This window comes from Amblyomma maculatum, chromosome 7 (assembly GCF_055883805.1).
Source record: "Amblyomma maculatum isolate TAMU_Amacu chromosome 7, ASM5588380v1, whole genome shotgun sequence".
Taxonomy (NCBI): Eukaryota; Metazoa; Arthropoda; class Arachnida; order Ixodida; family Ixodidae; genus Amblyomma; species Amblyomma maculatum.
In genome coordinates, this window is record NC_139350.1 from 86,933,328 (window position 1) to 87,005,416 (window position 72,089).

The 72,089-nt window shown below is 48.0% G+C and overlaps 1 protein-coding gene across 1 annotated transcript; it reads left to right on the forward strand.

Annotated features, from left to right (window-relative positions):
- The first annotated feature begins 256 nt into the window (after positions 1–256).
- On the forward strand, positions 257–47,837 carry LOC146183884 (cytochrome P450 3A8-like). Its single transcript, XM_084608433.1, has 4 exons — positions 257–442; positions 20,048–20,237; positions 39,489–39,703; positions 46,770–47,837. The coding sequence occupies exons 1-4, from the start codon at positions 257–259 to the stop codon at positions 47,736–47,738; spliced, it is 1,560 nt and encodes a 519-aa protein (XP_084464559.1). The 3' UTR covers positions 47,739–47,837.
- The last annotated feature ends 24,252 nt before the right edge of the window (positions 47,838–72,089 follow it).

Consider the following 72,089-nt stretch of genomic DNA (forward strand, 5'->3'; position numbering starts at 1 on the left):
CGCTCTACATCGTAAAATAGGGGCAGCTCTTAGCTAATGTTTTTAAGTTATGTCGCCGTCTCTTGCATTCATTCCATTTAGCCAGGACTAGGCAAACTAGGGTTAGTGGAAATTTTTACCGCCAAAGAAGGGTGCGACCAGGCTTATCGAACAAAGTTCAATGAGTGTTTAAAAGATAATTTTCCATGTCATACTTGCGTCTAACATTAAGTTTGTTCGATGTTGTCAACCACAGGTAGAGCGCACGAGCTCGAAGATGGAGACGAGAGCTATTTCACCAGAGGTCGTCATTTGTGCGGTGGTGGCCGCCGTCGTGGCATTTGCTATGTGGGTTGCCAGCAGACGTCATAAGCAGGGCCTACTCAAGAGATACGGCATTCCCGGACCGGAGCCCAGCCTATTCTTCGGCAACTACATGGAACTGAAAAAAGATCGTCTCAAGGTATTAACTCCGGAAAGACAAGCCGGAATGGGAAAGAGAAACATTGTTCGTAACCTACAATTCGCCAAGAGTATATAGCCGAGGTGCTCTTCATAGATGCTCTGAAATATTGCTGAAACTTCAAAACCCTAACACAGTGAACAAGCTGATGTGGCCTACTTCTACTTGACTGGCTTGCGACTTCATCATCATCATCATCATCAGCCTGACTATACCCACTACTGGGCGAAGGCCTCGCCCATATTTCTCCAATTAATCCGGTGCTGTGCTAGCTGCATCCACTTGTCCTCTGCGAACCTCTAACCTCATCCGCACACCTAACTTTCTGCCGCCCCCTACTACGCTTTCCTTCCCTTGGAATCCAGTTTGTTACCCTAAGCGACCATCGGTTATCCTCTCTTCGCACTACATGTCCTGCCCCTGCCCATTTCTTCTTCTTAATTTCCACTAAAATGTCAGTAACCCGAGTTATTTTCTCTGACCCACACTGCACGTTTCCTATCTCTTAATGTTACACCTATCATTTTTCGCTCCATAGCCCTCTCCGTTGTCCTCAACTTAAGTCGAACCCTTTTTGTTGGCCTCCACGTTTCAGCCCCATAGGTGAGTACAGGTGAGATGCAACTGTTGTATACTTTCCTCTTGAGCGATACCGGTAAGCTGCTAGTCATAATCTGCGAGTGCTTACCAAATGCGCTCCATCCCAATCTTATTCTTCTTGTTTTCTTTTCATGGTCCGGATCTGCGCTTACTACCTATCCTAAGTAGACATATTCGCCTACTACTTCCAGCGCTTCGCTACCTAATGTAAACTGCTGTTCCTTCCCGAGGCTGTTGAACATTACCTTAGTCTTCTGCATATTGATTTTTAAGCCTACCTTTCTACTTTTCCTGTCTAGGTCATCAATAATTATTTGCAGTTCATTCCCCGAGTTACTTAGCATGCGAGTTGAGTGCAATTAAATTTCAGAGCTTGAAGCAGATTACGTTATTAGTGTAAAAGAAATATATAGACTTGCAAGATACATTTTCCGGGACTTCGAAATTTTATCCAAGAGCAGCTAATCACATTACCTGACCGGCAACTGATAAGTTCAGGCATGTCTGCCTTGCATGATTGATTCAGGCTCATTTTTTAATTAAAACGCTCATTTTTACCTATCAGGAACTGTTAAATTTAAGTTTGACTCTGTGGTGAACAAGAAGCATTAGGACCGTTTTGTGTGAGTCCAAGAAGAAAAAATAAACTGTGACAACATGAATAAGCCGCTGAGTAATAGCATGGGTTAATGTTTGTTTTTTCAAACGAGCGAAGGAAATTAAGGTTTCGTTCAGGCTAGGAAATGTATATTCGGGCTCGTGTTATTATATAGGGGCTCTTCGAAAATTCCAGTTCACTCTCTAGTTTCCCAACGCACCCTGCGGGTATTCAGTTGACATTGCTTTCGCCGTTACAATTTCTATGTTGGCGAATTTTTTCCTGTATTCACTTTTTTCAGGAATGGTGCTCTGACCCCTTTTCCTGCCAGTCGAAAATGCAGAAGGAGCGGAAACATGATTTGAATGGTGTGTCCAGTTACTATGGGGTACCCCACAGGTACTAAATTAAACAAACGCTTTCATCCGGACAAGGTGATACTTCGGGGACAGACGCAAAAATACCATCTTCACTTCAGTTTGAAGTGCTCGTTCGTCTCATGCTGGTCGTGGCGGACTTTCCTGGTAGCCTTGCTCGGGCCTGTCGAACTATACGTCTTTCGTTTAGCGGGCATCTTTTTTCACAGATAAGCATGAGGAACATCGCACGGGACAGAATACGTGCCATTCAGTCATGAGTGTGATCGTGGGAGGCGAAAAATGTCGGTTTCCATGATATATCTGCAGTCTGTTAGAGTTTGGCTTTCGCCTGGGTATCGCACCGCTGCCGCCAGTTGTTACATGCGGGTCGCAGCCCCATCGGTAGCGTTGGCTTGGAGGCTCCATGGCTCGGCGGACGGCATCAACTGTCCCATCAAAGGCGAGGCGTCTTCTAACAAAACTAACGTTTAATACAACATCGTGAAGGAACGGGCAGAGAAGCTGACCCGGAGAGAAAACTGACACGCTCACACAGCTGGTGTCTGGCGTCGTCTCTGCGACGCCTCCCAAGTATTCTCCCACTCTTCGGGAAGTCGGCTTGTCAATTCACAGGGAAAGGGTGAAACTTCGTGTCTGATAAGACGAGATGACTCAATTGTCAGTGGCGCCATAGAAGCTCCTCCACGTCCAGCAGACGGGCGTGGGCGACGCACTCTCTCTCGAGCGCCGGGCTTGGCCAGCGTTTGCACACACACACACACATTCGGCGCGTGCAAACTCGGCATGCCGAGACACGCCCGCGGGAGGAAGCGTTGGCGGCCGACCGGACGGCGCCGAAATGGCCGAATTGCTCGCTGCTTTGCCTGATGCTGCGCTGCGGCCGCGTCGGTTGTCGCACATGGCGGTGACGAATAGTAACAGTTCCATTCGGCAAACACTACGTCGAAATGGCACTCTCGCACAAGGGAGTGTGGTTTCAGCCTCTTGTCGGCAAGGTGAAGAGCATCATCATCACCATCAGTCGGACTATACCCACCGCAGGGTGAAGGCCTTTCCCATTTTTCTCCAATTAACCCGGTCCTGTGCTAGGTGCATCCAGTTAACCCTTGCGAACTTCTTAACCTCATAGACTCACCTAATTTTCCACCGCATAGACATTGTAACAGTCTTTTTTTCCACTTAGAGGGTAGCTGTGAGAATGTGGGCGCCACACTTTGTGAAGCACTGCGACAGGGGAGATCAACGTATCCTAGTACCAACTTCCGGAGATTCGTCGGCAAAGAGCATGCGGAATGAGGACGTCCGACTGCTGTTTTAGCACACGCGCCTGATGCAGACCATTCCCATCGGCTTTCGGCGGCAGCACGGCGCAAAGCGCGACGGTCATGCGCTTCCAGTTTCGGGGGAAAGAGGCTGTGCTTTGCGATGTCATCACTCCAGAAATCTGCAGACAGTAGCCGATTCTAAAGACTGAAATGAGAGCGGCGCCGCTTCACCGACCGCCTATAGCAACCACAACAGAGCGGGAATATCGTGGAGAGCTTGCGAGTCAGAACCTGTAGCGTACATCAGCGCCTGTGCATGCGACTAGCCTTTCTGTCGTCCGTTTACACATGTTTCAACATGAGACTTCGCATTCCTGACTGCGCTCGCCACTCTGTTCTCCTCGTATTTTGATTGTACATGGCCAACGAGATGCCGAAATAGCATTCCCTGAGAGCTCTCATATTTGGGCCAGCGATTATGCCACGGGTACTTTGCTCTTAAGCAGTCTTCTGGGCTACTTCGGCTATTTCTTGCTGGTTTATAAAACCCAGCATCTGGAGAAATAACACGTTCCGACACCCCGTAAAAACTATCCCCTGCTGTCCTGAGAACATACCTTTCCATCAGTGGTAAATAATTTGAACATCAGGATACCGATATGTCACCTGCGTGCCAAAGAAAGGCCTTCGAAATGTTTTTGTTGGAATGTGATTTGGCTTAAATGATTTAGCGTTTGTTCCTGTTGTTTATTAGTTTCTATATACGATTTTCTCATGTCCCTAACTATTTCCTGTTTTCTGTAGTTTTTATAGGTATTTTTCCGATTTCCTCGGTTTTTAATTATGTACAGTCGTGAGCAAAAGTTGTATACAACACTCAGCCGGTGGCGGAGCTCGGGAAAACTACTTCGCGACTTCATCCAACAATCTCTATCTTGGATCGAGACAACAGTGGCAGTGTCCCTGTCGCTATCGCTATATGGCATTTCTATTCAATTATCCCGAGCTCCGTCACTGGCTGAGTGTTGTATACCACTTTTGCTCATGACTGTACGCATACAATCATGTACTTTATTTTGCTCACCAACGGGTGCAAGCCAATGTGTATGTATGTCGTTATCAATATAACAGTATGTACAGGCGCGGGCATAAGTAAATGGTGCATGCTTTTCCCTTAAATTGCAATCACGCCTTCTGTATCGGACGGAAGCGTTACTCATCGTACAGAAAGCGCACTGGCGTTGGCTACTACCACCCTGCACATACAACAGCCGCCAGTTTCAATTATGCGACGTGTGAATAATGTTTGGACATAGTGTGCTGAATTTATTGTAGTCCGAACCCGGGCATATGCTTGTTTTGAATTTCTCAGTAGTGTTGAAAGTTAAGCGAGTTGAATATTGTTCGTATTGAACGTAGCGCAAAAAAAAAAAAAAAAACGAGGACCAATGAGTAGAAAGACACAACACGAGCGTAGGTGCTGTCTGCACTTGTATGGTTCACCAGCTCGTTAAAGGGACACTAAAGACACCCAAAGATGCTATGAAAATCTAATAAACTACATTTGGTGACACTGTCGCCGCATATCCGGCAGCAAAAAATCGAATAATTGCTGAGAGATTGCGATAAGAAGTTGAGGTTTTTTTCTTGTTCCCGCCGGTCGAATTCAAACCGTTCCCTCAGACTACGCAGTCGGAGTAGAGTGACGCACACTATGACGTAAGCGGAGACTCCGTGATTGCTAGCGAGCTGGCGCGGCCCGCGGCGTCGACCGGTTAGCATTTTTCAGGGGCCAACATGGCAACAGCGTACTCGGAATGACGGCCACAGCCGAAATAAATAAAACAATGAAGACAGTAATTTACCGAGCGATGGGACCATAAAGGCAGAACAAAACAAAACATAGACGCTTGTAATGCACAATCAGTTCAGTTCAGTCGTTCAGTCGTGTCCGACTCTTCGTGACCCTATGGACCATGTCACGCCACGCTTTCCGGTCTCTCACTATCTTCCTAACATCACATAACTTCATCTGCAGTGCCTCGAGGATGCCATGTAACCATCGCGTTCGCTGCCTACCCCTTCTCCGGCGACCCTCAACCTTTCCCAACATCAAACCTTTCTCCAGCGACTCCTCTCTTCTCATCAGATGACTAAAGTAGCTGAGCTTTAACTTTAGAATTTGACCCTCCAATGAGCAGTCGGGGTTTATGGTCGACAATATTGACTGATTTGATCTTCTGGCAGTCCAAGGAATTCTCAAGAGTCTTCGCCAGACCACATTTCAAACGCGTCAATTCTTCGGCGGTCAGCCTTTTTCACAGTCCAACTCTCGCATCCATACATCAAACTGGAAAGACCATAGCACGAGTTGTACGGATCTTGGTTGGCAGACTAATGTCTCTGCTCTTTACTAGGCGGTCAAGGCTAACCATCGCTCTCTTTCCCAGAAGCAGGCGTCTCCTAATTTCATGGCTGCAGTCTCCTTCCGAGGTAACCTTGGAGCCCAAGAAGAGAAAATCTGTCACAGCTTCCACTTCTTGTCCATTGATGCTCCAGGACAATTGATAGGGCAAGACGCCATGATCTTTGTCTTTTTGATGTTCCGTTTAAGCCCAAACTTCTCACTCTCTTCTTGTACGCGCATCAGAAGTCTCTTGAGTTCCACTTCACTTTCTGCCATTAAAGTGGTATTATCCGCATATCTAAGGTTGTTGATACGTTTTCCAGCAGTCTTCACTCCAGCTGATGACTCGTCCAGACCGGCCTTCCTCAAGATGCACTCTGCATATAGGTAAATAGGCATGGCGACCGTATGCAGCCTTGCCTCACTCCTTTCTCAATCGGAAACCAATCAGTAAGACCATGCCCAGTTCTGACTGTGGCCTCTTGTCCTTCACACAGGTTCCTGAGGAGACAAATGAGGTGAATTGGAACTCCCATCTCTTGGAGAGCTTGCCACAATCTGCTGTGATCTACGCAGTCAAACGCTTTCGCATAATCAATAAAGCAGAAGTAGATGGGTTTCTGGAACTCTCTTGCTTTTTCCAAGATCCAGCGAAGGTTGGCAATTTGGTCTCTAGTTCCTCTGCCCTTGCGAAACCCAGCTTGCACGTTCGGAAGCTCCCGATCCACATACTGCTGCAGCCTTCCTTGGAGGATTTTCAACATCACCTTGCTAGCATGCGAAATAAGCGCGATCGTGCGGTAGTAATACTTTACATGTTTCTCAAGCTTTTGCGCTCCTTCTTCATTGTGTATAAACAAACCGAGCCCTCGGTCATCGCAACGCTTCCCGAAATGTTTACATACAAATAACATTTAGTTACCAGAAAAATAGTGCCCTCGCTGCTGCGCTTGCCGGTTTTGAAGCTTCGTCGTACTTTTTTCCTTCAAGGTTTGTGCTACAGCTCCGTGTTCAGCGAAAATTACGTCCACGGTTGCAGAGCATGACCGAAGAGCCGGCGCCACTAAATTTCCCAGTGCTGTAAAATTCCACATTTTAAAATGGATCCAGTGCCCAATATAGTGCGCATAGGCATCCAGAACATTAGTTGCAAGTCGTGAGAGCAGGCAGCATGCTCCGATGGTCAAGTTGTAATTTTTAGACCGGCAGCAGAAACATGCTCTATTGTAAATGCGACCATGACGTAAAGTGCAGAAATATTTCCGGGGTTCCTGTGGCACGGCGTAGCCGAGCGGTTAGCGCCGAATGTTACGGAGCAAGCAGTGGCGAGTTCGCATCCAACTATTACTGGCGGTTCTTTCTTTTACAAATCAATTTTTTTTTTTTACCTTGTGTAATGTATTTGTGGTGCTTCATTATTTTTAGTTTTTACTTTCTACCCGAGGCCCTTTTTTTCGCAGGCGACCAGCGCAATAGATCGACGCTCTCCTTGGTATGAGCGGCAAGTATGCCCCTTTTGTTTGCGATGTCTGCAAATAGCACGTTGAAGCTCTTGTTGCCCCAGTATGTGGGTCAGATGTGCCATGAATTAGTGAACAATGGAATCATAATGCGTTCTTCCTTCGGCACTTAGCATATGTATGCTTTTCGTGGCGTACGTAGCTGCAGTCGAGCGGTCCGGTAAGGGTTAACGGGAGCTCGCAGGAAGCGGCGACGGCGGCGATATATTGGCTCAGAAGTGTGTACGAAGGAGCGTGTCGGCGGAAGCGGATTTCGCCCGCTCGCGCCTCCGAATGCTCAAATGTGAACGAGCCAGGCGAATCTATTGCTCCAAGCTCGTAATTCAGGCGCTGCTGGTCCAAACTTGAAACTATCCGAGTGCGCACTGTCGTGACGCTGGGACTAAGTCGACCCGGCCTTCACTTGGTAGCGTGCAGAGACTCCGGGTTGATCAAGGATTGAATCTTCGAAGTTGGTAAAATATATACAAGCAGGGTTAATGGCACTTTGAGAAAACTTATTTTCATGAAAAAAGGGTATATCAGCAAAATGGCAAGCGTTAAGAGTTCATAGCGAGAAGCGTCTGGATGAGCCGTTTTTACCCAGGGCTGCGAGCGTCATTTCGTGCTCTGCAACGTCCTTAAATCCCCTATGCCCAGCCCCTCTCTGAAGATGCTGACCAATCGGTTCCAGGCCACACCCCTGAGATATCGGCAACCAATCGAACACATCACTGCACTGATATGGTCTGATGCACTGATTGGTCCAGTATTGTTTCGTCGGGCGTGGTCACTTGTTGTCGGGTAGAGCTTTGGAATGGCGAGGAGGTAAATTTCGATTCTTCTACAAAGATCCGCTATGTTGGTTTCGGCAAGTGGATTTCCTTCTCAGAAACCCAAGTGTACGTGCGCGCCACGAATACTGCTCCCAGCATTGTCCCTTTCCGGCAATTGCAACTCTTTTCTGCATTCACGGGAAATCCTCTAATGGCCGTAATCCTCATGCTCCTTTCTTCTCCTGTACGTCAGCGGACGTGTCACTCCGATCGTCTCCTTTGGACAATAGGCATTCCTCATTTGACAATAGCGCCTCTCGACGGGAAGGATGAACAGTTGAACAAAAGCACTTCCGGCTATTTCTCACAGGGCGACGTTTCTTTGTATTTTTCTTGACGTTCCCTTGACAGGGCCAACTTGGCAGTTGTAGGGTCACGACAAAGCAAAGCATGCTCACACAAAAAGATTCATGTGAACACGCTCACTTAGAGCCCTTGCACAAACAGCACATATCAATACCATGCCCACAGGCGCACAATAGTGCGCGCAAGCGCGGACCATGCACGGTCACAACAGCCTCCTCCCCCGCCAGAAGAGTCACGAAGGGCAGCAGTCGCAGCTGCTGCACGAAAAGAAGACTAAATGGTCTGCACATGAACGCTTGAAGCTCGCTGTCGCTTGTAGCGTTGTCTTGATTGTCGTAGGCCAAATTGCTTGAGCTGTCTCTGAAACTCAACCACATGTCAAATCAAGCACTCGGCTCCTGTCTGAAGAGACCAGGTCAAAAGAAAACTGCCATCGTTGTCCGAGAAAAGCCCACACTCAAGACGCTCAGGTCTCACGTATGCCTAGAAAACCAAACGTGCTGCTTTACATAGTCATATATATACAAGCGCACGAAAAAAAAAAGAACCTGAGTATCAATTTGGATGCATGGTGAGGAGCACCTCGGACCGCTTAGAAACAGCGGCTAAGCGCGTCCGCATTCCCATTTAACTTCCCCTTTTTGTATCGTATTTCAAAATTGTACTGCTGTAAAATCAAGCTCCACCTCAGAAGGCGACTGTTCTTCGATGTCGCAGTTTGCAGCCAAGCCAGGGGACAATGGTCCGTCTTTACGGTGAATTTGGCCCCTCCAAGATAGCACTGCAATTTTTGAATGGCCCATACAATGCAAGCGCACTCTTTCTCTGACGCGCAATAAGCCGTCTCTCTAGAGCTCAGTTTTCTGCTCAGGTAGAGCACGGGATGTTCATTACCGTCGTCATCCCTCTGGCAGAGAACAGCACCTAGCCCTCGATCACTTGCATCACACTGGACCGTGAATTCTCGGTCGTAGTCTGGAGCTCGCAATACCGGACGGCTAATCAGCACAGCCTTCAGGTTTAAGAAGGAGGCTTCCTTTTGTTCGTCCCAGACTACATTTGTCGGTTCTGTCCTGCGGAGAGCGTCGGTCAGGGGGCTAGCCAAAGCTGAATAGTTAGGGATGTAGTGATTTTAGTATCCCGTCAGCCCCAGGAATGCCCGAATTTCCGTCTTCGTGCTCGGCCGCGGGTAGTCTGCTACCGCAGAAATCTTAATCTCGCTGGGTTTCCTGAAACCGTGACCTACATTGTGACCCAAGTTGTCCACGGTCGCTCTTGCCAGGCAACATTTCTCGGCCTTTACGGTTAGCACAGCTTGACGAAAAATGCTCAGTACAGCTCTTAGATGTACCATATGGTCCGCCCATGACTCGGAAAAAACCGCAATGTCATCTACATAGGGCACCGCGAATGTTTCACACCCCTTTAAAACCCTATCCATGAGTCGGGAAAAACAAAATGGAGCATTTTTGAGCCCGAAATTCATCATTGTTGGCTGGTAGCTGCCCTTTGGAATGACGAAAGCCGCGTATCTGCTGGCGCGTTCAGTGGGTGGTACTTGCCAGTATCCTCGAGTAAGGTTCAGCGTAGTCACATAGGCCGCTCGACTGACCTGTTGTACTCTCTCCTCGATATTCGGAATAGGATACATTTGATCCCTGGTGAGAGAATTTAGCTTTCGGTAGTCTACCACAGGCCTATAGGGTCTTTACCTGGAGCTTCGACCAAGATCATAGGCGAAGCATAATCGCTTTCCGAGGGTTTTATTACTCCCAATTCCAGCATGCGAGTTACTTCCCTATCCAGAATTTCTCTACGCCTTGGAGAAAATCGGTAGCACCTTGATCGCACTGGCACGTCTGAAGTCAGCTCAATATCGTGCTCAGTCAAATCAGTCCTGCCTGTCCTGTCCACGAAGTAGGCCTCAAACTCTGTTATTAGCTCGCCCAGATCGGACAGCTGAGATTTCTTTAGTTCTCCTCTCTGCTCCGTCTTTTTTAGAAGCTCCTGAGCGTTGCTTTCTTCTCCGCTGAGGCAAATCAAGTTGTCACCCATCTCCTCGGGAAGGTTTAACGTTAGATTTACCACGGCTTCCCTCTGCACATAAGGCTTCATAAGATTGCAATGATAAATGCGCACTTCTTTACGCCTACCGGGGATTTTCACTGCGTAGTTAGTGTTAGAAAGCTTTGCAACGACTTCAGCAGGTCCTTCCCACTATACATAGAGCTTATTCTGCCTTGAACCTCTCAGCAACATCACCTGGTCCCCAATACGAAACGTCTTTTGACGGGCTAACTTATCATAGTACACTTTGGAACGAGCCTGGGCTGACTTCATGCTGGCTTCAACGAGTTCCTTAGTGTTATGTAAGCGATTCAGGAGGTTCAGAATGAATTCTACTACTCTTGGGTCTTCTCCGCGCCCCTCCCAGGCTTCGCGCACCATTCGCAAAGGTGAGCGCAGTGCACTTCCGCACACCAACTCTGCTGGGCTAAATCCTGTGGATTCGTGCGCCACTGACCGCAAAGCGAAAAGTTCTGCAGGCAGGCGGGTATACCACTCGCGCTTGTTTTCATAGCACAGTCCCCTCAGGACGCGTTTGAGAACAGAATGCCATCTTTCTACGCTGTTGCTCTGCGGATGGTGGATCGAGCTGTGCACTACCTTAATGCCGCATCGCTCGAGAAATGAGGTGGTGAGGACACTTGTGAAAACGCTACCCTGATCACTTTGGACCTAAGAAGGGAATCCAACTCGTGCAAACACTGACAGCAGCGAATCCACTACACTCTCGGACGTCACCTCGCGCAGCGGAACCTCCTCTAGAAACTTTGTGGCTGGGCATAACATAGTGAGGATATAACGGTACCCTGACTCTGTGACAGGAAGTGGCCCAACTACATCTATTACTAACCAGTGAAACGGCTCGGTAATGATTGGTACTAACACCATTGGAGCTTTCCACTTATCTCGCGCCTTTCCAACCCGCTCGCACGTGTCGCATGACCGTACAAAATTTTCCGTGTCCTTAAAACATCCAGGCCAATATTATTCTTGCAACAGCCTCTGCTTTGTTTTCCTTATTCCAAGGTGACATGACCACGAGCTGCCATGGGAAAGTCGCAGTAAGTCTTCGCGGTACTTTTGGGGAACGACTAATTGGTCCCGCTCTACTCCGCGCTTATCCTTGAATAAGCGATACAGCACTCCCTTTCTCATCTCGAAAGAAATATTCTTTGCTGTCTTAGTGGCGCGGTGGCGCTCCCTTATCTCCTGTATCTTGGGGTCATTGACTTGCTCCATAGCTAAGTCCTCTCGGGTTCCACTTAGAAGTCTCGTGAGATTACTAGACACTGGCGGCAAGAAGTTACTCTCAAGAACGTCCTCATTCCGCGTCTCATCAAGCTCACTTTCAAGTTGACTTATCTGAGTTGCCTCGCTCTCAAAGTTTTCTGACCCGCTATCTTCCGCATCGACCACTGCCGTTTCCTCCGCCGCGGAATTTTCTGGAATGAGCAGTGTAGCTAGTTCTCGCGCCTTTGAATGTGTTAAGGCTTGCACAACTCTGTCTCCGAAAAGGATGCCCCTCTTTCGCAACAGCATGTCCGATTGGATGGAAAACAAATACGGATAGCACTTAGGAAGCTTTCCTGAAACGGCAGCCTCGGTTGCTAACTCGCCGAAAGGGCCCTCGATGACCACGTTCGCGATTGGCAAGCACACACTCTGTTCCTCCACTACCTGGCGGATCCATGCACACTGTCCTGTATAGTCGGAAGGCGACACATACGCCGGATGGACAACATCCATCGTTGCGGCCGAATCGCGCAGTACCTTGCAAGGCTTCCCGTTGACTACTAGGTCATGCATGTAGGCTTCCAAAAGCTTCATGTTTTCATCGCAGTCACTGACATACGAGAAAGCAATCTTTTCTTTCCGGCAGTTGACGGCAATGTGACCCTTCTCATTACACCTAAAGCATGTGAGCGGCTTCCTAGCCTCAAGCTTGTTATTTGTGTTCTGCGCGTTGGTCACTTCCCCACTATTCTCACTGCCGTCCTTTCTAGGGAGTTTGCCTGAAGAAGCCTTCCTTTCTTCGTTTGCAACTCTAGCAAAGTGCCTTTCCTGACGGTTAGTCACACTCAACTTGGGATTTCGGAGCCTATCCACTGCTGGGTTGCTGAATTGTCGGCGCGAAGCGTACTCCTCAATGAGTTCGCCAGCTTCAGTTGCCGACTTAATGTCGCCTCGGTCCTGTAACCAATTTCTTTCTTTTTCTGGGAGGCAGTTATAAAACTGCTCCAAAACAATTCGCTCGACTACAGCGTCCCTATCACTGTAGGAATCAGTGCTCTTTAGCCACTCGCCCAAATCGACTCTTAAATTGTACATGAATTCATGGTAACTCTCGTCCCTGGACTTAGTAGCGTTCCGAAAATGTTGTCTGAACGCCTCGGCGCTAAGCCTATACTTTCTCAGAAGGCAAGCCTTGACCTTGTCGTAGTTGTCCGCGTCCTCCTTGCTTAGCCGCGCGACAACCTCCGCTGCCTCGCAGGGCAGAACCGCCAATAATCTCTGAGACCAAGTGTATCGCTGGAAGGACAGTTTTTCGTAGGTTCGCTCAAAGTTAGCTAGATACAGACCGATATCCCCTGATATCACATATGGCTGCATGTACTTTGACATCTTGAAATCTGCCTCCTTGTTGAGAAGAGGTACCACTAGCTGGGGACAATTGCCCGACCTCTTGCTCAACTCTACTTCTAATTTCCGGAGCTCAATTTCTTGCTCCAGCCTTTTTGCTTCTCTCTCAATTTCACGCTCACGTCTCTTTTTCTCTTTTTCCCGCTCTTTCTGCTGTCTGAGCTGCTCCTCCTTTTTTGTCCGATGAGGTTCCATGCTTTAAAAACAAGGGTTTTCGTGCCAAACCACTTGTATCAATTCCCAATTCCTCACGCAATAGCAACAGTTCCGGTTTCTGCAGCTTTTGTAGGTCCATGATCGCTCCGAGTGTTGGCTACTTCCGAAACAACTGTGCAAACTACCAAACCTGAAGGCGTTTAAACACTCTTTACCAGTTCTAAAATCTAACCCTGTTCTAGAACCTGGTCCACATCAGAAGAAAAGCCAAGCACTCACCCACACCTGTGATCGATGTTCCGAGCTGCTCTCTTGTTGGCCGATTGTTGCTCCTGCTTGTTGCTTGAGATGCCACCTCCGATCACCAGATGTTGTGGCTTGTAGATTCTGATCCACCCCCAATCACCAGATGTGGCTTGTAGATCCAGATCCCACCGCTGGTCACCAGTTGTTGTGACGCTGGGACTAAGTCGACCCGGCCTTCACTTGGTAGCGTGCAGAGACTCCGGGTTGATGAAGGATTTAATCGTCGAAGTTAGTATAATATATGCAAGTAGGTTTAATGGCACTTTGAGAAAACTTATTTACATGAAAAAGGGTATATCAGCAAAATGGTAAGTGTTAAGAGTTCATAGCGAGAAGCGTCTGGATGAGCCGTTTTTACCCAGGGCTCAAAGCGTCATTTCGTGCTCTGCAACGTCCTTAAATCCCTTATGTCCAGCCCCTCTCTGAAGATGCTGATCAATCAGTTCCAGGCCAAACCCCTCAGATATCGGCAACCAATCGAACACATCACTGCACTGATGGTCTGATTCACTGACTGGTCCAGTATTGTTTCGTCGGGCGTGGTCACTTGTTGTCGGGTAGAGCTTGGGAACGGCGAGGAGGTAAATTTCGATTCTTCTACAAAGATCCGCTATGTTGGTTCCGGCAAGTGGATTATCTTCTCAGAAACCCAAGTGTACGTGCGCGCCACGAATACTGCTCCCAGCATTGTCCCTTTCGGGCAATTGCAACTCTTTCCTGCATTCACGGGAAATCCTCTAATGGCCGTAATCCTCATGCTCCTTTCTTCTCCTGTACGTCAGCGGACGTGTCACTCCGATCGTCTCCTTTGGACAATAGGCATTCCTCACTTGACAATAGCGCCTCTCGACGGGAAGGGTGAACAGTTGAAAAAAAGCACTTCCGGCTATTTCTCACAGGGCGACGTTTCTTTTATTTTTTTGACGTTCTCTTGACAGGGCCAACTAGGCAGTTGTAGGGTCGCGACAAAGCGAAACATGCTCACACAAAAAGATTCATGTGAACACGCTCACTTAGAGCCCTTGCACAAACAGCACATATCAATACCATGCCCACAGGCGCACAATAGTGCGCGCAAGCGCGGACCATGCACGGTCACAACAGCACTAAGTGCCTGAGCCGAAACATAACCGAAAGTGAAGTGGGCGCCTGTGGCGCCTTGAAGTATATTTTTGTATTTGCATTGCAACGTTTACGTTGTCTTTTCGCCGTCGTTTAAGTATGATAAAAGCGTGTTATTATATTCGAGACAAAACCTACGACCGCATTCAAACGGGCAACGTAATTCGCATTTGTCAGCCTCCGGGATCCCTAGCGCGTCACGTGATTTTTAGTTGCGAGTTTCGGGTTTGGCGGCGATACCTGCATTTCTTTTCTTCCTCTTTACTACCTTATAACAGCTCTGTTTTCAGTAAGAGTGGAATTTTTGTACTCAGGAATTGGCAGTCTATTGATGCAAGCCCACTTCAGTTTTCTCTTTAGTGTCCTTTTAAGCTACCGCGTGTGTAGCTTTTTGTGACTTCTCTATCTTCGCACGCAAGGAAAACTAATAATTTGAATGCAAAAGTCGTTTTCGATTAAATAACATACATGCTACCACGAGGCGCTAGCCTATCATTCCCTTAAATCTCAATAATGCTCAGAACAGTCCAAGCAATAAGGCTCAAGCTTATAGGGAACCCAAGCTGGAGTTTGCTCCGCGACGCCAGCGTTCGGTTTCTGGTGGAGCGGAGAGGAACTACAAAGCCTACGCCACAGCCTGTCTCTACACGCTGCCGCGACCGCGCCGCGCCGTAACGCGCGCCACGCGCAGAAGCGCGTGCGCGCGGCGCAGAAGGAGAATACGGAGGAGACACTTCAATCCCTTCTTTTTGATCAGCTGCCCGCACTGTGCGGAGAAGTCATCGGACATCTACCACATTGTGTGGACGTGCCCATCAAACCCTGCAATCAACCCAAACCCTACCCGGGAGGGCTCAGAGACTACCCTGCTCGGCTGCTCAGACCTACAGGCCCAAAAGGTCTTGGTCGAGCGAGCCCGGGCAGCGGCTGATTCCACTGGAGTCCCACACTAAGGACTCCACCTAGTGTTTGTACGGACCGGCCTTGTAAGATTCGGCCCACGCATATATATATATAGTATATATATATGAAGGGGAAATGAGGGTGCTCCTTATAATACATGAAGGAAAGAAGCCAACAGTCGGCGAGGCCAAGGAAAGCATTGGGGACTGTACGTTGTCTTTTTTTTTATTTTTACTTCGATAATTACATAAATTAGTAATGCAATCTGTTCAGGGGAAAGATGACTGCAGGGGGAACAGCGGCCGATGTTGCTTAGTTGGAAGAGCTCCGGACGCGATATTCGGAGGTCATGGGTTCGGTTCCCATCATCGGCACGTTGTTTTTTCTTCTACTTTGTGTTTAATCATCTTTCCCCTGAACAGATGGCATTACTAATTCATGTAATTATCGAATTAAAAATTAAAAAAAAGACAAAGTACAATCCCCAATGCTTTCCTTGGCCTCGCCGAGTGTTGGCTTCTTTCCTTCATATATATATATATATATATATATATATATATATATATATATATATATATATATATATATATATATATATATATATATATACCTCCATGTAATACTCTCTTTGAGTGCAATATATGCTTTTCACCACCGCCACCTTTGCAGTAGGGTTTCTTATTTTTGCTTTTTTTCGGTTCTCTGGTTACAAAAGAGGCTGGTTAGAAACGTGTTTTTTGTCGGTGCTTTCGAAAGCGAGAAATTAAGAATAATTGATCGCCGCGAACATAGTTTTCAAAGAGCGTTTGCGGGCAGGCTCAGACATAAAAAAAACGTCAACTTGGATTGGCTACTCGAAGGCGAGACGCAAGCGACAAGTATTTTGAGAGACTTGAAATGGCACCTTTTAAGAATAAGGCGGAAGAACCGATGTCTCTGTCCATGCTGTTCAGAGGATGAAGGGTCCAGCCTTCTCGTGGAGAATCATTGATACGGGAGTACACAGCGACGAGTGCTCTGGGCTCCGGTTTGGGAGCTTACTCTTCCTTTGTGACTACTGCTCACTTGAAAGGGGCCCATCAACCTTTTGGGGACAGACGTTTTAGGCAACCCCCCAACAAGGGCAACGGAAGTAAACATAGCCACCCAAAATACACCATTCGCTTCAGCAGGGTGACGGCTACACAGGATGCTACCGGTGCCGTAATGCCTGTTTTTGGCGCGTTTTGGATGTGTTCCCTACAAAGGCACCAAGCATGCCACCTTACCCTTTGGTTCATGTCGACAGGGGCCAGGGGAAGTTCGCTGCTGCGGCGCTGCCATCCGAAATCAATGACCTATCTACCTTTAACGATGAGGAGTTCCTAACGACCTGGGTCACTGACGAGAAGCCGAGGCAGGCCATTTTCGCGGCAGTTTCCTCTCACCACGAGACGAACACCGAGGAAATACGTGACGACTTTCGGCAGAAGGAGGCATTCCACGAAATTCACGCTCTGTTGTGGTTGCTGTAGGCGGTCAGTGAAGCGACAGTTCTCCAGGGAGACCTTTGTCTTCGTAGTTCTACAGGCACTCTCTGCAACCCAATTTAGTCATCTGCTCGAACGAGTGCGCTGTGTTTGAGCTCCGGAAGCAGGACTGCATATGTGAATACAATGATTGACTTAAAAAGAAAGGTTTGGTTAGATTTGTGGGGTTTAAAGTTCCAAAGCGACTCAGGCGATGAGAGACGCCGTAGTGGAGGACTCCGGAAATTTCGGGTGCCTGGGTTCCTTAAAGTGCACTGACATCGCACAGCACACGGACGCCTTGCTTTTCGCCTCCACCGAAAAGCGGCCACCGAGGCCAGGATTCGATCCCGCATCCTTGGGAACAGTAGTCGAGCGCCGTAACCACTGCGCCACCCCTGTGGTCGACAACCACCCCGTTACCGTTTACCACACAAGTTTTGCGAAATAGCGCGCCGTCAGTTTTGCATTCACGTTCTTCTGTTTTTTGCCCCCGTTCTTAGAAAGCGACGATGGCCAGAACGCGGCCGGAAGAAGAGAGAAATAACCGCAAGCGCGCGAGCAGTCGACAACATGCTTTTCAACGCAGCGGGGAGCAGACGACGCGGCCGCGCTGCGCGGAGGTTTCGCCAAGATATCTATGGAGGGCGCTGACTCTAGAGTGGCTCAGCCATGCAGGAAGGAAAGAACATAAAAGAGGCCCTGACTTCATTTTTTTGAAGTCGGCCCGGCCGCGCCTCGACCGGACGCCGCAACGTCTCTCCTCCCCCTTTACCCTTTGCATTCTCTTTCTCCGCGACGCTCACGTACAGGTGCAGTCAAAAGTAAATGGAAGATCCGACAGCGTGGCAAACCGTGTCACAACGCTTTCTAACGCCAGCTCTGGTGAAGCGGCGCGCGCTATCAGCAGACCTTTATTTGCAACGTAACGATGGTCACTTTCGGCGGCTGGAACGGATGCTTGTTGATTTTCATATGCGAAGCCACGGACGTTTCTGGCGCTACCGGCGACGTGTTTGAAGAGCGATTCGCGCCGTTTGAAAAAGTCGGCAGCTGGAGTGTGCGGCCATGGGAATATTACCTGGGAGAGAGCACTGCCACGACTGTTTATGCCCGAGGCCGCACGCTCGAGCTGCCGACTATTTTAAAACGGCGCAAATCTGTCTTCAAACACGTCGCCGGTAGCGCCAGAAAACTCCGTGGTGTCGCATGTGAAAATCAACAGGCATCCGTTCCATCCGTCAAAAGTGAGCACCGTTACGCTGCAGATAAAAGTCTGCTGATAACGCGCACCGCTTTCTGGCGACCGAGGTAATCAGTTACGAGAGCCGACGTTAAAAAGCACTGCGACACGGTTTGCCACGCTCTCGGACCTTCCATTTACTTTTGACTGCACCCTAGGGCCACTAGCAACATAGCAACAGCGTCGCCGTTGCTAATGGCCCGACTTGGCTAACCCTGAATTTTGACGTCACTTCCGCCACACTTTCTCCAATGCATTGGGAATGGCAAGGGCCTCTCCTAAATTGTTTCCTTCCTTCATGGGCTCAGAGTCACAGAGGATAGCTTCATGTCCTGTGGCAAATGGTAAAGCCATTTTCTAAACGTGACATTAAATAGTTAATGACACTTCATCATCACTTCCAACTGCACAAAGAAAATATTGCTGAACTCTCAAGAAATTTACAGTAATTTTGAAAAATGTGAAGTTCCAAAATCCTTAGAGTGCTTCTAACAAAATAGACGCGAAAATTATGTAGAAATGAAGGCATATTTCGTGAACAAATATATTTGCGCACATAAGCACTTTCTTGTTCACTTGAACCTGTGTAGTTACCGCAAAAGAAATGCGATTGTTTATGTGCAGCTATTCAAGGTCAGCCTCACGCGTTCAGGAGTTCAATAACTTTAAAGACAACTACAGTTGCAGGTAGAAAGAAGCAAATTTATTTGAAAACGAAGTTGATGGATAGCGCTAGAGCACCGCAGCGACAAATTTCTAAAACAACAGTTTGCTGTTTTACCAGAGTTGGCGGGTTGTTTGAGTACTTTTGGTGGGTTGTGGAAGTGTAAATTGGAAGTTGTGTGAGAACTTTGGGAAGGGCAGGCAGGTGAAGCAAGTGTGTGAATGCGTGTTCGTGCTGGTTTTTCGTGCTTTATGAGCATTTTATGCGTTGTATTTTAGTTGCGAGCTTCGTCAAGGACAGGTGTTTTCTCGCGTGCATGCTAGCCGCAATAAAGGTCGTCGAGAGCACCTGTGCATTCTGTTTATTTGCAATATCACTTAAGGTGGCCCCTCGATTTACTTTTCTGAAAAATGGCGCGGGTCGACTATTGGATTAAAAAGTAACGAGGTACTGAAAAATGCTAACGTCAGTACGTTACCCACTACAATTCTGAAATGGTAAGGAGTATGCTAATAAGTTATCGAAAAAAATGTAAAGCCGTTACTTGTAACGTGTTACCGCCAAAACTATGCCAAACTGCGCAAAACTGAAACTGCAGTGAAAGCATAGGAAATGGAACACCTAAAATATAGCCAAACTATGCTGAATCCGCCGTCATTTCTTTCCGCAGAAACGGTCTATAAATTTGCCGTCGCAGTGTAATTCGGCATATATATTGGTTGAGTGTGTTTAGTTCATTTACGAAGCATACACATTTATATTTGCTCACGGATTAAATAAAACTAGTTTTAAGTGGGTCTCTGCGAAGCATTTTCTGCCGTTGTCCTGTTCCTGCTTGGCCGAAACACCTTTCTAATATGGATCATCCCCCGGCCTGTATCAAGATATTGTTTACTTAATAGTGCGCCTCCTTCGACCTCCCTGGGGCGGAGAAATATTGTCATTGAAGGCCACCCCACACAAAACATCTGGCAGAAGATATAGTTCTAGTAATGATCCTTATCTCAAATAATTACCATTTTTAAACAATGCCTGATGTTTCATTAAAACACCGCTTCAGTGCGTACGTAATCGTTTTACTGTTCCCGCTTGTTCTTTGGTTCAGGTCATGGAGGCGTGGGCGCAGCAGTACGGCAAGGTGTACGGTTTCTACGAAGGAGAGGTTGCGAAAGTTGTCATTGGCGACCTGGCGGCTATCAAGGAATGCTTCGTCAAACGGGCCCACGAGTTCACTGACCGACCACCCATGGTTACGGATATCGAAGTTATAGTGAACAGTCTCCTCGGCCTTAAAGGTATGATACTGAGTTGTTTGAGAAGCTCTATGACATCCAAAATAAATCCACTTTGAAAGAAATCAAAGCCGCCAACCGTAAAAAAAATCAGAAGCGGACTGTTGTCTTCGTTCATTTGTTTGTCATACGAAGCCCCTCATTTCCCCTACAATATATATGTAAGCTTAAAGCCGGTTTTGAGATATTAAGCATATTAACAATTTTCACGAGCTTTAACTACTCATTTGTCTTTGCAACACTCTTCTGTGATATTACCCGCATTATTATAACGTTCTCCATGATAAATCACTGAGCGACAATTAGCTTGCTGCTGGCATGTACTCTGCGGCCAAGTCAGTTACGTGTCACAACTAGAGACGGCAGATCTCTGCTGGGATTTTAAACATACAACATAAATAGCCCTATCATCACACACTGTGGAGGACGGGGACACGTTCTTCAGGGGTTAGATCAATGTAGCCCATTTGAATACATACTTTATATGTAGTCTTGTTCAATTGATTCTTCGAAACTGGCAGATATTTTTGAGTTTGTACAACGTCCCGTCTGGATTAACTGCGACTGTCGTTTCACCAGTATTTCATTTCACCGAGTGCTGTTCCTCACGCGACTAAGCATAAAAAAAATTCCGAGAGTACTGCAGAATCTGCAGTGGATAAATGCGAAAGCCTGAGCGTTGCTGCTGCACTGGCTACATCGCGAGCCTCTTGTCGCACACAACCAGCGTTCCGATGAACACATCCATTTCCCCGGCGTTCTATAATTGTCTTACAAAAAAGCAAAGGCGCAGCATCTGTCACTCACTTAATCTGCCTGACACGGGATCTGGCAAAAACGTCCCCAGAAGAAAAGTCCCCGGAAGAAACGTCCCCGGAAAACATGTCCCTTTTTGCGAAGTGGATAAAAATGTCCCAAAACGGGGACTGAAGTCCTGCGTTTCCCTGTGGCTAGCTGCAGTGATGAATGATGCATGTTACCCATCAGTTTCACCTGTCGGCTTGGAGGTGACCTCGAACATCGAATTGATGCGGGCATTTGTGACAAAAAATAGAGAGAAAAATGATGGCAGCGGTAAACCAGTGACAGCGCATCGTTTTCACTTTGTTTGCGGGGAAAAGAGGAGCTGACCATCGGCTTTACCGGAAAAGCTTGGAGCTATGCTTTAATATGTCCGCGATGCACGACCGGTTAAGCTTCGTCCTGCTTACACCATCATCACCCTTATCACAATTCTACACCAGCATCAGAAGAACGGTTGAACCTTTTGCCAGAAGGTCTGGAAAGTAATTCTAGTGACGTCTTCTGTTTTGGGCTGTTCCCCGAGACTACCACGCGCCGATCCATGTGTACCTTTATAAGTGGTTAGTATTACCAAGCTTATGTTAGACCTGCATGCCATATGATTGCTTAACAAGATACGAAGCTCGAAATCTCGCAACGTATAAAGAGCCATCTGGCTCGTTCACCAAGCTTTTACGCAGTTCTAGTAAACATCTCGGCCGCCCAGAGGATACAGGTTGCAAATGATAATTACATTTAACTGAAAGCCAAAAATGAATGGCATAAAATGTGTACTTTCTTTTATGTGAGTTCCGGATGAAATCATTTTTAGTTCCATTTTTTGCCTTGGGGACGTTTTTTCGCAATTGCTGCTTATTCAGGGGCCGTTTCTTCCGGGGCCGTTTTTTCCGGGCCGTATCTTTCGGGGACCTTTTTTCTGGGGTCGTTTTTACCTATACCCAGCTGACACATCTCACGTACAAACCTCGCCTACGCGAGATTTTCACCGTAAGCCTAGGAATTCTTACGCCTTAAAATTTTCTCTTGCCTGTTGTAGCAGGCATTTGATTCATGAAGAAATGAGAACACACAATTGGGAGTATTAGCATTAGAAAGATTCACTGAATAGTACCCCTAGGCTGTTAATATATTATTTACACCTAGAGTAATATTAGTGTGGAAAGAGTCGCAGTGAAATAAAATTGAAAAAAAAAAACTTTATATCGCCCTCACTTTCCAGAATAGCAAGACTTTGCCCAAACGGTTTATAGAAAGCCACATACAGAACTCTGCACGCTTCCTATGCGCCCTTGTTCATAGGTTCCCAGCGATTCTTCTTAACAGCGCCACTAATTTGTATAAGCCCTCTCGTTCAGGCAAATCGCCTTAGAAATTAATGCAGGATGTGTGCGTTAGAGCGCAACTGTGTCGTTACTCTACAAAGGTTCCATTGCAGCATGGATACTTCCTGTTCCCGTGCTGTCTCTGCGCCATTAAACTACCGCAGTGGCATTTAGGGGCTATTCTACTTCATCAGCATGCAAATGTGAACGTAGCGATTTTCTCAAGATGTATTTTTACAGCAAAATACTGAAATCTATGCCAGCAAATAAATTAAGCAATATAAAGTTCGTAGCGCTTGCGCTTCTTAGAAGTAGTTGTATTGTTATCTTGTTATTTGCAGATATCAGTGTGACAGCAGTAGAGGCCTCTGCGACGGGAAAATAATTGGCGCTATCTCGCCGTACCGTAGGTCATAGAGTTTGCTGTTTGGCCAACGGTGTGCCGATGTCATATGGGATGATCGAGATAGCGCTATGTGGTGTCGGTAGATCACCTGGTATGGCCGAGTCGGTAGGTACGCTAGAAAATGGCGGGGAAAGGTTCTCTGCTCTCGTGATATTGCCAAGCACGGTGGTGGAAACAGCGTCAGTTGGCAGCAGCGCATGGTCGACTCCAGACGTGTCTGAACATCTTCGCGTATCAGGAGCCCGTGTTTTCTAGCGTTCCATATTTCATTCCTAATTTTGTTCCGACCTTCGGCATTAGCTGGGTCAACACAGGGGCGGAATTGGACGAAGCAGTGATCGTTGGTCACAGAAACAACAAGACAGCGGATCCGACGGTCAGCGAGGGCTATATCGCCACTCGCCGCACGCACCGGCCAACCACTCGCTGTACATCATGCAGCTAACGCTGAGGGGCGGTGTTAAGGAAGCAAACATCTGTTCGATCGCCGTGGACGCCTGAAGGCTGCGCCTTCGTTGCCAGGTAACGAATGGATCAGAAAGGCTAAATTGAACATTAATACGGCGCAGTGCTGTATTCACTAACGTCCAACATGAAGCGACCGGGCTATTGGTTCCTAGCGACCGGACCTCAGCGTTGGCTGCATGACCGAGCCAATAGTTAGCCGGCCCGTGTGGAGAATGGCAATGTCTCTGTGACTGGTCACTCACTGCTTTCGTCCGATGCTTCCGTCTGGCTGACGTCCTGTGAAATGAAAGGGCAAACAGAAGCTTATAGCATACGGCTCCATGGTTAGAATAAAGCCAGAATCAACGCCGCACTTGTCCACTGAAAGCACGGTGCAAGATAAATAGGTGGGGACGGGATCCGGTAAAAACGTCCCCTGAAGAAAAGTCCCCGGAGCAAATGTCCCCGGAAAAAAATGTCCTCAGAAGAAACGTCCCCGGAAAAAATGTCCCTATTTGCGGAGTAGGAAAAAATGTCCCCGAACGGGGCTGAAGTCTTGCGATATAGGACGTAGACTATGTTTCCCCTCGGCGAGCTGCAATGATGAATGATGCATGTTAACTTTATTACAGCGGTTTCACCTATCGGCCTGGAATTGACCGCGAATATCGAACTGATGCGGGCATTCATGACAAAAAAAAAATTATGGCAGCGGTAATACAGTGAAAGCGCCTCGTCTTCACTTTGTTTGCTGGGAAAAGAGGAGCCGACCACCTGCTTTACCGAAGAAGCTTGGAGCGATGCTTTAATATGTCCATGATGCACGACCGGTTAAGCCTGGTTCTGCTTATACCATCATCACCTTTATCACAAGTCTACACCAGCATCAGAAGAACGGTTGAACCTCGTCACCAGAAGGTTTGGAAAGTAATTCTAGTGACGTCTTCTGCTTTGGGCGGTTCCCCGAGACTACCATATGCCTATCCGCTTGTACCTTTCTAAGTGGGCAGTGTTACCAAACTTATTAGACCTGCCATATATGATTGCTTAACGAGCTGCGGAGCTCGGAACCTCACAACGCATAAAGAGCCAGATGGCTCTTTATAAGCAGAACGAGGCTTAACCGGTCGTGCATCAAGGAATGTTAAAGCATCGCTCTAAGCGTCTTCGGTAAAGCCGGTGGTCAGCTCCTCTTTTCCCCGCAAATTGAAGACGAGGCGCTGTCACTGGTATTACCACTACCATATTTTTTTTTGCCATGAATGCCCGCATCAGTTCGACGTTCGCGGTCAATTTAAGCCGACAAGTGAAAGCGCTGTAATAAAGTCAACATGAATATTTCATCATTGCAGCTAGCCACGGGGAAACGTAGTCTACGTCCTATAGCGTAAGACTTCAGTTCCGTTCGGGGACATTTTTTCCTACTTCGCCAATGGGGCCATTTGATCCGGGGACGTTTTTTCCGGGGATATATATATATATTTAAATGTGGATTTAATAGTTGATTAGAATGTCTAGCACTGGCAGTAATTCGGGCACAGCAGGATCGGAATACCAGCCGCAGGGCACAGCTTCAGCGCGAGAGAGATGGGCGCCGGAGAGCAGCGATGGTGTTGGCGATGCCGCAGCGTTGTTTCTTCTTCATCTTCTTTACATTTCCCCCGCGTGAAGGGAGAAGAGACAACCAGAGGGTTGTAATAAGGCTTGAGGCGGCTAACATGGACAACCTCACGGCCGCGGCGGCGGTGGTCGGAAGAAGGGGTGACTGGCTCGATGATGTAGTTAACAGGGGATGTGCGTTCCAAGACGCGATAAGGTCCGTGGTATTTCGTTTCTAGTTTGCTGGTGGCAGGAACGCATAGACAAACGAAGCTGTCGGCCAGGAACGTCAGAGCAGGGGTATCGCTATCATGCTGATCTTTGCGATAGCCTTGAGTGTTGGAGGTAAACGTGCAAGCTAGCTGACGGCATTCCTCAGCCTTCTGTACAATATCGGACAAAGCACTGTACTCAGAGGCATCTGGATGGTATGACAAAATTGTGTCCAGAGTACAAGATGGTTCACGGCCGTATAAGAGAAAGAAGGGCGAAAAACCAGTTGTTGCCTGGGTGGCAGTGTTGTACGCGAATGTTACGAATGGCAGTACCTGGTCCCAGTTGGAGCTCCCAGATTCAGATGTAACATACATTGCGAGCATGTCCCCAAGCGTACGATTGAAACGCTCCGTGAGGCCGTTGGTTTGCGGGTGGTACGCGGTTGTATCCCGATGTATCGATTTGCAAGACGACAGAAGCTCTTGGACTACTTCGGAAAGGAAGACACGACCTCTATCGCTCAGTAGTTCGCGAGGGGCGCCGTGTCGAAGAATGAAGTGGTGCAGGAGAAAATGGGCTACCTCTCGGGCTGTCGCCGCGGGAAGTGCAGCAGTCTCCGCATAACGGGTCAGGTGGTCGACGGCGCAGATGACCCATCGATTCCCGGTGGCACTGCATGGTAGCGCACCATAGAGGTCGATTCCCACGCGATCAAACGGGCGAGCTGGACACAGTAAAGGCTGGAGAGGGCCAGCGGGGTGGCGAGAAATCTTGCGTTGTTGACAGGCGGTACAAGAGCGAATGTAACGACGTACGAAATTGTACATTCCCCGCCAGTAATACCTCTGACGAATTCGATCATAGGTTTTCAGGACGCCGGCATGAGCGCTTTGCGGGTCAGTGTGATGGTGGGCACAAACCTCGGAGCGGAGGTGGCGTGGAATGACAAGAAGCCATTTTCTGCCATCTGATTTGTAGTTCTTTCGGTAGAGCAGGCCGTCCCGAATGGTAAAATGGGAGGCCTGTCGGCGGAGTTCCCGAGGATGCATAGCCGCGGAAGTAGTGCCAAGGACATCTAGCAGGTTAGAAACCCAAGGATCTTGTCGTTGCTTGAAAGGCATATCCTCAATGGTGAGTGCTGACAAAGAGGCTTGAGGAGGGGATGATGAGTTAGGCGAACGCACCGGTGACCGAGAAAGAGCATCGGCTTCAGAGTGCTTGCGGCCAGAGCGGTACACTACACGGATGTCGTATTCCTGAAGCCTGAGAGCCCAGCGCCCGAGACGGCCAGACGGCCAGACGGCCTTGAGAGACGCGAGCCAGCAGAGAGCGTGATGATCTCTAACTACATCGAGGGAGTGGCCATATAAGTAAGGGCGGAACTTCGTTATAGCCCACACGATTGCTAAGCACTCCTTTTCGGTAACGGAGTAGTTGGTCTCGGCTTTGGTAAGAGCACGGCTTGCGTAGGCGACAACGTATTCGGAGAAGCCAGGCTTGCGCTGGGCGAGGACGGCGCCGAGGCCGACACCGCTGGCATCGGTGTGAAGTACTGTACGTGCAGTAGGGTCGTAATGGCGAAGGATTGGCGGTGACGTCAGAACATTGCGCAGCGTCTCGAATGCATCATCGCAGGCTGGCCACCAAGAGGGGAGGTTAGGGGCGCCTTTCAAGAGCTGTGTAACGGGGGTATGATGGTCGCGAAATTGCGAACAAAACGACGAAAGTACGAGCAGAGGCCCACAAAGCTTCGCAGTTGTTTCAAAGTGGTCGGTTTCGGAAAGTCAGCAACGGCGCGGAGCTTCTCAGGATCAGGCAGAACTCCATCTTTGCACACAACATGTCCGAGTATTGTGAGCTGGCGGGCACCGAAGCGGCACTTTTTAAGGTTCAGTTGAAGACCGGTGCGGGTTAGGCAGGTGAAAACCTGGCGAAGTCGAGTCAAGTGGGTCGGGAAGTCTGTTGAAAAGACGACGATATCGTCGAGGTAGCATAAACAGATGTTCCATTTCAGGCCACGCATCATTCTTTCAAATGTGGCTGAGGCGTTACAGAGTCCGAACGGCATAACATTAAATTCGTATAGTCCGTCTGGAGTAATAAAGGCGGCCTTAGCGCGATGCTCCTCTGCCATGGGCACCTGCCAATATCCAGAGCGCAAATCGAGTGAGGAAAAGAATTCTGCGCCTTGCAAGCAGTCTAGAGCATCGTCGATTCTTGGCAGGGGATACACATCCCGGCGAGTAATTTTGTTTAGGCGGCGATAATCAGCACAAAATCGTATGGATCCATCCTTCTTTTTAACTAGGACCACAGGAGATGACCATGGACTACAGGATTCTCTAATTACTCCGCGTTGCAGCATGTCATCGACTTGTTGGGCAATAACACGGCGCTCAGTCGGGGACACCCGATACGGCCGCTGATGGAGAGGTGGGTGAGCGCCAGTGTCAATGAGGCGAGTAACGGTCGTCGTGCGGCCCAAGGAAGATTGCGGGATGTCGAAGGAGGAGCGGAATTGGTGTAGAAGGTCAAGAAGTTGTTCTCGGTGGCGCGGCTCTAGAGCGCTGTCCACAGAATGGTCAAAAAGATCCCGCTGTAGCGGATCTGAAGCCACACGAGTTGGAGTCAAGGCGTCTCTTGGCAAACAGAGAATGACAAATCATCAAAGGCGAACAGAAGGTCCACGGGCTCGATGCGGCCGAGGCACTCCCCTTCGATCAACATAGCGGGAGACGCAAGAGGATTGGCTACCAGAAGTGTGCTAGCGCCGTTGTTCATGTCAAGGACGGCAAACGGCAGCGGTAAGTGGCAGCGGCGGCAGACAACGTTAGAGGGCACAAAGAGGACTGTCGCGGCGGTGGTAAAAGAGGCGGTGAGGGGAACCAGAACAGCGCTAACGGGTGGGATGGTTGTGTCATGAGCTACGAGGAGTTTGGTCGCAAAACGAGGACACGGCTCGTGGAGCAGGGCATCAGACGGTGCATCACTCGATTCAATGAGCTCTACTTGAGGACTGGCGCAGTCAATGATAGCATGATGCTGGGACAGGAAATCCCAGCCGAGAATGACGTCATGAGAACATGTGGGGAGAACGACGAATTCGATGATGTACAAGGCTGCAGCAATGACGACGCGAGCAGTGCAGATAGCTGTCGGCTGAATACTGTGAGCGGATGCGGTACGAAGCGATAGTCCCTCGAGAGGCGTAGTCACCTTTCGGATGGAGCGGCAGAGTTTTTGGCTGATAACTGATACAGCGGCACCGGTGTCGACGAGCGCAAGAGTATGAACACCTTCAACGATGACAGGAATGACATTCGCGGGATTAAGACGAGAACTTTGAATTTCTGTCGAATACGAAGTTCGTGCCTCGCGAACTGCGGCGTTTAGTTTTCCGGCTGGGTAACGGGTCGTCGGCGCATTGGCGAAATGGAGCGGCGACGTGGTGATGGCGAACGACGAGGGAGGAAGTCCGGAGGATCAGGGGGTGCTGTTGGAGGACCCGATGGGACTGGGAACTGGGGAGCCAAATAAGGTGGCGCAGGCCGTGCAGCAAATGCCATATTTATTCGGCGCCGGCAGTAGCGTGTAGTGTGTCCAGGGATGCCGCAGTGGTAGCAAATAGGCCTGTTGTCTGCAGTGCGCCATGGAGATGGTGTCTGACGCAAGGGGGGAGCAAAAGCTGTTGGTGCCGAACGCATAGGGTGCGAAGCAAAGGCATATGCTGGCTCAGGAGGTGGACTTGAAGTAACTTCGGCATACGTGCGACGCAATACCTGAGGAGGAGCCGGCGCGAACGCTGGAGCGTAGCTCAGTGGCGCAACGCCGGACGATGAAATTGTGGGCGTGGGGAACGGCATTGAGGGTGCGACCGGAGCTGATTGAGGAGCAGGATTAGGGACGACTTCAGATACATGTTGCTGTATTGCACGGCGAAGCTCCGGAACAAGGCCAGTTGGTGACGACTCCTTAACATACGGCTGCAGGGACAGTTGTCGCGCGATCTCCTGACGTACAAAAGCCTTGATGTCTTCAGAGAGGCTAGATGACCCCCTCTCCGCGGCTAATCCAGCGAGTGATGCATGTGGCTGGCGAATCAAAGCATGCTCCTTGCGGAGTTCGTCGTAGCTTTGACAGAGGTCGTAGATTTCCTTGACCGTATTGGGGCCTTTGGCGATAAGCATGTTGAAAGCGCCGGCATCAATTCCTGTGAGGACCTGACGTTAACGGCCTCGGTCATGGTCGGGTCAACGCGGCGACACAAATCAACAATGTCCTCAATATAACTGGTGAACGTTTCACCGGGCAGCTGTAGTCGCGATCGAAGACGCTGTTCCGTGCGGAGTTTTCGGATGGTGGGGCGGCCAAAGACATCGGAAAATTTGGTCTTGAAATTCGCCCAGGTGGTAAAGTCCGACTCGTGGTTTCGAAACCACAGATTAGCAACATCGCTCAAGTAAAAAATGACATTATTAAGCTTACGGTTGTCGTCTCAGTTATTGTGACGGCTGACCCGTTCGTAAGTGGACAGCCAATCGTCGACGTCGTCATCGCTGCTTCCACTGAAGGTAGTGGGGTCCCGTTGACGAAGGGCACCTGTGCAGGTGACTGGCGGAGGTAGATGCGATGAAGTAGGCTCCGTCGTTGGGGTAGTTAACGTTCTGCTGCGAAGTTCCAGGGCGAGAGTGGTACAGGGAACTTCAGCTTGACCTCCACCAAGTGAAATGTGGATTTAATAGTTGATTGGAATGTCTAGCACTGGCAGTAATTCGGGCACAGCAGGATCGGAATACCAGCCGCAGGGCACAGCTTCAGCGTGAGAGAGATGGGCGCCGGAGACCAGCGATGGTGATGGCGATGCCGCAGCGTTGTTTCTTCTTCATCTTCTTTACAATATATATATATATATATATATATATATATATATATATATATATATATATATATATATATATATTACTCTATGGTTCAAGTTTTCTCGTTCTTCTACTTTATGCTTTTCTGTTTTCTTTTGCAATTGTTGCCCCTCCTGCCAGGACCCGTCACTGGGTCTGCAGTATGATCAAATAAATAAATAAGAGACGATGCCCTACGGCGCAAGTGGCTGCGAGCCATACCACGAAAAGATTGCAAGATAACAGCTTTTTCAAAGGTGAGGATTACTTAACATGTTGTCTCCCTTGCCACGCGCTTTGTGAAAAGTTTCCTGTCGTATGAACACGTGGAGCCTAAAGCCTATTTTCGCGAAAAGTCAAAGCCGTTGTGTTGCTGAGAGGGAGTCAGAATGCTTTCAATGGCTGAATGACTGGATTGCTCGCGCTCATATTTCACACAGAGATAGTCTATGAAAGGCAGTTTTGTTTCTTACTTCGCTTGTGCCGTACATTTGCTTGATTTGGTTCTGTAGCTCGGAAGAAATAGCGTTGCTGGTTGAGTTGCTGCGAGCTCCTTTTCTTTGTCTGACACTGCGAACTTCCTTGCTAAAGGAGTGGTCAGTTTTGCAGACTTCATCAAATGCAATTTTCCTCATTTTCACTGGTGACAGCATGCCTACTATTGAGGCTTCAGTTGTAATGGAGGACAGCATGTACATAACGGTATGCCATCAAAAGTCAAACTTATCAAAATAAATAATAAGTCATCCCCAGCAAAGTTGACAACGTTAGATATATTGTGAAATTCCTAGAGGATGGGTCGAAATTTTTAGCAAAATCAAATGTTCCTGAGGATGTGGTAAAATTTGTGGACCGCCTGCTTCAGGTTTTGGAACAACACCTACCATTAGGGAGCCGTAGTGGCCTGAAAGCGTTAAAGGAACAGCTCGAAATGATCACCATGAAAACGCCCAGATATTCACCTCATTTCATGGTCATTGCAAGTCTTGTTTTTACTATATCTCCGTATGCCTACAAATTCCTGCGACACGCAGGTGTTATTACACTTCCTTACCCATCAACCATAAGTAAGCTTTGTGCATCACGTGAGCTCACGCCACAAGGAGAGACTGATGACAACGTTTTGCCTTACATGATGAAACGTGTGAAGTATCTGCAGCCACATGAATGCGTTGTGACTCTGAGCTGCTTGTAATGTGTGTGAAGTACCACGACAGCTCAAGTTTTCATGGTACAAAGTTTGGTTTCTTCTTTCAAAGAGGTCGCTCACATCCCTCCTGTTAAAAGCATTGACGATTCTGTATTGCATAATGTCACCCGAAGTGGTCACTGGACTAGTCACTCGGATACCAAGCAGTACGCATTGTCACTGACAATAATGCTATCAATAGAAAGGCAATGTCACGCTTCTGCGGTCCATCAAAACTAGTTTATGTATCCACATCCTTGAGACCCAAACAGACCGCTATTATTTTACATAGTTCATAAGGTGCACTTCCTAAAATGTGTGCGAAATAACTGGATAAACAAAAAAAATCATGGCACGAATTTGTACCACTCAGCGTTTGAGATAGTTAACTATTCAATTGACTGCGACCAAATTATTTGCGCTTCGTTCGAAGCAAAGCGCAAGTTCGACAAACTGGAAGAAGGGTGTTTGCTAAAGCATGGCTACCAACTCACCTCAAAGGCTTTGAATACGTCAAAGTTAGAGCGCCAAAATATGATGATTGCTCTACAAGCCTTCAGTCAATCTACCGCAGAAGGGCTTCTGGCGCATGCCAGTGACATTTATCGAGCAGTAGAAACTGCGAACTTCATTTACATTATTGTTCGTTGCTGGTCGGTAGTCAATGTAAAACACCTTCAAAAGGTTTTGAGAAGCGTGATCCTTTCCAAGAACCGGTCAAGAGAATGGTGAACGATGAAAAAATTCAATTTGTTCCAAACAATTCTGACTGGTTGGACGTATGGATCTGTCTACGTTTTAACAATGGAGGTTTCACTCGTGAAGCAGTTGCTGTCTTGCGACTTACGTCCGGCTGGCTTATGGAATTTTCTCGTTATGACACTGAAGACCTTACGCTGCGCTATGTCCTTCTGGGAAACGGTCAGACGGACCCACTCTATAAGCGAAGTTTGGCCAATATTGTGACGAAGAAGACATGAGCGTTTCTGCTGACAGACGACGACGCTAAAGTGTGTCCAGTTAAGTGGGGTGTGCTGTGTCCCGCTGTGATAGATAAAGCAGGCTAGCTGGATGAACTATAGCCATATTAAAGCCTTCTGTAACATCCTGGTGGAGGTTAAGGGTAACAATTGTACCTGTTGTTGAAGAAGCGAGGTGCTGAGTGCCAACGGCTTGCAGTGGTGGGAGATATATCCGACACGATGACAAAAAAAAGCATATGAGACGGTCGTCAGGAGTGCGCCATTCCGCTGTATTTCGAAAGCCATATCGAGGGTAGAAACTATTCCGGGGAGTGGTAGAGGCAGTAACAGGAGTTTAGGGAATGTGTTCGGTCATGGTTTGAGCGGTGGAGATTCCTATGTTAGCAACCTCTTGACGGACGACTTCTTTTATCAAGGAAACTGTAGCAGTGTTGTTAGAAGATACTGGAGGAGCAGTAGAGAGCACAGGTGGCAGTGCCTCTAATTTTCGGCGCACGATGCATGTGAAATTATCTTTTGCAGACAACCGTCTCAAAGTCGCTGACTCAGCGCAGGTGGAACTAGCAGCAGTGTTTGGCAGCCGGCAAAAACGAGGAGATATTCTACGAAGTTTACCTTGTTCGAAAAGCCGACAGGTATGTAACACGGCATCAACGGTTATGAAGTCTTTACATAATAGAAGATTGAAGGCGTCGTCGGCAATACCTATGAGTAAATGGCCGATTTTGTCTTCGGTCACACCCTAGTCAACCTTGCGGCACAAAGCGAGGACATCTTGTATGTAGGCAACGTACGGTTCCGTCACCGCCGCCGTTTGTGCGCGCGGCGCCAGGTCTCCCTTAGCGGCAAGCATGTTCCCAATGGGCTTACCAAACAGATCATGCAGCTTTTGCTTACATATTTCCCATGAAGCTAGTCAGAGCTCGCGCGGAACGTACCATTTGCACGCCGCACTAGTGAGAAAGAAGATAAGATTAGCTACCATCACAGTGGCATCCCATCGATTATTCGCGTTGGCGCGTTCATGCAGGTCGAGCCAATCGTATACGTCCACGTTGTCAACGCCACAGAATAGGCCAGCGCGGGGCTGGACCAAGACGACGGCTTGTGGGGCCGTTGAAGAGGAAGCGGTAGTTGCTGGGTCGGCGGCAGTAGACATGTTGAAGGTTCCAATGTGACGACTGATGCGGAGGTCCAGCGTGGGGTGCTGGGATCGAATTGCACCCTCACCTCACCACGCCATTATGCATCGCAATATGGATCGCATCCGTCTCCACTATCCGAGCAAGTCCTTCCCGCACCGCCCCGAATTCGCTCACCATACTCGCAATCCCGTCGCTCCTGCCCTCCTGTTCCTCGCCGCAGCTCTTTACCTTCCTACACCGGCGACTTCGCGGAAAACTAGGAAATGCAGCTTCCGGAGGTGACGCTGCATTCTCGACCTGGACTGCAAATCCTCTGCCGACCTCTCCTGTACCAAGTAACTTGATCATTATTTATGTGAGTGGTGTTTCAGTTACTGCTCTTATTCACAGTGGTGCCCAAATATCTGTTATGAGCTCCTATTTTCGCCGTCGCCTTAAGAAAGTAATGACCCCAGCTGCGACATCCACTGTCCGCGTAGCCGACTGTAGTTGTGCTGCTGAAGCCCGCATGTGTACTGCCCGTGTAAGTGTCGCCGATTGATCATCATACATCTGTTCTTTTCACTGTTCTGCACAGCTGTTCTCAAGACGTAATTCTTGGCTCGACTTCTTATCTGCAAATTCCGCCCTCATAGTCTGTTCTGCTGGTATTCTGCGCCTCGACCTGCCTATGCGCTCCGATGACCGACCAAGCCACCTCGCCTTCGCTCCGCCCCATTCTGTCGCCTGCCGCCGGAAGCTGCCATCTATGTCCCTCTAGTCCACTATTCAGCCGTTCCTGACGGGGACTATCTTGCCTGCCCTGTCACCGATGATGCAACGTAATGCTACACTTCCTCGTTTTATCTTAAATGTCCGTCAAAATCAAGCCACTCTGCCTATCCTCAACTTAAGTTTATCGCCACAGGCACTCCCAGAAGGCATTGCACTTGCTGAACTCTCCTCGCTGAGCGAATCCGCAGTCTCGGTTCTCAAGCACGCGTCTCCGTCTGAAGTTCCTAGTGCCCCCGCCCAATGCAGCTCCAGTTCTGGTATCGTCTCTGGGATGATTTCCACCGATCTACCACACGATCTCGCACAAGATCTGCACAAGCTTCTGCTTACTTACAGTGATATCTTCGACATTGGTCGCTGTCCACTGAGTCAGACAACCGCCGTTACTCACCGTACAGACACCGGTTACGCCAGTCCTATCCATCAGCGCCCATATCGTGTGTCCTATTCAGATCGTCAAGTGATGCAAGGGGAGGTCGATAAGATGCTAGCTACATCATCGAGTCTTAGAGTAGCCCGTGGGCGTCCCCGGTGGTGCTCGTCAAAAAGAAAGTCAACACATGGCGTTTTTGCGTTGATTACCGCCGCCTCAATAAGATAACCAAGAAAGGTGTCTATCCTCTCCCTCGAATAGATGATGTCCTCGACTGCTTACACGGCGCCAAATACTTTTCATCGATTGATCTACGTTCGAGCTACTGGCAGATTACCGTCGACGAACGCGACCGGGAGAAAACAGCGTTCATCATACGTGATGGTCTCTATACAGTTCAAGGTGATGCCATTCGGCCTTTGTAATGTTCATGTGACCTTAGAACGGATGATGGACTCATTGCTTCGGGGTTTCAAGTGGACAACTTGTGTTTGTTATTTAGATGATGTTTTTGTTTTTTCGTTGTCTTTCGACACCCACTTGGATCGTTTTTCTTCAATTCTCGCAATTTTCCGCCAAGCTGGCCTTCAGCTCAACGCCAAGAAATGCCGCTTCGGTCACCGCGAAACTAAGATTCTTGGCCACCTGGTTAATACTGGCGGCGTCCAGCCCAACCCAGACAAAGTCCGCGCAGTCAGTTCATTCCCAGCTCCTAGTTCAGCTCTTGACATCCGAAGTTTCATTGGCTTGTGCTCCTATTTCCGTTGGTTTGAGCCAAACTTTGCAGTCATCGCACGACCTTTTACCAACCTGTTGAAAAAGGACGTGCCCTCCTGCTGGGGACCGGACAAGCCGGACGCTTCTCAGCACTTGTTGCCGCACTCACCACACCACCAGCTTAGCCTATTTTTGCCCGTCCGTTCCGACAGAACTTCGCACCGACGCCAGTGGCCATGGCATTGGAGCAATCATTGCTCAGCGACAGAGTGGTCACTACCGAGTTATCTCTTATGCAGGTCGTCTCCTATCCGATTGAGGACAAAATTATTCAATTACTGAGCGTGAATGCCTTGCTCTCGTGTTGGCCGTTGCCAAATTTCGTTTTTACTTATTTGGCCAACATTTTACTGCTGTTACTGACCCTACTTGCCGTCTTGGACGGTGGGCGTTACGACCGCAAGAGCACACCTTTTCGATAACTTATAAATCTGGTCGACATCATCGTGATGTAGTTTGTTTTTGTCCCGCTACCCAGTGGATTCCCCTCCTTCTTCCGAGTGCGGAATTGACAACTGTGTCCTCTCAATTTTCGATTTCTTTAATATTGTATATGAACAGCGCTTGGATGTCTCCCTTGCCCAAACTACCGACCAGCTCACCACCAACTCAACGCATCCTTCTGTCGCCCAGTTTGTGCTCCTGGTGGCCTCGAGTTCTTGTTGGTTGTGCCTCACCATCTTCGCTTTACCGTTCTAGAACAGCTGCATGATGCACCCGCAGCTGGCCACCTGGGTGTTACCCGTACCCATGGCAACGTACGTCGACGTTTCTTCTGGCCTGAACTCTACCGATCTGTGCGGCGCTATAATGCAGGTTGCGAGCTGTGTCAACGAAGGAATAACAAATAGGTAACTGACAGGCTGTCACTATCGCGTTTCCATTCAGCAAGTGTATGAGTGCGAGGCAAAACTCAGTTTGAAAAATTCGTTGCCAGTTCTACAAACAGAAGACATCAGGACTCCTGAAACGAGTGTACGAAAGAAGCAAAACTTTAATAAAGACATCAACATTGAAGTAACAGAGCCCGACCTGAAGCTTTGTCTAGTAAATTCCAGTGATCACTTACGTAGCCGGATATTGTGCTCATGCAGCTTCCAAGTCATTGAGGTGTGAAGAATGCAGAAAACTTCTTGTGATGGCAAGAATTATGGAGGGAGCACCAGTAAACGATAGTCTCATTGACAGCCTTAATCAAGGCGGTATTTGCTCCCAAGCTCTATTTGTTATAAGTGCAGTCATGCATGAACACGCTGTTATAGAACAGCTTCTACCTGAGAAACACTGCTTGAACTCCTTGAAGTTGTCAGACCAGAGAGCTGTTCCCAAGTAACTAACAGCAAGGGTCTTGCCCGAATTTGATGACCTTGACCATAGCCTCCCGTACTCTCTGTGCCTGGCAACTCCGCGCTCCCCGGTCGTCGTCGCCGCTCCTCCTCCGTTGAGGAGTTACGCCGCTGGCTGCCGAGAGGTGGCGAGAGCGACGTAGGGTCACCATCCCCAGGCTACAGTGTACTAGAATACTTTGGCATTCTAATACACTGTACCCGAAGTTGGTTGACCGGCTACACGCAGTGTTGGTTCCCCCTCGTCGCGCCGTGTACAATGCTGCGAAGCGTGGAATGCTGTACAAGAGGGAGGTCGAGGGAGACACGTACGGAGGGGCGCGTATTGCGGAAATTGTTTGCACGCTGGGAGGTAACGATGAATTTGTGCGCAGGAACAAGAGCAGTAGCAAAAAAAAAAAGAAAGAGAAAAGCACGTCTGTTCCTGCAAAGGAAAATGAACATAGGTGCGATCGGCTGCGATGGGGATAGTGGTGACGTCATATCAGGTTTTGGCAGAGCTTTCACAGGAGCCCGCTAGTTGCGGCGATTTGAGAAATATTCATTAGAATACTTACTTCACACTCATTTATGTTCATAAAGTGGATTGTTTTGGTCACTCCCAATGCGATACCTACCATCTGCGCTGGAAATCTGGGCGGCAATTTGTTTATTCAGTATACCTTTAATGCTTTTGCGGGCGCAAGTCAGCCCAATAAAGAGTTTACTGAAGTGAAGTTCAAACCCGCTCATTTGTTGGCAATGGCATTGTCACCACTACGTGACAATACTGTTTCGTAGTGTATTTCGTCAGGGTCTGGTACAATGTGCTTGCCGGAAGACAGTCCTCTATAAATAGAGATATTTAGATTTGCAGAGACCAGCTGTTGTTGACGAACAGCGGTTTTCCAGACCCCTGCCACGCAGTAACAGCGGCCGCGATTGTCAATGCACGTGCGCAGTAAGGGTCCCGCAAACCGGTATACATCTACGCTGGTACGTCTTCGGCAAACCAGTTGTTCGAAGTGTTTGTGATACAGGTGTGTATTTGTATTTCAAAAATCAACATGTACTTCGTGAAGAGCTGAAAACTTTGGAGAAATTTTCACTTAGCTTGTCCTCCTGTTGAATTGTTTGCTTGCAATTCAGAGGTACTCGGAAGTGCTTCTATACACGTACAGAAGCGGCCACTTAGTTACCAAGCTTGCTCCCACATTCTTTAATAATAGTAAGTTGCTGATGCTTGGCACTTACCTCTAATACAATTACTTTTCAGCATTGCCTTGTACCGAATGCGCAAGCTAAAGGTAACCACGATTTTAAAGCAGACGAAATGTCCTGGTCCCAGTAATCCTTGTGAAGGCTGCACAAAGTAGTTTGGCCAAGTCTGGGTCATTTTAACGTCCTCTAATGCTAATATTTTTTAAAGAGGAATTGGATATCTAGGTTTTATTATATTGGCTTCAGTAACAAAATATTGATGCAGAAGTTGCACATGATCTTCAAAAAGCCGGTTTCGTTTTCTGCATATTACGTTTGGACCCACGTTTCTATTTTGCTTTTTGCTTGTCTAAGCCAATATTATGCTTTGTGATTAGTCGTCCGAGTTGCTAAGCAAGGCGATATTATCGGCGGATCACAGATTACGGAGGTAATCCACACTAATCCTCATCCACAACATTTCTCAGTCCAAATCTCTTAACACGCCCCATATATACGCTATGAATTAGCTGTAAATATCACTGCAGAGATTGCGTCTCCTTTCCTTACTCCTGAATTGTTGACATTTTATTGTGGTATTTTTGGATGGCTGCGGAACCACTATATAATATTTTTGAATAGAGATTTGCAGCCTGATTTTGTAACGCCTGCATGAGTGCCGAGGCTAGGACTGAATCAAATACTTTCCCGATCGTAATCTATGAAAGCTGTATGATGAAGGCGATACGCCTTCTAGAATAAAGGTCTGCGAGCCAAGGTTTCCCCGAACTATAGTGACACAGTCAGATTTCGTACACACACACACACACACACACACACACACACACACACACACACACACACACACACACACACACACACACACACACACACACACACACACACACACACACACACACACACACACACACACACACACACACACACACACACACACACACACACACACACACACACACACACACACACACACACACACACACACACACACACACACACACACACGCACACGCACACGTACACGCACGCACACACGCACACAAACAGGTGTACGTACCATGTAGTAGAGTGAAATGCTTTCTAAATCCGATACGTTCTAAGAACTAGTTTAGTGCTACGCTTCTGAGTGGGGAACTATAATAAAAGAAGCCTGTCACAGCTATCCTTATTGCAGATGCCTGTTATTCACATTTACCTGCTGGTGCTGCTGAAGCACTGTAGTGCTCTTGATTGGCATATTGAATGCCGTTTCGATGTTCTCCTTACTTTGCATAATATTAATTTTAAGCGATGATCTTATAAAGAAGGCTCAAATTCATACTGTAAAATTAAAGTTTCAGGAACGAAACATGGATACATTTACAGTTAAATGTCGCAAGGGCAACATACAAAGTTTGGATCCTGCCTTTGACCAAGTGGCGCGTAAATGTTTTCACTATGTGCTGGTGCAGAGTTAGCCAAATTTACGTGCAAAACATATTTCATAGCAGCTGGGGTAGGGCTACGGTTTACGCGGAAAATCCATTTTTGCGTCGTTTTTTTTCTCAGTTCATGTTTATGTGGGTTTGGCTCAATAAAAAAAAAAACTATTCCTACTTCTTTCCACACAGAGCAACGATGTATGGAGAGCAGGATTTCAGTTTTTAGCTAAAACATGGGGCCATATAATCGTGAAGAGCACGCGGCACATTGTACAAAGCGGGCAAAATCGTTGCTTTCCTCAGTATGCATGCGACAAAAATAGATTAACCATCCAGTTGCTGTTTTTTTCGCAGGAGACGAATGGAAAACCGTACGGAGCTTGCTGAATCCAAGCTTCACCACGGCAAAGATGAAACTGATGCTGGACGTCATTCACCGGTGCTCGGACGCCACGGTTGAGATCCTCAACGACCGAGTGCGGGACCATGGAGGTGCCCCAGTGAACCTGTCCAGGCTCTGCCAGGGACTCTCCATCGACGTCATCTCCAAATGCCTTCTGGGGTGGCAGGTGCGAGACCTTCCGGATGTCGTAAATATAGAGCCAACAAGGTTTGCTTCAGGCCACTATGCAGTATTGCTCGTTTTAAAGCAGGAATGCATTTAATGTATGCCCTCCACTGTTCGTCCGTCCATACCACGAGGAGACGGCTAGGATTAGGCAAAAAATATTCGGATTAACGCCATATTTCTCAAGGTGAGTCCTGTAACTAAAGGACGGTAATTGAGCTGTAAAGAAAACTAGTGTGATGCCCTTAAATGGGGTTACACTTTCGTATGCGAAGGTAAGTACATTCAGAGTGAGAGGAAAGGAGACAGGGGCGATGGTAACACGAAAACAAGTTTAATAAATGAATATTTGGTTAAGCTACTAATGTCGGTGCGGCTCATTGAAGACTGCCGTGTTTCTGTTTGTCATTCCGCCAAGGTCGACACCACTCGCGTGAAGATTCCTACGTCGGAGGCTGAAATGTTTCACTGCAGCAGTGGTCGATGCAGGGAGCTGAATTGCTTGTAAACACGGGCAAGTTAGCCGGGCTTCTTTCGGGTCTCGATCTTCCTTGACTTTGGGGCGGAAAGTGTTCGAATGTTCTCGGATCTCTCCTATTGCGAGTCTTCTCCTTCACTTTGAAGCTACATTCGTGGGTGAGACCTATTAGGTGTCTCGTGCTTGCGTGTTGTTATACAACATACGAGAGTCGCCGTCCTCCTCATCCACGCGTCGTCCAACAGTTTATGCCTACGTGACAGTTTTGATGCGGAAGTTTCTCTCTTTCGCTTTCTCTCTGGCGGGCATGGAACCTGAAACACGGTGTTTACACACGGCGACCACGGGAAAGGTAAGGTTCCGCTAGGGGCGCTCATCCCTTCCTGCTCTTTCTTCGTCCGTGCTGCTTTAACGCTTTCAAAAAAAAAAAAAGACAAAACAAAGATCGCACTAGTGTGCTCTGGCTGTAGCCTTTGGATGTCACATTAGGTTATTTACCCGTAGAGTGGGAATCAAACCCAACACCTTTGATCTGCGCGAAGGAAATGCTACCCATAGGCAAACAGAGGTCGTTGATTGAAACAGAGTAAAGGTGGGCCTGCCAAATGCGCTCTATCCCAGTCTTATTCTTCTTGTTATTTCCTTTTCATGGTCCGGATCTGCGGTTACTACCTGTCCTAAGTAGACATATTTGACTGCTACTTCCAGTACTTCGCTACCTAATGTGAACTGCTGTTCCTTCCCGAGGCTGTTGAACATTACTTTAGTCTTCTGCATATTGGTTTCCAAGCCTACCTTTCTACTTTTCCTGTCTAGGTCATCAATCATTATTTGCAGTTCATCCCCCGAGTTGCTTAGCAAGGCAATGTCATTAGCAAATCGCAGATTACTGAGGTATTCTCCATCTACCCTTATCCCTAACTGCTCCCATTCCAAGTCTCTGAATACTTCCTCTAAGCAAGCTGTGAATAGTACTGGGGAGATTGTGTCTCCTTGCCTAACACCTTTCTTTATGGGAATTTTGTTACTTTCTTTATGCAGAACTATGGTTGCTGTGCAGCCACTATATATATATATATTCCAGCAATTTCACGTACGGCTCGTATACCCCCTGATTTCGCAATGCCTGCATCACCGCCGAGGTTTCAACTGAGTCAAATGCGTTTTCGTAATCAATGAATGCTATGCATAAGGGCTGGTTATACTCCGAGCATTTTTCTATCACCTGATTGATGGTATGGATATGATCAATAGTAGAGTCCCGTTTCCAAAACCCTGCTTGATCCTTTGCTTTATTGCAGTCTAAGGTTGTCCTGATTCTATTAGCGATTACCTTAGTAAATACCTTATACGTAACAGACAGTAAGCTGATTGGTCTGTAATTTTTAAGGTCCTTAGAGTCCCTTTGTTATGAATGAGGAGAATGTTTGCATCCTTCCATGGTTCCGGTGCCGTCGATGACACAGGGTGGCCAGTTTTTCTAGCACGATATCCCCCCCCCCCGTCCTTCAGCAAATCTGTAGTTATCTGATCCTCTCCAGCTGATTTCCCCCTTTTCATAGTTTCTAGTGCTTTCTTGACCTCGTCCTTCGTACCTGGTGGAACGTCTGACTGTTTTTCTCTACCGCCAATCTCATTACGGTCCTGACTACTTTGGCTACTGTAGAGATCTGTATAGAACTCCTCGGCTACTTTGATTATCTTGTCCATATTCGTGATGACGTTGACCGCTTTGTCCCTTATAGCATACATCTGGTTTTTGCCTATGCCTAATTTCTTCTTTACCGCTTTAAGGCTTCCCCCGTTCTTCACAGCATGCTCAATTTTCTCCATGTTATACTTCCTTATATCGGCCACCTTGCGCGTATTGATTAGCTTTGATATCTCGGCCAATTCGATCTGGTCTGTTGGATTGGAAGCTTTCAAACTCTTGCGTTTCGTAATCAAATCTTTCGTCTCCTCAGACAGCTTACCAGTATCCTCTATATCCTACCACCTACTTCTACCGCGCACTCAGTAATGATATCTCTTAAATTATTGTTCCTTGCTTCTAGAGTAATGTCGCCATCCTCGGTTAGAGCTGAATACCCATTCTGTAGCGAGATCCTGAACTCTTCTGCCCTCCCCCTCACCGCTAATTCGTTGATGGGTTTCTTTCTTGCTAATCTGTTGCGTTCCTTCTTCAGATTTAGGCTAATTCAGGACCTCACCATTCTGTGGTCACTGCATCGCACTTTCCCGATTACCTCTACATCTTGCATAATGGCGGGGGTTGAACGCATTATGAAGTCGATTTCATTTTTATTCTCTCCGCTGGGACTTTTCCACGTCCATTTCCGGTTCTTCCGTTTGCTGAAGAAGGTAGTCATGATTCGTAAGTTATTGCGCTCTGCAAACTCAACTAGTAACTCCCTCCTGCTATTCCTAGCACCAATGCCATAGTCACCTACTGCCTTGTCTCGTGCCTGCTTTTTCCCTACCTTGGCATTGAAGTCACCCATTAGTACAGTATACGGCGTCTTTACTTTTCACATTGCCGATTCTACATTTTCGTAGAAGCTTTCAACTGCCTGGTCATCATAACTACATGTAGGTGCATAGGCCTGTACAACCTTCAGTTTATACCACTTAAATTAAGCCTAATTTCGATGCCTGCCACCCTCTCATTAATACTATAGAATTCATCTATATCACCCGCTATATACTTATTGACAAGAAAACCTAGTCCTAGTTGTCGCCTCTCTGGTAAACCTCGATAACACAGTACATGCCCATCCTTCAGTGCAGTATATGCCTCATTCGGCCTCCTAACCTCACAAAGCCCTATGACATCCCTTTTCATGCCCTCTAGTTCCTCTAACAGCACTGCTAAACTAGCTTCACTAGCTAGGGTTCTAGCATTAAACGTTGCCAGGGTCAGTTTCCAATGGAGGCCTGTCCAGCGGAGCCAGGATGCATTCTTAGCACCCCCCGCTGCGTCCCAGGTCTGACCGCCGCCGTGGTCAGTTGTTCCGTAGCCGCTGGTGACTGAGGGCCGGGGTTTTTTGGAGCTTATCATGAGAGGTTGCGGCCAATTACTGCATCAGGGTGGCCAACTCCTGTTCTGGCGAGGGGGTGCGTTGCCGGAGGTGTTCACCGGCGTGAGGTCGCACTCTAAATCTGTTTATGCAATTCCATCGACACGCGGTTTTTTTTTCTTTAATCCGGTGGAGAATTGCGCGGCACCGGGATTTGAACCCCGGTCCTCTTGCATGCGAAGCGGATGTTCTACTGCTACGCCACCGCTGCATAACTATCGAATATGCGACGCAATGACGCTACTCCGTTGAAGTCTTAAATATTTATAAATAAGGCTACATTCGAGAAATAAATATAGCCCTTTTATTTATGTACAATACCCTCGCTAGGTGGCCAAAAACGAACTCCGTAAGAACTTTGCCTTGATCATTTTAGAACGCTCAGGGCGCCTTTCTTTACGATAAGTCCCCTTTTGCGGTCGAGCGCTACCGTTTATACCTACCTCGCACGTGCTTGCAGTGACCGTCTTGTTTGCGTAGTGTGTGTATCCTTTCGTACACCTAGTTAGCTCGCTTCGTGGGTACAATGTGCATAAATACGTCTGTGCAACGCTGTAGCCTCCTCTTTGCTTGCACTAACCAGATATGCCTCACCTGGAACATGGGACGCAATTGGACAGTAAAACAAATAGAAAAAACTGACCCTTGCGCTGAGACGCCTATAACGGGCAAGGATAATATATAGTACATGCTACGTCACTTTTGCAGCCACTTGCATTGGTGCTTAAACTAGGCTATGCAAAAAGTGCACAACGGCTTCCTTAGCTCTCTTTGTACTGTTGCTTGCGTATGCATGGAGTAAAAATGAGGCGGGCTTCCCGGCAGTGGTTCACGTCAGAAACAAATGACACTTGATGGAGCAGCTTCTTAACAAACCGGAGAACTATATACAGACTATATACAAGAGATGATACAAGAGTCAAGACGAATTTGCTTCCCCAAGGGAGAAACAATCAGAGACGAATGACAACTGGCCGTGATCGGCCGCGCCGACCGCTAAAGCAGAGAAACAAGGGACTGCGCATCCCCGCAGTCGAGCTGGCGCCTCTTGCACCAGCTCCAAAGCAACCGCTACTCCCAGCGCTCGGCCAGCGCGAGCGCCCTATCGCAAGGAGTAGCGTCGGCAAAAGAGACTCGAGCGCAGTTCCGCGCTCCTGAGATGAGTCGGGAGAATGCCCCCCTCCACAAGTCGAAATAAAAATACACTCACTGCAACTTCCTTCCAAAAACCTTCGCGAAGCGCACCAGATGCCCGCTACACGTATGCAGCGTGACGAAAGCCTGGCCCCTTTCGCAGGTTTGATGGCCTCCAGCCGCTCCGACTCGGACGATGGGACAGCGGGAGACCGCCCTAATGAAAGTCCGAGTCGAGTAAAGCAACTACAAAGGGGTCCGAAAGGAGAGCTCGCATTTTAGAGCTAATTCTCTCCCTCTAGGAACCAGAACGCGACGCGCTGTTCAACACTAGGACACCCGGCGAGCTGAGAAATGCTACCAGAACACAAGTACACATATGTATACATCAACACATACTTGCACAGGCAATCCAACAAACGCTGAGGCCGAACAGAGCACGGGCCTTACACAGAACTTTTGAACAACGCGCATGCATTGCCCTGCAGTGGGGTTTAGCATACGTTTAGCGTGAATTAGACCGCAAATTTTTGCACAGATTTCAAATCTGTTGCCTTTTAACATTTGTAAACAGGTAGAGAGCTTCACTACTGGGCTTAGCAGTCAAGCTCTTTCAGCCTAAATTTTTGGCAAAACATATACGTAATAGACATTTCTTTTTGTGCCGAATAACGGCAAATGCACTAAAGGCGGCGAATAATATATTGCCTCTGTCGTGGCAGTTACCATTACCTCACCAAGAGGCAAGCAAGAGCGCCGAAGAGAAAAGGTCTCGTTAGGGGCGAAGTCGGAAGGGTAAGAGATCACAAGGTTCAGCAGCGACAGAGGGGGAGCGATTGCCTGACCGGCGTACGACACTGACACTTCGTGCCAGGAAGGAGTCTGGGATTGTTGCCACCTTGTCACACACACACTGAGAAATCATGCCAATACTATGTAACTCTAAATACGGCAACCTTTGGGACAGCACGAGTCGAGGCCGATGTCCGTTTACTTTAGGTTGCGAGGTGTATAGAGCGTTGCATAGCGTAATAGTCGAGCCGAATGTCTGCGTCATTCTTTCACACATCTGCAGTCGCTCTGCAGTCGCTTGATCTGCTCTCTAGCTACTTTGCTTTGCTGTTCGGGAAGATTCTTGCAAATACACCGTGCTATTTCCTGAACTGAATACTGAATTTTATAGTGAACCTTGTGGTTCACTTTTTGCAGAAAGACAAGACGCAGGCAACTGCGTCAAAACGGTAACTGGTGGCTGGTGCGCTGGGGCAAAGTTCGGGGTTTATGAAGGAGAAAAAGAAATCCAGTTTCCCACTGCGGCTATAATTTTTTGAAACAAGATCACGTAACAACAAGCGTCGAAAACAATTTAGAACGTGACGCATGTAAACTTAAGAGCCAGTTGATCTAGGAACACGAGATAATGACCCCTTCTGCTATGACGAAAAGGTTAAATGAGCTAACTAGTTTCGGACCATCCTCCTCAAACCACAACCCTACACACTTTACGACACTGCGCCACTTCGCGGGAGCGAAATTCGGGTTTATGACGAGCCTCCGGTTCTCTCGCGATACCCGAGACTGCATGTGGGGTCGAAATATACGCTCCGCGTCACGAAACACCTCAAAACGTGAGGAGTACCACTTTTGCGAGGGGTGTCTGGTTATTTTCTTGCATACTTTTCATGGGCTTCCGATGGATTCCTCTGCTTTTGACCGTCAAACACGTTTCCGAACGCGTCGTCACTGAAAGACGGCTCCCTTCCACCCATTCCATGACCTGTCACATTATTGGTTTGGTCGACGCCCGACGCGTCGCCCTCTACCTCCGTTTTGCTGCTCTCAGCGCGGTCGCCACACGTGTGTGATTGCCCCTCGGCAGTTGCACCTTGAAGATTATTCTGTTATTGCTGATCCGCTTGTTTGTTGCCGTATGCGAGCACGACTCTTCGCGCGCTTTCCGAGCTCGTTCTCCCCTCCGTCTTCACTTCACAACGGTCATGAGTTCACGGACAACGCTAAAACGCAGGCAGTTACTTAACGACTACTGTTGTAAACCAGCGAATAGCGATTTGCGCACTGCTGTAATTGACGTTAAACTTTATTGGCGTCAGCAGTGGAATAATGCAAACTGTATGATGCCCAGACGGGCACTTGAACTAACACAAGGTGTTTGTAGCCCCAGTAGAGTGAGCAGTTATGCGTGCAGTCAGTGTGTTCATTGACCACGGCGTTACCTATGTGAAATAATAATCACAAATGTCAGTGTTGCGGTAGTCACGTTTGTGACAGGATTTTCGGCCAGCCTCGTAGAAATCCTTTTTATTCTTATGTTCCCCTATTTGGAGTGAACTGACGCATATCTCTTCTTGTCCTTGCAGTCGATATGCCCGCAAGACATGAACGAGCCCCTCATCGGAATCATCAGAAATATCTTGTTGAAATCCGGCAACCTAATCAACGACACGTGCATTTTAATTCCGTCCTTGGGCGCGATCATATCGCGCATATTTCCGTTCCTAAGCTACGGCAGGCTATTCTCACGAGTACATGAGAACTTGGACAGAGTTCTGCAGATGCGCAAGAACCAAGCTCCAGTGGCAGCGGATATCGTTCAGTTAATGGTGGAAGCCCAGAGCAACGCCGGTAAAGTCAGCGGCACAGAGAATGGGTCTATAAAATCTCTACCGAATGGCATTGTGTCCAAGACAAGCTTTATCAAGGATACACACATTGTGTCAAATTGTTTTGTTTTTTTAGTTGCTGGATATGAGACGACCGCAAGTACACTAGCTTTCGTCCTATACGAGCTAGCCAAACACCCAGACGAGCAACGTGAGCTCCGTGAAGAAATTTCGTCTGCCTTTCCGAGCAAAGAAGTGCTCACCTACGAAGACCTTCAGAAACTGAAGCGCCTCAACGCCGTTATTCGAGAATGTCTGCGGCTCTACCCACCTTTGGTGCTGGTCACGACGCGTGTCTGCCCCAAGGATACTCATCTGGCAACGGGACACGTCATCCCACGTGGGTCACATATTATCCTGCCGACATGGAACATTCTTCACGATCCCGACCTGTGGTCCGATCCTTATAAGTTTGACCCGGACCGGTTCAGCGAACGGCTCGACGGTGACCGCCTCGTCGCTTCTGGAGTCGCCTTTGGCTTAGGTCCACGTGAATGCATTGGAAAGCGCTTGGCGATGCTGGAACTGAAGGCCGTCCTGTCTAAACTGCTGAAGAAGTTCGAATTCAGTGTTTGCAGCGAGACACAAACAAGCATGAAACTCAACGTCCCTCTGGTTAATGTGTTTCCACAGCGCGAGATAGTTTTGTACGTCGAGGCACGCTGAAGGGCTGATGCTTTTGTGGAACTCTGTGCAGAGAATTGGGAGCTATAGGTTGTACTTTTATGTGTTCATAATGAAGGAACACTCTTGTGAGTGCGGTATGCCTGCATGTGTAATTTCAGTGTGAAAATTGTGTTTTCGTGAAAAGCTGCTTATAAAATCAGCATTTTAAACAACCATAATTGAATCTTATGGCGCTCATGCAAACTTATCTATGGTTGTATGGTGCAATGGGATCAGAGCACAACACTCATCTTTTTCATTTAACTTACTTGTTTCATACTCTGGGTTTTTACGTGTAGCTCCCTTTGCTCATAGGTCCGCACCATTTACAAGTATTTTCTTTTACTTCGCACAATTGCTTTGAGGCGGCCGAGTGGCTCTTGTGGTTCAATAGGTACTGCTGCCGCTGCTGTTTTCACCGATACGAATCGGACAAGAAAAAATGTGAAAAAAGAACTGGTAGAAGCATCTTGTTCACTTCCGCTGCCATTCCTTACGCCGTACTAACGTGCGATTGAGGAATACGATGGTGTGCTGCCTGTGGTGCTGGCCGGTCACTCAGCGGCACACGTGGCATTTCCTTCTTTTATATATTTGCGAAGACAGCCGTGAGCAAATGTTATATAGTATTTTATTACATTTATAAGCTGTTTCTCGAGCATATACGACATGTCTTCTTGGAATGAATGGCTCGTACCGAAAACTGATTTGAATAAACCTTCATTTTCTGAGTATTCCTTGTGGTTTCGTTTCATACTTGATGGCATGGCTAGAAAAAGCAGTTCAGTTCATTTATTCCTCGAAATGAATTGGTCATTCAATTCAATACTTTCGCATTTGTTCCTTTAATACAGCTTCCGGAATGGCCTGTTTGGTTGATGGCCTTCGTTTCGGGAAAGAAACGCGTCGCCAGGGTGGAAAAAGCATGTAACAATGTAAAATAAAATGACTACATTTAAATAATAAATAAAATAAAAAAATGAAAAAATATTTACTACCAAGCGTGCAATCGAACCTCGGTCCTCATGGTCTTTAGACGGGCACCTTAACCACTACTCTACAGCTTTTTTTTTCTTTACTTTCTAAGTATACATAAACAACAAATGGTCACACTTAATAAAACACTTCAGCTGCCCTTGAGCTGACGCGTGTGAGGTTAGAATTTCTTCAATTTTACCAGGTCATCCAGCACTTCTGCCCATTGTGGTGGGTCAGGGAGCGCGCTGATACATTCCCGTAGATAAACAGCACTTTCAACAAAATTTTCACGTACACTGCGAACGTTAATAACTTCATGCCTTACTTGCATTCGTGTTTTCCACAAGCTGTGGAGGCCTAGAAGCATTATTAAATCATAGGGTACGTCTTCGTTCTCCACCGGTAAAAATCGAATGCCATAAGGGTTTAGTGGCAGCTCTTTTTTAATTGTTCTTTGTAGCACGTCCCAATGAAATACTGCATCCCAGCAGTCTAAGAATATGTGTTCGATTGTATCTGGCTTCTTGCAAAGCTGGCAGTTTGTCGTCCAAGGGACATAGATTCCTTTTTCGTGAAGCCAGGTTTTGACGGTGTTACGTTTCTCCACCGAGAAGTGGGACAGCTGACGCGGCCACCGCATAGCAACAGGCAGAACCGCGAGCGGATCGGCCATTTCGGCGCCGTTCATCAGCCGCGCAACGCTTCCTCCCGCGGCAAGACTCGACGTGTTCCTGCCACGCGCCAAATGTGTGTGCGTGCGTGTGTGTGCAGACGCCGGCCAAGCCTGGAGCTCGTGAGGAGGGCGCCGCCCTCGCCCGTCTGAAGGAGGTGGAGGAGATGAGGTCGGACCATCTGCGATTGAGTCATTCGTCGTGAACCAACATGTTTGGCTCTCCCTTTCCTGTGAGGGTTTACCCTTTTCCTGTGAACTGGCATGCCTATATAAAGCAGCGGCCGACTCCGCTGTGATAGAGACTACTTTGAGACGCGCCGTTGAGACGACGCTAGACACCAGCTGTGTGAACGTGTCTGTAATCTCTCCGGGTCAGCTTCACTGCCCGTTTCTTCATATGTTGCAGTAAAGGTTGTTTCGTTAAAAGACGCCTCGTCTTTCCTGGCACCTTTGATGCCGTCCGCCGTCCACGGAGCCGCCAGGCCAACGCTACAGAGGGGCCGCGCGCCGCACGTAATAACAGCTGGCAGCGGTGCGCTACCCCAGGCATTCGCGACCCCCAATCGTAAAAACGGGTAGAGTGTTCGAGTGCAACTTAAAAAAGAACGTTTTGGCAGCCGGTCGAACTGGCATCCTCTTCACTCGTTTTAAAATATCCTGCCCTGGGCCTCCACGGTAAGGCTCCCGATACAAAGGTGCCAGCAGCATGATTTCCACTAGGTCCTTATACAGCTTTTTCTTGCCAACACTGTACAAATATTCGAGGGAAAAATGCACTTCTAACAACTTGTAAGAGAGAACTACCTCGCGCAAATATCCTATGACAGCACCACGCATGTTTTCACTTGAGGAGACAACAAATCCGGGTAACAGCCTTTGCAGCCGCACTTGCATGACTGTTCTTAAAAAGGTGTCATTTTGGACACGAAGAAAACAAAAGCGCGATACCACTTGGCGCAGAAACAAATGAATCAAACCGACTCCGCCGCTTCTTAAAGAAAAAAATAAATTCGTTCGCCTCGTCTTTTCCCAGGTCGAAGTCCAAAGAAAAACCGCAAAACACGATGAATTTTTTGAATGGCATTTCGTGACGCACATAGAACATTAATTGCATACCATCGGTTACGGTTGCAGTGGTTATTATTCAGTATATGTAGCTACTTTTGCTCTTTCGTACTTTGTATATCTTCCTTGGCTGTAGGATTTGTGGCCGTAATTAACCGATCGCCCTTTAAACACGCTGAATATCTTTGCAGGCTTTGACGAGGGTTCACAAATGTGCCGTATCTTTATAATGCGTCGCTTTATTGAAGGCAAACCTCAAGATATCATAATTTACTAGTGCTGATGTGTTTTTCATCGTCTACGAGCGCTTGTAAGTTTTCCTACATACAGAGATATCCGGTGCACTAATACTTGTAATACTGGGCGTTTTAGCTTCACGTGCTACCAGCGGAGCATCGATGTCAATGAATACACTTCCGACTGAGCGGTTTCAATATGTAAACATTCGAGAACCCGTCGCCCGGTGTGCGGCTATCTGCGCATCTTTCGATGGTCAGCGGTGTTTATTTTTTCTCGAACAGTTTTTTGTCATCACTAGCGAAACGATACGTTCGTGCTTCCACTTTCACGTTGAAGGCGGCAGGTCTTCAGTCGCAGATATGAAGACGCACCGCAAGATCGTACGAGCTGCAGCGACTGTTGTACGCTCAAAAGCGACGCGACGCGCGTATATGCTTGCTAGCGCACACTTCGACGGCTTCGCATTTTCGAGGTATTTGGGAAACGAAGCGTGCCCTTTATATACAGAACAGTTGTATAATACGTTTGGTATGCTTATTTAGTGCTCTGGCGTGTCCGACATGGTCATTCTGGTTGAGCTTCGTCGATCGGCCCGGCTTCTGTTCAGAAGCGGAATACTCTGCCCGGTATCAGTTCCAGAAATGACGCGTTCGTCCGGTTTCTGGTTAATTGATACAGGCTGAACAGAAATGAAACCGGGCGGAGCTCTCATTCCGGAAATTCCTGTATGGTCCGTGGCCCTTGTTTTAGAAAAAAAGTGAACGCCAGGCTGGAAAAAAACATGCAGAGCTATAAAATAACACCACTACATTTGAAAACGAAAAAGAAAGAAAACGGCGTCTCTCATAGCCTGAGTTGCTTTGGGACGTTAAACCCCACAAACCAAACCAAACCAAAGAAAGAAAACGAAAAGAAAAAAAGAAAATAGAACAGAAAAAAAATTTACATGTGATGCGAACTTCGATCTTTTAGCCAGCAAGCACGCACTTTAACCACTACACCACGGCAGGATACGGTGGTTGTGGTTATATTTCTGCTTATGTAGTCGACATTGCTATTTTGTAGTTTGTGTATTTTTGTAGGGTGTAGAATTTGTGGTCGTAATTGAACGATCGCCCTTTAAACACTGTCGTGACGCTGGGGCTACGTCGACCCGGCCTTCACTTGGTAGCGTGCAGAGACTCGGGGTTGAAGTAGGATTGAATCTTCGAAGTTGGTGAAATATGTACAAGCAGGTTTAATGGCACTTTGAGAAACTTATTTACAAGATTATTTACAAGAAAAAGAAGGGTACATCAGCAAAATGTCAAGCGTCAAGAGTTCATAGCGAGAAGCGACTGGATGAGCCGTTTACCCAGGGCTCAGAGCGACATTTCGTGCTCTGCAGCGTCCTTAAAAACCCCCTATCTCCAGCCCCTCTCTGAAGATGCTGACCAACCAAATCCAGGGCACGCCCCTCAGGTATCGGCATCCAATCGAACACATCACTGCACTGATGGTCTGAAGCACTGACTGGTCCGGCATTCATTCGTTGGGCGTGATCACTTGTTGGCGGGAAAAGCTTGGGAACGGCGAGGAGAGGAGGTACATTTCTATTCTTCAGCAAAGAAACCACAGGCTGGTTCTGACAAGGGGTTTTACTTCTCAGAAACCCGAGTGCACGTGGCGCCGCATAGGGCTCCCAACATGGTCCCTTTTCGACAATTGCAAATCTTTCCTGCATTCCCGGGAAATCACTTAATGGCCGTATGAGTCATGCTCCTTTCTTGTACTGCACGTCAGCGGACATGTCACTCTGTCGTCTCCTTTGGATAGGAGGCATTCATCACTGGAGGATAGCACTTCTCGACTGGAAGGGTGAACAAAAGAAAGAAAGCACTTCCTGCTATTTCCCGCAGGGGGACGTTTCTTTGTGTTTTTCCAGACGTTCTCTTGACAGGGTCAATTTGGCATTTGCAGGTTGTCCACAAAGCAAAACATGCTTACAAAACAGGATTCCTGGAAACAGGCTCACTTAGAGCCATTGGACCATCACCACATATTCACAAAACTTATCCATGCCCACAGGCGAACAATAGAGCGCGCAATTGCGGATGCTTGGTCGTAACAGCCTCCTCCCCCGCCAGAAGAGACTCGGAGGGCAGCAGTCCCAGCTGCTGCATGAAGAGACGTCTTAATGGCCTGCACGTGAACGCTTGAAGCTCGCTGTTGCTTGTCGCGTTGTCTTGATTGTTGTAGGCCAAATTGCTCGAGCTGTCTGAAACTCAACCACATGTCGAAGCAAGCACTCGGCTCCCGTCTGAAGAGACCAGGTTAAAAGAAAACTGCCATTGTTGTTCGAGAAAAGCCCACTCTCAAGACGTTCAGGACCCACGTATTCCTAGAAAACCAAACGTGCTGCTTTACATAGCCACACATATACAAGCGCACGAAAAAAAAAAAAAAAACCTGATTATCAATTTCGATACATGGTGAGGAACATCTCGGACCGCTTAGAAAGAGCGGCTAAGCGCGTCCGCATTCCCATTTAACTTCCCCTTTTTGTATCTTATTTCAAAATTGTACTGCTGTAAAATCAAGCTCCACCTAAGAAGGCGACTGTTCTTCGATGTCGCAGTTTGCAGCCAAGCCAGGGGACAATGGTCCGTCTCTACGGTGAATTTGGCCCCTCCAAGATAGCACTGCAATTTTTGAATGGCCCATACAATGCAAGCGCACTCTTTCTCTGACGCGCAATAAGCCCTCTCTCTAGAACTCAGTTTTCTGCTCAAGTAGAGCACGGGGTGCTCATTACCGTCGTCATCTCTCTGGCAGAGAACAGCACCTAGCCCTCGATCACTGGCATCACACTGGACCGTGAATTCTCGGTCATAGTCTGGAGCTCGCAATACCGGACGGCTAATCAGCACAGCCTTCAGGTTTACGAAGGAGGCTTCCTTTTGTTCGTCCCAGACTACATTTGTCGGTTCTGTCTTGCGGAGAGCGTCGGTCAGAGGGCTAGCCAAAGCTGAATAGTTAGGGATGTAGTGATTGTAGTATCCCGTCAGACCCAGGAATGCTCGAATTTCCGTCTTCGTGCTCGGCCGCGGGTACTCTGCTACCGCAGAAATCTTAATCTCGCTGGGTTTCCTGAAACCCTGACCTACATTGTGACCCAAGTAGTCCACGGTCGCCCTTGCCAGGCAACATTTCTCGGCCTTTACGGTTAGTCCAGCTTGACGCAAAAGGCTCAGTACAGCTCTTAGATGTACCATATGGTCCGCCCATGAGTCGGAAAAAACCGCAATGTCGTCTAAATAAGGCACCGCGAATGTTTCACACCCCTTTAAAACCCTATCCATGAGTCGGGAAAAACAAAATGGAGCATTTTTGAGCCCGAAACTCATCATTGTTGGCTGGTAGCTGCCCGTCGGAGTGACGAAAGCCGCGTATCTGCTGGCGCGTTCAGTGAGCGGTACTTGCCAGTATCCTCGAGTAAGGTCCAGCGTAGTCACATATGCCGCTCTACTGACCTGTTCTACTCTCTCCTCAATATTCGGAATAGGATACACTTGATCCCTGGTGAGAGAATTTAGCTTTCGGTAGTCTACCACAGGCCTAGGGTCTTTACCTGGAGCTTCTACTAAGCTCATAGGCGAAGCATAATCGCTTTCCGAAGGTTTTATTACTCCCAATTCCAGCATGCGAGTTACTTCCCTATCCAGAATTTCTCTTTGCCTTGGAGAAAATCGGAAGCACCTTGATCGCACTGGCACGTCTGAAGTCAGCTCAATATCGTGCTCAGTCAAATCAGTCCTGCCTGGCCTGTCCACGAAGCAGGCCTCAAACTCTGTTATTATTTCGCCCAGATCGGACAGCTGGGATTTCTTTAATTCTCCTCTCTGCTCTGTCTTTTTGAGAAGCTCCTGTATCTTAGGATCATTGGCTTGCTCCATAGCTAAGTCCTCTCGGGTTCCACTTAAAAGTCTCGTGATATTATTAGACACTGGCGGTAAGAGGTTATTCTCAAGAACGCCCTCATTCCGCGTCTCATCAAGCTCACTTTCAAGTTGACCTATTTGAGATGCCTCGCTCTCAAAGTTTTCTGACCCGCTATCTTCCACATAGACCACTGTTTTAACTGCCGTTTCCTCCGCTGTGGAATTTTCTGGTATGAGCAGTGTAGCTAGTTCTCGCGCCTTTGAACGTGTTAATGCTTGCACAACACTGTCTCCGAAAAGGATGCCCCTCTTTCGCAGTAGCATGTCCGATTTGTTGGAAAACAAATACGGATAGCACTTAGGCAGCTTTTCTGAAACGGCAGCCTCGGTTGTTAACTCGCCGAAAGGGCCCTCGATGACCACGTTCGCGATTGGCAAGCACACACTCTGTTCCTCCACTACCTGGCGGATCCACGCACACTGTCCTGTATAGTCGGAAGGCGACACATACGCCGGATGGACAACATCCATCGTTGCGGCCGAATCGCGCAGTACCTTGCAAGGCTTCCCATTGACTACTAGGTCATGCAGGTAGGGTTCTAAAAGCTGCATATTTTCATCGCAGTCACTGACATACGAGAAAGCAATCTTTTCTTTCCGGCAGTTGACGGCAATGTGACCCTGCTCATTACACCTAAAGCATGTGAGCGGCTTCCTAGCCTCAAGCTTATTCTTTGTGTTCTGCACGTTGGTCACTTCCCCACTTTTCTCACTGCCGTCCTTTCTAGGGAATTTGCCTGAAGAAACCTTCATTTCTTCGTTTCCCACTCTAGCAAAGTGCCTTTCCTGACGGTTTTTCACACTGAACTTGGGATTGCGGGGCCTATCCACTGCTGGGTTGCTGAATTGTCGGCGCGAAGCATACTCCTCAATAAGTTCGGCAGCTTCAGTTGCCGACTTAATTTCGCCTCGGTCCTGTAACCAATTTCTTTCTTTTTCTGGGAGGCAGTTATAAAACTGCTCCAAAAGAATTCGCTCGACTACAGCGTCCCTATCACTGTAGGAATCAGTGCTCTTTAGCCACTCGCCCAAATTAACTCTTAAATTGTACAGGAATTCAGGGTAACTCTCGTCCCTGGACTTAGTAGCATTCCGAAAACGTTGTCTGAACGCCTCGGCGCTAAGCCTATACTTTTTCAGAAGGCAAGCCTTGACCTTCTCGTAGTTGTCCGCGTCCTCCTTGCTAAGCCGCGCGACAACCTCCGCTGCCTCGCAGGGCAGAACCGTCAATAATCTCTGAGACCACGTGTCTCGCTGGAAGGACAGTTTTTCGCATGTTCGCTCAAAGTTAACCAGATACAGACCGATATCCCCTGATATCACATATGGCTGCATGTACTTTGACATCTTGAAATCTGCCTCCTTGTTGAGAAGAGGTACCGCTAGCTGGGGACAATTGCCCGACCTCTTGCTCAACTCTAGTTCTAATTTCCGGAGCTCAATTTCTTGGTCCAGCTTTTTTGCTTCTCTTTCACGCTTCTTTTCCTCTTTTTCCCACTCACGTTCGCGCTCCCTTTCCTCTTTTTCCCTCTCAAGTTCACGCTCACGCCTCTTTTCCTCTTTTTCCCGCTCTTTCTGCTGTCTGAGCTGCTCCTTTTTTTGACCGATGAGGTTCCATGCTTCACTGAGCTCCTCATCATCGGTTCCCAGATCAGTGATTGCCTTTATAATCAAGGGTTTTCGTGCCAAACCACTTGTATCAATTCCCAATTCCTCACACAATTGCAACAGTTCCGGTTTCTGCAGCTTTTGTAGGTCCATGATCGCTCCGAGTGTCGGCTACTTCCAAAACAACAGTGCAAACTACCAAACCTAAAGGCGTTTCAACACTTTTTACCAGTTCTAAAATCTAACCCTGTTCTAGAACCTGGTCCACATCAGAAGAAAAGCCAAGCACTCACCCACACATGCGATCGATGTTCCGAGCTGCTTTCTTGTTGGCCGATTGTTGCTCCTGCTTGTTGCTTGAGATGCCACCTCCGATCACTAGATGTTGTGGCTTGCAGATTCTGATCCACCTCCAATCACCAGATGTTGTGGCTTGTAGATTCAGATCCCACCTCCAGTCATCAGATGTTGTGGCTTGTAGATTCAGATCCCAACGCTGGGCACCAGTTTTGGGGCTTTATCCCACCGCTGCCACCAGTTGTCGTGACGCTGGGGCTACGTCGACCCGGCCTTCACTTGGTAGCGTGCAGAGACTCGGGGTTGAAGTAGGATTGAATCTTCGAAGTTGGTGAAATATGTACAAGCAGGTTTAATGGCACTTTGAGAAACTTATTTACAAGATTATTTACACGAAAAAGAAGGGTACATCAGCAAAATGTCAAGCGTCAAGAGTTCATAGCGAGAAGCGACTGGATGAGCCGTTTACCCAGGGCTCAGAGCGACATTTCGTGCTCTGCAGCGTCCTTAAAAACCCCCTATCTCCAGCCCCTCTCTGAAGATGCTGACCAACCAAATCCAGGGCACGCCCCTCAGGTATCGGCATCCAATCGAACACATCACTGCACTGATGGTCTGAAGCACTGACTGGTCCGGCATTCATTCGTTGGGCGTGATCACTTGTTGGCGGGAAAAGCTTGGGAACGGCGAGGAGAGGAGGTACATTTCTATTCTTCAGCAAAGAAACCACAGGCTGGTTCTGACAAGGGGTTTTACTTCTCAGAAACCCGAGTGCACGTGGCGCCGCATAGGGCTCCCAACATGGTCCCTTTTCGACAATTGCAAATCTTTCCTGCATTCCCGGGAAATCACTTAATGGCCGTATGAGTCATGCTCCTTTCTTGTCCTGCACGTCAGCGGACATGTCACTCTGTCGTCTCCTTTGGATAGGAGGCATTCATCACTGGAGGATAGCACTTCTCGACTGGAAGGGTGAACAAAAGAAAGAAAGCACTTCCTGCTATTTCCCGCAGGGGGACGTTTCTTTGTGTTTTTCCAGACGTTCTCTTGACAGGGTCAATTTGGCATTTGCAGGTTGTCCACAAAGCAAAACATGCTTACAAAACAGGATTCCTGGAAACAGGCTCACTTAGAGCCATTGGACCATCACCACATATTCACAAAACTTATCCATGCCCACAGGCGAACAATAGAGCGCGCAATTGCGGATGCTTGGTCGTAACAACACACTGAATCTTTTTCCTGGCTATCACAAAGGGTTATCCGCGTCCCGCATCTTTACAATGCATCGCTTTGCAGACAAACCTCAGAATGTCACAATTTACTAGTGCCGATGTGTTTTGTCGGTGTCTTCGAACGCATGCAATTGTTTCTAGATATAGATATATGCGGTGCACCAACACTTGTAATACTGCTTGTTTTAGCTTCACCTGCTGCCGGCGGAGCCGCGACGTCAATGAATTTACTTCTGACCAAGTGTTTTGCATACGTAAACACTTGAGGAAGCGACTCCCGATGTCCGGCTGACCTGTGCATATTTCGATGGTCAGCGATGTGTTTCATTTATTCTCGAGCGTATTTTGTCCTCGCTAACGAAACGCTACGTTCTTGTTGAAGGTGGCAGATCTTCAGTCGCAGATATGAAGATGCTCCGCAAGATCGTACAAGCTGCAGCGACTGTTGCACACGCAAAAGCAAAACGCGATGCGTGTATGTACTTGCTAGCGCACACATCCACGGCTTCATATCTTCTAGGTATTTGCGAAACAACGCGTACTCCACATATACAGACAAGTAACGTATAATATGTATGGTTTCATGCTAATTTAGCGCGAAAGGATGTTCCGACGTGGTCATCCTGGTTGAGCTTCACGATCCGCCCGAATTGTGCTGACACGCGGAATGCTCTGTCCCGTATCAGTTTCATTCATATCGGGTTTGTCAGGTTTCTGTTAAGGCAGACATGACCTGTCCTGTATATGAGCTCAATACAGGACTGGCCCGCCCTGTTTCATATCCCTACCGTACTGGGATGTCATGTATAAGATGCATACTGGAAATGGTCTGCCCTGTATTACCTCGATACCGGACTGGGCCGTCCGGATTGAGATTCATACCAGACATGACCTGTCCGATATAAATCCATTTAAGCTTCATACAGGACTGGTACGCCCTGTTTCATATCCATACGGACTGAGATGGCATGTATAAGGTGCATACTGGAAATGGTCTGCCCTGTATTAAATCTATACCGGTTGGACCGTCCGAATTGAGATTTATACCGGACATGACCTGTCCGATATAAACCCGTTTAAGCTTCATACAGGACTTGTCACACCAATATGAAATTTATACGGGATAATACAGGACCGGTTCAAACCCGTTTGTCGCGATACGGGATTCTTCACTAGGGTGGCTGTGTTTTTCTCCCCGCTCTCAAAAGGGCTTGCTGCTTTTTTCATCGGAGCACTTAAAACTGACCAAGAAAAATGTAGCGACGGGTGATAACGAACACGACGTGGTGCATGGTGCGAAGCGCTGGTGCGAACTGAACCTATGGCCTCTGAATATTGCATCCTGTGCTCTTACCATCTGAGTGAGGTACAAGTGATGGCTCTCCAACCTTCTACTTTCTTAGGTATTAATTTTACCCGTAAACGAACCTTGGGAGTCTCCAGCAGTGCCACCCGCACCCATAGTGTCAGACGTGGAACGCCCTGCGTTATCGCGGGTGTCACGTAGAACGTGGTGGACAGCTGTGTGAGAACTCTCTTGCGCAAACTGGCTTCAACACTGCCAGAACCGAGACGCTCGCAAAGTAATCACCAGAAAACTAAAGGGGAAATGAGGAATCTGATGAGAAGAGAGGAGTCGCTGGAGAAAGATTTGATGTTGGGAAAGGTTGAGGGTCGCCGGAGAAGGGGTAGGCAGCGAACGCGATGGTTAGATGGCATTCTCGAGGCATTGCAGATGAAGCTATGTGATGTTAAGAAGATAGTGAGAGACCGGAAAGCGTGGCGTGACATGGTCCATAGGGTCACGAAGAGTCGGACACGACTGAACGCCTGAACTGAACTGAGGGGCTTCCGTCATCCGCTAGTGATGAGGGTGACGCTGGTGAACGCTCCTAAGCTTCGCATACAGGTGAAATTAATACCCAAGAAAGCAGCTGATTAGACAGCCATCGCTGTGGGTATAGTAACGTTGGCTGTAGCTTAGTTGGTAAGGGCACCGCACGCGACATTCGGAGGTCGTGGGTTCGGTTCCCAGCGGCAGCACGCTGTTTTTCTTTTGTACTATGCATTTATCTATCTTCCTAAAATGACTACTAATTTAGATCAAAGAAAAAAAAAAGGAAAAAGAAAACAATCCTCTACGCTTCCCTTTGCATCGCCGAATGTTGACTTCTTTCATTCGTGTATAATAGTGAGCCCCGCATTCGCCCCCTCGCACCACAATTTTCTGTGTGTTAGCTCGCGAGGGTACGTGTTGAAAAGCCATAGGTATCGCAAGAGGGTTTACGCACCGCTTCCGCCCTCCCTGTCGATCAAGTTCCACGTGTCACTCGTGGTAACGCAGGACGTTCAACATCCGCCGCTATGAATGAGAGTGGCGCTGGTGAACACTCAAGGTATGCTTACAGGCAAAGTTAATACTCAAGAAACAAGCGGATTGACGCGGCTCTATACCAACCTAAGTGCGATATGACTGTCGGAGGAGCTGGCGCGTTGCGTGTGCGCGGTTGAGAGGACGTGCATACAAAGCTCGTTGTTTTTGGTGAGAGGAGTCTGGTTTCTGGGTTAAAAGAGAATTAACTTAGTTGGAAACTTGGTTTTGTCTGCGACCAATGCACATTGTTTCAGGTACTGGAAGACGACCCATGAACAGTGTGCTCACAGCGAGCGTGAGGAACTCACAATACAGTTTCCCGGTGTGCGGGCCTTCAGGCACTTGAAAAATATGAACATGGAGTCCCTACTCTAAGGTTACCATAAAGCGCAGTGACGAATGGGGCTTTCCATGGCAAATTTTCGTATTCGGCTATTTGTTTATGAGTGAAGAAGTGAGAGACGAACACACTACAATGCGTCTCTGATAAACTGTTGATTTCTTTTTCTTCGAGAAATTCGAGGGGGTGGCACTTGTGTTTCAAGATGGAGGCGGGTTATGGTTGGAGTCCCAGCCGAGGTTTCCATGGCTCCAGCTATGGACGACCGGAGCCAAGCTGATGCCGGCGAGCAGCGGTCATTGAGGCGCCCAGACGGTGGAGGTTCCAATTCCACTCCGCAGAGGCAGTCAACCACCTCGTTGATTCGAAAAGGAGTGACCCATTCCAGTCTAATTACCGTCTGGAGCCACTACGGCGACAACTACAAACGCTTCCCTTTTGTTAGCGGAAGTAGAGGCGCACCGGCGAGGAATGGCTCACCCTACGGCGAAGTAAGGCGGCGTTGACATCGCTCGCAAACTGCGGCGGATAGGCGCGTGACATTCCGGGGGAAATACCGGGGACGAATTTATCGTTTTCGTCGACCAACTGCCCGGAATGTCTCAACTTAGTGCTGAATCTCCACCGCCAGCACAAGATCGTCCTCACCACCAGCAGAGCTGACCATCGCCCCCAAAGGAACAGCTGTGAGAGAGTTCGAGTGATGCCCCCGGCATTGGGTGGTGCCTCTGGTGACCACTAGAGGCCCGACCACATAGGAGCGTTTCTTTGGTGTTGCGTCAGCGTCTCGTTTATGAGCGTCGTCGCTTCGCGAGCGCCGGAGAGGGCGACCAAACACATGACGCCGTACGAACTGGCGTCTGCAAACCAAGGCATGGGAGAATTCTGGAAGTTCAAACAATTCTCCCTCGTCCGTAGCTAAAATTATCCTATTCAGTGACGACGGGAACTTACTGGGGAGGGTGGGAGGGGCAAGGAGAACAAAGGCGCAGGCATGGGCGCGGAGAGAAGAGGAGCTCTGGCTTTCGCTGAAACGAGTTGCGCCTGTGCTACAGCTGCCCGTGCGTGGCCTCTCATTGGTCCTCATCTGCGAATCATTTCCGGCATCGACGCTGAGATCTAGCACTGCCAGATACTTGCGTCTTTCAGCTTCGCCTGGCTTCAAGGGCCAGAAGCGCGCCGCCGGCGACGCCAATACCCGAGACGCTGACGCGGCGCCGAAGAAACGCTGCCATGTGGTTCGTCTTTTACCGATTGGACTGTTCCAAAGGAACTTCATCTCACCCAGCTAGACAACAGGAGATAAGAAACGCTATTTAAGGGGTGGAATTGTACCTACCAACCGCTCTGTTCTATACTCTCTTGACCTGTATATACTTCACCCCTTAAAAATGCACATAAATGTCTTTCGCCTTCTCTTCCTGGCTACTATGCTTTGATGCGTCGTCGCCTACTAGCCAGTCTACAATGAAATCTATAGACCTTTTTAGTTTCGATGCCTGGGTGCAGCCATCTTAGTTTGATCGTGGCGCCCCATATGAGCTCTACTGGGAACGTCCACTCCGGCTCCTCTTGACGCCATCTTGGGCTGTGCTGTGCGTGTTGATGCTGCGGTGCGGCAGTGTAAAAGTCCTGTTTCGCGGTGCTTGTGAAAGCTATCTGACACCTTGGTGTTATTTGTACTTTGTTTGAGCGCGGCAGCAAACCGTATACCATCCGTTTGACATAGCGGCAGCTATTGGAAACAGCACTAGCGGCCGGGGTGACTGCGAAGGACAGCGCTCCATTTACGCAGTGAGGACGTATCTGTTATATCTTTCACGATACATGTATTTTCAATTATATTTTACAATCGCAATGGTAACTGTACACACAAACCCACAGCGAATGAACCGTACGGGCTGCTACCGAACGCGGAATGAAGGTACTACGAAAGGTGCTTTCCAGTTAACCCCGCATTCATTTAACCTGAAGTACGTGCGACCCATTTCGATATAGGATTGAGCTGTCCTACTTCAACAATGTATACTTTCAAGTTAAACCATGGTTCAAGACCAGCACATAAAAGAAGTAGTGTCTAAAGTACCATCCGTCGACGTTGTTATAAAGCCTTTGGTGTTCGCCGTCCCGTACCAGCATCGTTCGCACGACCTATTGTTGAGCAAAACGTCGAAAAACAATCGCTCTCAGCTGTACCATGAAAGAAGACAACAAATTCGCAGCACATACAGCCGCGCTTACGAAAGCGGCGTTGCCCACTGGGGCGGCGGACTATAGCACTCTCGTCGAGCGCTACTCCCTAGTCGTCTCTAAGCCTAAATTGTTTCGCGTCGTAGGCACATCCGACGACGCTTTGTAATTGCTTAGCGCTAGAGTAAATAATCTCTCATGGAACTGCCTTACTGCCGATCCCATAGTATCAGTAAAAGAAAGATGTAAATTTCGGTTACACCTTAGCAGCGGAGCCAGCGTGCAGACGATGAGCCGCAGGCCGCACCATCGGCCATGTGTTGCGTAACTTATTTGTATTGCAATTATCAATAACACGGTATGGGTCAGAAATCTGCAAGAATGACTTTTTTTTTTTTTTTTTGCTGTCGGCTTAGTGTTTAAGTGAAGAACAGATTTTACCACGCTGTTGCGTTGGCGGAAGAGATCCACCGTATCGTTGGTGCGGAGGGCTTGCGGAAGGCACGGCCTGCCCAACGTGCGTGGCGACTACGGCGGAGGAAGTGAAATGGGCATCATATTCGTGAGTCTGTCATTGGCACTAAGTCCATCTGGTTTACATAAAACGTTCATAGGCGAATTAAATGAGGACAGGAAAGCGGTGAAGCAGAAACATCACAGCAGAACTCGGACTGTCGATGCATGCTTCCCGCATACGCTTTCGGCAATCATATTGCGATTTCTGTGATTGTTAGTGCAGTCCGCGATCATGCATTGCTGTCCCGATGACATTACCACTAAAAGGGGCGCTAATAAAGGTATTTAGGTCTCTCAAACGACTTTATACCGAGGTGCAAGGCCGCTTTGCTATGCATGAAGCATGCGAATGTACAGCCCACTCGGTACTGGCAACAATGGGCCGGCGCAAGGAATCTGGTTAGAGAGTATTTTCCTCCTCTCCTGCTTGCACTCGGTAAAACGGTCTATAGACCCCCAAACTCCGCTCACACCAGGGGTCAGCAGCTACGCAACAGCATAATGATTTCTCCCGCTAAGTGGGGTAGCAGCGTCGCCTATAATTCTGCGCTTCAGGCAAACGCGCATTCGCAGACGACCCACGGGCTCGTGTGTACACAACGGTGTATACTGCGAGTGCCGTGGACAAGAAAACAGCGGAATCTTTCCATCGTCATTCACATAGAGAAGGAGAAATATGTTTTCGCCAGCAGCCTCGACAAAACCAATGAAGCGAATCGCTGCCGCCTACGGTGATTAATTTGTTGTATACATTTGGCCTTAAAAACACGACTTCGTTGTCCACTGCCTACTCAACGCCAAAAACGAGCGAAAGAAGATTGGTATGATTTAAATTATACGAATTAACGTTCCAAAGCCGTAGTAGAGAGTTCCAGAAATTTAGACCACCTTGGTTTCTTTAACGTGAATTGACACTGTACAGCACACGTGCGCCTTGCTTTCTGCCTCTATCGAAAAGCGGCCGCCGAGGCCGGGATTCAATACCTCTTGGGTACAGCAGCCGAGACTTAATCAGACATGGGCATCCTCATGAGGGCGTCCTTACCCTCACCTCGTGAGGATTTGACTCAGTGAGCTGAGTGAGGGAGGATCGGAGCTGAAAAATTCGTGAGGACGAGGGTGAGGGAGGGCAGAGGTGGTGAGGTGAGGAGAGAAAGATACAGAGTTTGAGGGGCGAGGGCAAACCTTCCACGAAAGGCGTGGTTTCTGTAGTAAGAGAAAGCACGCGGCAACACGAAAGGCACGAGTGATTACACACTTTCTCTTATGGACATGTGTGGTATAGAAAACAGATGTAACAGAACGGGGCACAGGCGCTGCAGCTAAAAGAAGCAGTAACGAAAACCACAAGATTGCCCTGGCGCTCGTGGTGAAGAAAAGTCTAAAAACGACTATAGGGAGCTGAAGCGAGTCACCGAGAGTCATGTCGCTGTTTCAGCCTCACGGAACACGACGGGACCGGCGAAATACACTGGACGGCCGTTTCTAACTGCTAAAGTTTCTTTACCATTCAGGCAAAAGCAGGTCCAGACAAAAAAGCGCGTCCAAAAGAGAGAGGGGGCGCGCATAAGAAACGTTCAACCCAAAAGTCTGAGGTGTGATCTTATCTGCTCCGACCCTGCCACGTGCTTTTTTTTTTCCTCGTCCAGAGTAGCTTGCATGGGTAGTCGAAGCATGAGAAGTGTTTCTTGACAGTGTTTCGTGACTGTCTGGTTAGAAAGGTTTTACATAATACTTTCATAAGTTGGGTAAACTACAATTTACAACAAAACGAATGGAAAATAAACAAACAGCAGTGAATATGTGCTAATAAGAGCTCCAATAAAATAAACCACAGTTCAATATCCGATGCAATCTTTGTCTTCTGTTAGCAGAAACAAGCAGATTTTTCTTATTTCTTTTACATTTTTTGCTTTGTTGTGAATTAGCAAAATCATTATATCGTGCATTAATATGCGCGGCATGTAATTGCAATGCTTTTTTTCTGTAATTTTTATAACATCAATATTTAGTTTATCTATCTGAAGAGAGTTCTTTCTGTAATTTCTATAACATCAATCTTTAGTTTATCTATCTTAAGATTGTTTTATTCAAATTGGTTTTAAAATTGTTGGGAAGTAATAGCGTCTGAGCATTGAGCACAATTTCACTGAAAGGTTGTTTCATTTCCAGTATACAAAGGAGTATGTTCGCATTTCATGTTAACCTGTCGAAGTCCTGTACCGGAGTATGGTTCTGTAATATTCTTTATTTGATTTTAGCATCCGCTCTGTAGTCAGAATAAGTTTCATGCATCCTAATGCCAGACGATCGTAATGTCGTACGTTATGACAGATTCACTCATGAGAGGGGTATGACAATGCTTAATCGAGTTCATGAATCTGTGCCGAAAGCGCTTTCGGGTTGGCTTCTTCTGAGGCGCCAGCGCAAGGGTGCTTGCAGGTCTTAGGTACATTTGTTGCTGTTCGCAAAATCAAAGCGTGCTGGTGGTATCAGCCTCGCCAAGTATTTTAAACCACTAGTCAGCTCATTCCAGTCTTCTTAAGAAGGGTATTGCTAAAACCATCTGCATGCCGCTCTTGACAAATCCTGCCTACATGATATGACACATACTGTGGGTGTCTTGCTGCAAACACTGATCAGTGCAGGATTTCCCCGTGAGGTGGTCACCTTTGTTTTAGAGGACCTTGCCACTGATGCTAGGCAGGTAGAAAAGCATCCCTGCGCTGAAGAAGTGCGAAGTACAAGATCCGTCGCCATTCCATATTATTATCAAATTTCTCACTGCTTAAAAAACGTGGCTCAGAAAGGGGACGTCCTGGTAGTCATCGTTGCACCCAAAAAACTGGCTGGCGTGTGCAATATGGGGCAGGGAAAGCACGAACAGGGATGCAGTATCAAGCATGCAGGCAGGTTCGTCCCGACGGAGAGTGCCGTCGTTTACCGTATACCACTGTCCTGTGTCAAAAGCTACGTAGAACAAATTGGATGTCGCAAAAACGTCACACTTCAGGAGCTGCATGCACGCAGGAGTAGGCGTACTGGCGGAGGAGGGAGGGGGGGGGGGGGTCTATTGTCTCCACTGCCGCAGAACCGGGCGTGCGCCTCGTATCCATGAAACGACAATCTTGACAAAGTTCACGTCCAAACTCAACAGAAAAATATACGAAGAATACTGCCTTAAGATGGAATTCACCACTTGTGTTAGCAATTGAGGCCTCGGTCGCCTTATCCGATAACTTCAGGAGCTTAAATAGCCCACACATGCCAGCGTGCCAATGTTCTTAATTTGTCATTACTTTGCCAAGGTATACGCCTCACTGTATGGGTGGACCATATGTCAGCTTTCAACGGCTTCTTATCCAAAGCATGGTTTCCTGTGCTTGGTACGTCACGATATAAAACGAAAAAGTGATGCTGGTTCAATGCTGCAGAAATAACGCAACCGCTGAACTGGAATTTTTAACTGACACAAAGCAGGGTTGATATCGAGGAAACCTACAAAGTGTATCTTCACACTCGGTGACAGAGATCCGCACGGGACGGGCCCGACCCGCCATGGAGTGTTTTTTTACCTATTGAGATGAGAGGGTGGACATCGAAGTCCAGCCCTCCAGGATGCTTAGATCTTGAGTAAACCCCGCTGCCCCAAAGTCACGCAGGCACATTCGTTGGGTTTGGTTAAAAAGGGCTGTAATTTTAGCTTACAACTTTATGAGATCGTTTTAATAAGTGTCCCTAAATTTTCTTAACTTCATCATCATTCGGCTGACTATACCCACTGCAGGGCGAAGGCCTCTCCCTGATTTCTCCACGTACCCCGGTTCTGTGCTAGCTGCATCCACTTGACGACTGCGAACTTCTTAACCTCATCCACCCACCTAACTTTCTGCCGACCCCTGCTACGCTTTCCTTCCCTTGGAATCCAGTTTGTTACCCTAAGCGACCATCGGTTATCTTCTCTTCGCACTACATGTCCTGCCCATGCCCATTTCTTCTTCTTAATTTCCACTAGAATGTCGGTAACCTGAGTTATTTCTCTGACCCACTCTGCACGCTTCCTATCTCTTAATGTTACCCCTACAATTTTTCGTTTCATAGCCCTCTGGGTTGTCCTCAACTTAAGTAGAACTCTCTTGGTTAGCTTCCACGTTTCACCCCCATAGGTGAGTACAGATAAGATGCAACTGTTATATACTTTCCTCTTTAGCGATACCGGTAAGCTGCTAGTCATAATCTGTGAGTGCTTGCCAAATGCGCTCCATCCCAATCTTATTCTTCTTGTTATTTCCTTTTCATGGTCCGGATCTGCGGTTACTATCTGTCCTAAGTAGGCATATTCGCCGACTACTTCCAGTAGTTCGCTACCTAATGTAAACTGCTGTTCCTTCCCGAGGCTGTTGAACATTACCTTAGACTTCTCATATTGATTTTAAAGCCTACCTTTCTACTTTTCCTGTCTAGGTCACCAATCATTATTTGCAGTTCACCCCCTGAGTTGCTTAGCAAGGCAATGTCATCATCAAATCGCAGATTACTGAGGTATTCTCCATCTACCCTTTTTCCTAACTGCTCCCATTCCAAGTCTGAATACTTCCTCTAAGCAAGCTGTGAATAGTACTGTGTCCGCCACAAATGGATCGTTGCAGTTCATAGAAAGGACTACGTACCCAGAGGAAATGGAAGAATAAGTTCATTTTCCTTAAAATGACGGTGCGACTGCTTCATTGCCGCAGCCGCCGCTCTACGCTTACGAATGCGTAGCACCCGGCAACTGCATTATGGCATACGCAGGTCTGCTCGGACCATTTTATCGACAAGCGGCCAACGGAACAGAACTCTGTGCCTATGCTTCCCCGTCGCTACGCTAAGAAGGTAAATGCTACGTTCAGTTCACACCAGCTTGCTGCGTGCACAAGGTATACCGCGTAGACTGCCGATACTGCAGTCCGGAAGTCGATATTGCTAATTAGAAAACAAAATTAGTTGAATGCTGTAGCCGTGATGAACTCAGTTAATGCGAACAGATATTTTTGTTTCAATGAAAGTGTCTCGCGTTTTTCTTTGTTATTTTCTAATTGGAGTTAATTGTTTCAAAGGGAAAGTTGCCTTAATGTGGGAAAACTGCCAAGTTGATTAAAATATATTCTGAATAAGGCGTCATTGACAAATTATACCTTTTTCTGAAAAGTGCTAAATTGCACAGTGGGAAAAGGGACAGACAAAAAGAACACGGCCACCATTGGATGCAGATTTATCTCACTATTGCTAATATCTGGTTTGTTTTAATGTATTCAGTGTAACTGCAGCTAGAGGTCTCAGTCTTTTAGTTCCTAAGTTGATTTGTCAGTCACATATGAAATAAACAAAGAAGCTTTGAAACATTGAAAAAAAAAATTATTTCCAGTAATATACAGGAAATGGGCCTCGGGCGAAAAGCTACAACGATAGCTTGAGAGATGCCCGAGGAAATATATATTGGAATAAACCCAAGAAATTAATGCAGCCTTATTTGTCTAAATGTAAATATTGTTTGTTTCCTTCTTCGGTGTACATCAGAATTATGCGCTGCTGTTGTAAGATTTGAGATACTAAAAATTGTGTAACCTTTTATATTGTCAACACAGGTCGTTCAGGTAAATCGGAGCTTTTGAAGCAGACAAGCTGCCCTAATTAAGAGGCGACGTCAGAAGGCCGCTGAGCCTACCTTAAAAGAGGAAAATGACATCCGTAAGACTGCACAAGCCATGGACACCATTTCAGATCATGGATTTGCATCGGCGTACTGTTAGCTGCATTGTTATCGCAGCGCAGGAAACGGATAGTACCGGTATTGATTTTTCATTTGACACCATGGGCACCGTTGAAGCATCAAGTGATATGAACACTCCATCACCAATCACAGAACATCCATTATTGCCCAGTCGCGTGCCACCGGCCTAAAAAGATGTTGAACACGACCATGACTATGCACAACATAAAGTAATTACCATGGACATAGGCACCTAAATACACTCGTAATCGAATGGCGCGAAGGTGATTCTATCTAGACCTTACGAAAGCTCTTCGACAACGTAAAGCAAGAGTCAGTACTCCGCGAGCTCAGTTATCTAAACGTGGGCACTAAAACCTTCAATTACGAGTGAAATTTCCCTTCTGGCAGAACGGCCTGCGCAAAATTCCAATATATCGAATTTTCCACAATTTGGCTGGGCGGCAGGAGCACCTCAAGGCTCGGTGCAGTACCCCTACTCTATAACGTGGCTATATGCGCACTGCCTGAGCAGTTGGAGCACATCGAGGGGACAAAATTCGGTCTCTGCGCAGACATTACCTGATGCGTCAACCAGGGTAATGACTCGGAAACTGAACAAAGGCTCCAGGCAGCGGCCGACACAATTGTGAGGTGCGCGACCGAGTGAGGATTTGCTTGTTCGCCACAGAAATCGGAACTATTTGTCTGCAATCCTAAGCACCTAAGGTGTAAGGCACCGTAGGAAATTCGAATTCAGGAAACGGGAGCAGAAGTCCCAAAAGTAGAGCAGATACGTATTCTCGGCCTAGTTATGCAGTCTCATGGCCACAACGGAGAGGCTGTAAAGCGGCTGGAGAGCCACTGAGTCTAATTAGGCGGGTTGCCAGAAAAGGGCCGGGATAAAAAGAAAAGAGTTTAATGAGGCGGGTACAAGCTTTCATATTCAGCAGAGTTAGCTACTGTACGCCTTATCACGACCCGAAGTCAAGGGACAGGAAAATTGACGGACTAATCAGTAGACGCGTATGCCGCGCGTTGGGCCTTCCCATGTGCGCATCCACGGAGCGGCTTTTGTCGCTCGGGTTGCACAACACGTGGGTGAAACTGGCGGGAAAGATGCATGCATTTCAGATTGAGACATTGAGCGGCACGAAAGTGGCAGGACTGTCCTGGCTAAAGTAGGAATCGATCCCGAAAGGGGACTATAGCCCTGAAGGCAACAATTAAGATGGAAATCAAAAGGTGGCTATCCATCCCCCCTCCCCTCTACCTAAGAATATGCATGTCGAGCATTGGAGCTCATTAGTCTCCGGGTGCCCTTGGAGCAGGCAGCGTATGTGGATGCCGCTGGTGGCCATAACGGATGAGCGGTAGCCGCGGAAACGGCGTTACGGCTGCCTCCTTAAGGGTGCGCTCCACTGTAATGGCGGAGGAGGTTCCAGTAGCACTGACTCGCGTCGGCACGAAAGCAAATTACATCATAATCGAGACTAAAACTGCCACCCAAAATTCTAGTGCAGGTAGAATCTCGTCCACATCGACGAAAATTGTTGACCAGCGACCAACCGCGAGGAAAATTATGTTGATCTGGACACCAGCCCATGCCTGCTGCCGTCCCCGGAAACGAGGCGAGCGACTAGCTAGCTCAAGGTTTATACTGCCCTCGGACAAGGGAACGGTGAACGCATAGTAAATATGAGGAAATATTTCAGCATTACAGATTGGAACGTAGGCTGGTATCCCCACCAAACCCGCCGTTAAATAATACGAAGGTAGTTGTATGGAGACGACTCCGAAAATATACGTACCCTCACCCGATACTTGCGCGTGCCTGATGTTCACGGATGTAAGATCCGACGAGTGTAAACACCACGGGTTGAGAGGGTCCCTTGTCCATATAATCTGGAAATGCCCGAATTCTCTTGGGAGGGCGCTGAATATCGCCTCTAAAACAATTCTGGGTGACCCTCCTGCTTAGCTCTGACCCCGAACTCTAGCTCCGCTTCGTCCGACTGGCTGAAGAGGCCGCCGGACCCAAGGTATCCCGATCAGCATCTAAAGCAGTGCCTCCTGTCTTCCTCTCTGAGTTCCGAGGGTGGAGGGAGGGGGGTGTCATTTCTGTCGGTCAATAAAAGTTTATTTTTTCCACCTCCTGCGCTCTTCTCTCGCATCAGTCAGGAAAGCGCAGAACGACGCTCGAGGCCAACCTTCGAGCTGCGGAGGTGACACAAATGACCCCTAACTTCCCACTTTTTTGTCTCCCCTCCTTCAAAATGCTTGAGCGCGCGGTCATTTCGTTTCAGCCGGGACTCCCTCCGTGTACGAATGTCCCTCGTCCAGCTGCAGCTGCGAACGCTGTGAAGTCGCGTTTTCTCGTTTGCCTTTTTGCTTGTCTGCCGAAACGGTAGCCGGCGAAGGCTTGCCAGTGCCCCACGCATAATTCCTGCCCCTGTGTGGTTCGTACTCTTCTGCCCACTGCTTTTATTTTTCACTTACAATGTGCAGTTGGTCTAATCCTCAAGTACCTTGCCTCTGAGTCGAGAAATTTCCGTTATTCATACGGGCATACGTGCACCAGCATATAAATGACGTGTGAAGAGGAAGAAGTACACGAGGAACATTCTAGGTAGTGGCATCGTGATCATTGCACGTGTTGGACCTGACGGTGTTCGCTGTTGCTGTGCTCGCCGCTAATCTGCCCAGTCCTGCTGATCGAGTTCTGCTGATCTGATCAATAAACCCCCATCTCCTTCATCATCAGCCTGATTATACCCACTGCAGGGCGAAGGCCTCTCCCATATTTCTCCACTTAACCCGGTTCTGTGCAAGCTGCATCCACTTGACCCCTGCGAACTTCTTTAAATCATCCGCCCACCTAACTTTCTGCCGTCCTCTGCTACGCTTTCCCTCCCTTGGAATCCAGTTTGTTACCCTTTCGCGACCATCGGTTATCCTCTCTTCGCACTACATGTCCTGCCCATGTCCATTTCTTCTTCTTAATTTCCACTAGAATGTCGTTAACTTGAGTTATTTCTCTGACCCACTCTGCACTCTTTCTATCTCTTAATGTTACCCCTACCATTTTTCATTCCATAGCCCT

Bases quoted from the DNA above. Each gene is read 5' to 3' on its own strand.
- LOC146183884 (XM_084608433.1), top strand. From the start codon at position 257: ATGGAGACGAGAGCTATTTCACCAGAGGTCGTCATTTGTGCGGTGGTG. The intron at 443-20,047 runs GTATTAACTCCG...TCTTTGGTTCAG, and splicing joins TGAAAAAAGATCGTCTCAAG to GTCATGGAGGCGTGGGCGCA. The intron at 39,704-46,769 runs GTGCGAGACCTT...TTGTCCTTGCAG, and splicing joins AATGCCTTCTGGGGTGGCAG to TCGATATGCCCGCAAGACAT.